The 72,089-nt window shown below is 36.3% G+C and overlaps 2 protein-coding genes and 2 long non-coding RNA genes across 4 annotated transcripts; 1 reads left to right on the top strand and 3 right to left on the bottom strand.

Annotated features, from left to right (window-relative positions):
• Positions 1 to 19,810: 19,810 nt before the first annotated feature.
• Positions 19,811 to 20,801, top strand: LOC135087323 (uncharacterized). The gene is made up of 4 exons (XM_063982121.1): positions 19,811 to 19,887; positions 19,994 to 20,083; positions 20,164 to 20,232; positions 20,512 to 20,801. The coding sequence occupies exons 1-4, from the start codon at positions 19,821 to 19,823 to the stop codon at positions 20,799 to 20,801; spliced, it is 516 nt and encodes a 171-aa protein (XP_063838191.1). The 5' UTR covers positions 19,811 to 19,820.
• A 318-nt stretch (positions 20,802 to 21,119) lies between these two features.
• LOC135087322 (putative nuclease HARBI1) lies at positions 21,120 to 23,423 on the bottom strand. The gene is made up of 4 exons (XM_063982120.1): positions 23,191 to 23,423; positions 22,814 to 23,100; positions 22,490 to 22,669; positions 21,120 to 21,463 (listed from the first exon to the last, which is right to left on the bottom strand). Exons 1-4 carry the CDS (start codon positions 23,421 to 23,423, stop codon positions 21,120 to 21,122), a joined length of 1,044 nt encoding a protein of 347 aa, XP_063838190.1.
• Positions 23,424 to 33,606: 10,183 nt separating this feature from the next.
• On the bottom strand, positions 33,607 to 35,819 carry LOC135087343 (uncharacterized). Its single transcript, XR_010260753.1, has 3 exons — positions 34,449 to 35,819; positions 34,279 to 34,358; positions 33,607 to 34,191 (listed from the first exon to the last, which is right to left on the bottom strand). It is a non-coding gene; the product is annotated as an uncharacterized LOC135087343 (long non-coding RNA).
• Positions 35,820 to 36,915: 1,096 nt separating this feature from the next.
• On the bottom strand, positions 36,916 to 38,099 carry LOC135087369 (uncharacterized). The gene is made up of 3 exons (XR_010260777.1): positions 37,989 to 38,099; positions 37,819 to 37,898; positions 36,916 to 37,731 (listed from the first exon to the last, which is right to left on the bottom strand). It is a non-coding gene; the product is annotated as an uncharacterized LOC135087369 (long non-coding RNA).
• Positions 38,100 to 72,089: the final 33,990 nt, after the last annotated feature.

The following is a 72,089-nucleotide window of genomic DNA, read 5'->3' as shown; positions in this document are numbered from 1 at the left end:
TTTGGAACCGGTTTTTTGTGTCTACAAAAAAAACTACTTGGCTGATCGATTTCAAATTTGGGGATGTTATAAACATAAAGTTGTTATTTTATATAAACTATGAACCCATCTCCAGAAATACTTAGTTTTTTGTAAAAATCATATGCGTCATTGTTCTATGGACAATTTGAGGATGTATGTGATAATCCGTCGTTGTTCTGCGAATTTTTTTTATCAAATATATGACATATGTCACTTTTAGTCAGTATTCTACGGAACTTCTGCCATGAGTACCCGTCGAATGTTGAAGAAAGTTAGAGGAAATAAATGAAAAACATTGTTTAATAGGTTTCATTATTAATAAATTTATAAATAAAGACAATAGGTATCAAAGAAAATTAACAAAAATCAAGAATAGATAGACCACATCCTTATACTGCGGCAGATTTATATCTCCAAAACTGTTCACCTGTCCAACTCCTGGAAGGAAAGGATTCGGTATAAAATTATCAACGACGAGTACAACACTCACCTTAGGTATGACCTCGATACAATACTTAAGACCTTAATCAAGTATCCCAACGAGGCCTTTGGATGAACATGAACAAAATGAGCTTATTTCGAATGTCCATGTTGCACCCTACCCAACTTCGGTCGGGATCTCGATTCTTGAGATTGTTGACAAGTACCTTGGACAAACGATTTAGCTAGGTAGGTCCAATTTCGAGGAAGAGGTCAATCAAAGAATCTATCTCGACTGGGTAGTATCCGAAAAACTACACATCTTTTCGTCCAAAATCCTAAAGTGCCTAAAGACGAGAGTCTACCAACAGTGTGTGTTACCAGTGATATTATAGGTCCAAAACGTTGACTCTCAAATAATCTCAAAGTTGCACGGTGTGATATAGCAAGGCTTATGCTCAGTGTTTCTTAACAAGGTCAAATCATAAATGAGGTAGGTCCGTAAACAAACTTAAGTCGATGACATATCCCGACATATTAGCATGCTGAGTGACAATAGGCAGGATACATAGTACGCAAAACTTACGGCCAATACCAAGGTTCTGGAGTAGGCTGCATACCAAAAAACGAAGCGTGCGACTTCCACCCACAAACCAAGGCGGAACGATGATCTCATAAAGGTAGCAAGAAGGCACTGGATGCAAACTGCTACCAACCGGGTATCTGATTCTGAGAAAACACTATCACCTATAAGATCTTGCATTTTTAGGGTTCCGTACCTCAAAAGGAAAAAACGGAACCCTTATAGGATCACTTTGTTGTCCGTCTGTCTGTCTGTCAAGACCCTTTATCTCAAGAACGCGTGCACGTATCAAGCTGAAATTCACATGAAATACTCAGGTTTATTGTCCCTTTAAGCTGTGAAAATATCAAACTTCTAAGCCAAGCCAATCAAAAGATACAGCTGATAATGTCGATATTTTCAACAAATTTTCGACACTCGCAAAGGAATCAAAACCCACAGGATACTTCCCGTAAACTCAGAATCTTGAAATTTGGCATGAAGCATTGTCATATAATGAAAATATAGGAAAAATTGCGAAAATCACATTTTTTTAGTTACATAATATAAAAAAAATATTTTAATAAAATGAAACTTACTACCTTATTTCTCACGAACGAATAAAGATATCAAATTGAAATTTATACCAAATACCTACGTCTATTGTCCCTTTAAGCAGTGAAAAAATCAAACTTCTAAGTTAACGCGATCAAAAGATACAGCAGTTTATACCGACACCTTAGACGAATTTCCGTCACACGCTAGGGAAAATGATAAATTTGAAGTTACATAAAATATTATTTTTGCTTACATGACATAAAATATTTTTTTAATAATTATAAATATATCAGTACCGCTCGAACACTCGTTGTCGGAACACGTACACCGGCTCAACAGTTACCCCAGTAGTTGTCAACCTTTTTTGTTAACTTTTTGCTCTCGTTTCACTCTAAAATCAACCATGAAGTGCGCGATGTGCAACTCGAGTTTCAATGATGGAGCGCAGTGTGGATCATGCAAGAGGCACCTGGATTTCACCTGTGCCAACATTTCGGAAACAGCCTATCGCAAATTGCGGTCTGACAGACGAGCGGCCTGGAAATGTCCCGCCTGCAGGAATCCCTCACCCAGCCCTTCACCGGCTCCCTCACCTGAATCGGCATCGCTGGAAGTCATTCTGAATGAGATCCGGGGCATTAAGTTGCAGCTCTCTTCGCTTCCTACTCTCCTCGAAGATGTCAAGACAATAAAAACCGAGATTGCAGATCTCAGAGCATCCTGTGAATTCAATAGCGCGAAACTGGATGATTTCTCTGCCCGACTGACCAGTGTGGAATCGAGGCTTCCTGAAGTAGTAAACATACGGGAAACTGTCACGACGACCCAAGAAGTCTTAAACCAGGTCAAGAATGATTCCTCAGCGCGAGAGCAGTGGGCCCGCCTCAATAACATCGAGATTAAAGGAGTTCCACAAAGGAAGGGAGAAAACCTGTTTTCTGTTGTGGAATCCATCAGCAAGGTCATCAATTACGCTGTCCCGAAGTCGCAAATAAATTATGTGTCACGGATCCCCATACATGACTCGAAAGATAGGTCAATAATTGTGTGTTTTATCAATCGATACATAAAGGAAGAATTCGTGGCTGCAGCACGAGCCCTGAAGACAATATCTGTGGAGGATCTAGGCTTCGCCGGCACTGGACGTGTTTTTATCAATGACCATCTAACCCCAGATTACAAAAAACTCCTGACTAAAACGAAGTCTGTACTCAAGGCTTAAAGACTACCGTTATATCTGGGTCAAGTATGGAAAGATTCACGTAAGAAAGAACGACATGTCACACGTTAAGATTATTAACACCGAAAATGATTTAAACAAACTTTCTTAATCTACTTCATACATAGTTTAACTTACTTAACTGTTTGGACTGTTGAATTAATTACCATTTTTACTGTACAATTTTTAATATTTAACGACACAATATTCTTTAGCTTGTCTCAAAATCTAATTGATTTAAAGTCAGACACAATTGTTAATGGGTTTGCAACCTCTGCTTTGCCCAGTGGCCGCAGTCGTACCCGAACACCTCTCTTTTGTTATCTAGTCTACACCAATTCAACTTTACGCAACGGGTTGTTTCTGCTTAGACTGCGTGTCGCCATGCCTATACTTCTCTCGCTCACGCCCACTGTCTATAGATCATGTTGTCGCTTTTCGTCCCGTCGCACTGTCACATTTTTTGCTACAACACTGCGCCTAATTTGCATATCGCTTCTACCTGCGTACGCCGTCGTTCTCATTACTACTCCGGATCGCTTGAGCTCGCGCGTCTGCCGGGTTAGAAATATTCGCTCGCCATTGGGCTGTGTTTTATTCGTTGTGGTCTTAGATTATATTAATCTAATGTTGTGGTGCTATGTTTCTATATGGCTACTATGCAATTGCTATCAATCGGCATTCTGTAATGAATAACAGTGCTAATTTAAATAGGGAACGTCAACTATCACTTTACTATCAGAATGTGCGCGGACTAAGATCTAAAACTATATCTTTTTCTCGTAACCTACTTTTGCAATCGTATGACGTAGTCGTTCTTACTGAGACCTGGTTAGTGCATAGTGTATCTGACACGGAGTTATTCGACAGTAGGTATGTGGTCTGGAGGCGGGACCGGGACTATGCCCTTACGGGACAGGGTCGCGGCGGTGGTGTGTTGGTGGCAACGCGTAAAGAGTTATCTGTTGTTACACAACAGCAATTCCAGTCCTCCGCTGAGGATTTGTGGATAACATTAACGGTTAAATGTAAAAATACCAAAAAAGTTAATAGAATTCACCTATGTGTATTATATTTGTGTAATCAAAACCGTGGCAACACCTTCTCTCTGCAACTATCTAATTTTTTAACTAAATTAAGTGACATTATTTTAGCTCACCCGTCCGACACTTTTCTTATTATTGGTGATTTTAATCTTAGTGGTATAGCTTGGCTCCCCGATGCCATGGGTTCTTTATCCCCTAACAACTATCGTACTCCGGATGAACAACTATTGATCGACGAACTCAATACGTGTCACCTCCGACAATATAATGGTATTATTAATTCGTACGGAAGAATTCTAGACTTAGTATTGTCGAATGAAGAAGTAATAGTTAGTGAATGTGACGACCCCTTGGTACCTATAGATCCCCACCACAGCGCCTTGACGGTTTCTTTATGTTTTTCAGCCTATGACCCTCTTAAGACATCGCCATCAATACGCTACAGGTATGATAAAGCTGATTATGATTCCATGAATGAGGAGATATCTGGCATTGATTGGTCTGGTAAGTTTCTGGATGTGTCGCTTGAGAGTGCAGTTAGTTCTTTTTACTCGATTCTAAATGCCCTACGGGATAAATATATCCCTCACAAGTTGGTCTATAGCAACTCAAACCCTAAATGGTACTCCCCATCACTAATTAAAGCCATTAAAGAAAAGCGCAAGTATCAACATAAATACAAAATTTATAAAAACAGATGTGACCTTGAATCCTATAAAGTATTATGTAAAAGAGTAAAAACCATCGAATCGCTTTGTTATAATAATTACATTTCATCTGTAGAAGATTCTATTAGAACCAATCCCAAACATTTTTGGTCTTACATTAAGTCGCGCCGCAACTGTAACTCCATGCCCAGCAGCATGAAGTATGAGGATGCCATGGTCGACACAGGTGAAAATATCTGTAATGCATTCTCGGATTATTTCAAATCTACTTTTTTAGACCCCAACATTCCTTTGTCACCGCTAGACCAACATGTAATGTCCCCAAATGACCTATCTGGCGGTAGTGCGTGCGATGTCTCCTCAATAGAGATCGACCAAACCGTAGTTCAGAAGCTTCTCTCAAAACTGGATCCCTCCAAATCGGCTGGCCCTGATCTTCTGTCCGCACCGATCTTAATTAACTGTGCCGAGGCATTATCTTTACCAATTTGTCTCCTCTTTCAAAAATCTCTCCTCGAGTGCTCAGTGCCTGGGATTTGGAAATCAGCTTTCATCACACCAGTTCATAAAAAGGGGTCCAAGGTTGACGTCCTAAATTACAGGCCGATCTCTAAACTCTGTATAATTTCAAAGGTATTTGAAAAAATAGTGTACGACCAAATCTATGCTTCACTTAAGACCGCATTTAGTGATTATCAACACGGCTTTCTGAGGGGACGATCGACAGTATCGAATTTGGTCGTTCTTAATGACTATATTACCGAGGCAATGGACAACGGGAAACAGATCGATGTCATATATACAGATTACAGCAAATGTTTTGATCGTATAAACCACGGTATCCTTTTATCGAAATTACAAAAAATCGGCATTAGAGGTGATTTACTCAGGTGGTTAACCTCATATATCTCAAATCGTACTCAGGCTGTGGTAGTCAGCAACTATATGTCCAGTTGGGTGCCCATACCCAGTGGTGTGCCCCAAGGATCGCTACTGGGCCCTTTATTATTTTTAATCTTCGTAAATGACATAAACTCGTGCCTCCACTCATCTCGTCTTCTTTGCTTCGCTGACGATATGAAAATTTTTACTACAATTTCGTCAAAAGAAGATGCTGATGCTCTCCAGGCCGATCTGTTGCGCTTGGAATATTACTGCTTTTGCAACCAACTTGATCTTAATCCCTCTAAATGTTTTGCGGTCACTTTTTCCCGTAAACAAGCCATTCATTTGTCCACATATACACTCAAAGGGACTTCACTTGAACGCAAAACCAGTATTAAAGATCTCGGTGTAACGCATGACATGAAGCTATTATTTGACTCTCATATCGATAATATCGCAACCAAAGCCTGTCAGGCCCTCGGATTTGTGATGCGTAGCTCTGTTGGCTTTACTAAGGCTAAAACACTGAAGATTTTGTACTGCACCTTTGTCCGTAGCCACTTAGAATATGCGTCACAGGTTTGGAACCCTAGATATCAGGTGTACATATCTCGACTGGAGAGTATTCAGAGGAAGTTTGTGAAATTTCTCTGCTTTCGCATGAAAGAATCTTATAATTCCTCAGAATACCTACCCCTCTGCAGAAAACACCACCTTCTTCCTTTGGAACTGAGGCGCGAGATAGCGGACGTCACATATTTGCAAAAGATTGCCACAGGTGTAATTGACTGCCCACACCTACTAGCCAAAATATCTCTGAGGGCGCCTCTAAGGCCCATGAGATTTAATCCACTTATTTTTCTTCCGAAGGCGACCACTAACTATAGACAGAATAGCTTTATATGGCGTGCTGGCGACAGATTTAACAGACTGAGTAAGGAACTAGATATTGATTTATTCTATACTAGCATACCAGCGCTTAGGCGGCTGCTGAGCGAGCGTTTTTTCAAGCCTATCATGTAAGTAGTAAATGAATTGGGAACTCTAGCACAAGCAAAACAGTGTTCAATCCGAACGCTCGCCGCAGGCTCGCTTCGTCGCTTCGCTCCTCGCCGCGGCTCGCTTCGTCGGATTGAACCCTGTTTTGCTTGTGCTAGAGTTCACAATTCAAAATAAAGGACTCACCTGGTATCCTAGTGTCGAGCGCCGGTAATAAGCTAACGCATGCCGATCACCACCAACACCATTAAATAAAACCACACGCAACCACACACCACAACAAAAGTCATATCATAATAACATTAAACATCAAGTAAGTTTCGTCACGTTTGCACATTGAAACGGCATGAGTACTTTACATATTGCTTCAAATTACGTTTTGATAGAATTTCCACATGTCTGTAGTATAATTTAAACTTTGGCACGTAGAATCATCAGTTTACTGACATCCTCGAAAGAATGCGGTCAAGCCTAAGGAACAGAAATGAAATTTCTGAAACAAAAAGAATCATTAAAATTACGATGTATCTGTCCTGTGGTGTCAAATAGCCCAAAGCGACATGGGAACCTTTTACCTAATACCATACGCAGCCTTATTTGCGGCCCATCTAATTGTGGAAAGACCAATTTAGTAATAAGCTTATTATTACATAAGGATGGTCCACGTTTTCAAAACCTCTATGTGTATTCTAAATCTTTGTATCAACCTAAATATATATTTTTAGAAAAAGTATTGGCTATGGTTTCAGGCATATCTTACTATAAATACAATCATAACAGTGAAATTTTAAGTCCACACGAAGCTCTACCTGACTCAATAATTGTATTCGACGATGTGGCCTGTGAAAATCAAAATAATATTCGTGATTATTTCGCAATGGGACGACACAAAAATATAGATTGTTTTTATATCAATCAAACTTATACTAAAATACCCAAGCAACTTGTAAGGGATAACTCTAACCTTATAATATTATTTAAACAAGATGATATCAATTTGAAACATATTTATGATGAACACGTAGGTTCTGATATGTCATGGAATCAATTCCGTGAAATGTGCTCAATTGTTTGGAATAAAGCATTCAAGTATGTCGTTATAAACAAAGATTGTGAACGAGACAAAGGATATTATAGAATGGGTTTTGATACATTCATAGTTATTAACTAGTATTCATAAGGAGTTGTATTATTCCCATTTAATCAGTTGCTTTTGAGAATTCATACAGAGTAGAATCATATCTAAAATGGAGCGAAATCTTAAAGAACAAATTTTGAAATCTGCAACAGCTGTAAAAAGAAAGATAAATTTGATTAAAGATACCAAAAATAGAAATGATTTGGTCTTAAATACAATATTTAAACCTATTGTTGATCCGCTTAATCAACTAACCAACAAAACTGATGAAGAATACCAAGAAAAAGAAAAAAATATAGATAAAAAAATATTACCGAAAAAAATAAAACAAAATCATAGCGAGTCATCATGTTCTGAGAGTGAAGATTATACGGAGTCAGTTGATGGAAAAGATCACTCAGATAGTGAGATTTTTCAAAGTACAAATCAAACTCTTACTGTATCGCCAACTTTAGATCCTAATATCAGCGATGGTTCATTTAAATCACTTTTATCGTCACCAAATACAACAAATGAATCTATGTCATGGTCAACCTCCTCGGAAGTGATACAAAACATTCCGTATGGGTTCAGAAATGAGCGAGGAAAACTGATGATTGGGAAAGCTCGAGTTTATGATGATGATCGCACTTCAGGGTGGAAAATTGGAAATAATATTTACAAAAAGACACCTGGCTTGAAAGAATTATTGTGTAAGAAAACCCCTAATTTGAATATTATTACAGAAGAAGACTTGCAAAATTATAAAATTATACTTATAGACACCAGTGCACATAAACGTAATTGGGATCCATCCAAAGCAATAAATAGCAACAAAGGATTCAAATACATGAATATAATTAAGCCCTTGTTCAAATATTCAAAGAATGTTTCGAGTAGTGTGGAAAGTATTCCAACTATTTCTAGAGGAGAAGGTATGAAACTACTGAAAAAAGTGAAAGCTAATACAGACATTGTATATTGGGATGATCCAAACGAGCTAGTAGAACGACTGAAATTACTATATGCATCAAAAGAAGCTGGAAACACTGGGTTGAATAATGAAATTTATGCAATAATTGAGGAATTATATGAAGCTGGCCTCATAAACGTTGAATATAAAAAGAATACATTTGGAAAATTAGGCAGTCTCTATGCGACAGTAAAGAAAGCACCAAGCGTGCAATGAATATCGACAAATTTGGTCATCATGTACATAAGCGTTTACGTTTAGCAGAATTCATTGATTCCACTAATACGTTAATAAAAACAGGAACAGGTGATTTTGATTTAAAATTGGCACGGTTAAAAGGATTACAATTTCCTGAACAAGACGACGAAGCTGTGAATAAAGCGTATTTAGAAAAACATGTTTCTGAACTGAAAAATGAAATTAAAAAAATTCACAGTAACGTAAAAAACTACTTAAAAAATTTAGAAAAAGCGACAACCGACAGTTTGGGTACATTATATTACACTAAAAAAGAAATCGATCGCATGATTCAACAGAACTCAACTACAAAATGAGTAAACAAGATATAGTCAACGAACTTCACAGAGCAGCAAGAAGGAACTTTTCCCGCCGATGTACAATCATAAAAAAAATAGACGATTTATGGCAGGCTGACCTTATAGATTTGCAAAAATATTCAAAATATAACAAAGGATTTAAATACGTTCTGGTAGTAATTGATACGTTTTCAAAGTACGTATGGGTTAGACCATTAAAAGCAAAGTCTAAGACATGTGTCACGAAAGCTATGCAAAATATATTATCTCACACAGCACGAACCCCCAAAAATTTGCAAACTGATTTTGGTACTGAGTTTTATAATGTTACTTTTAATCACCTAACTCAAAAATATAATATAAACCATTATTCTACATTTTCTGTTAAAAAAGCATCCATAGTAGAACGAGTAATACGAACAATCAAATCACATCTTTACAAACTTTTTAGTTTATGTGGACGATATCAATGGATTGGAAATAATATGGATTCCGTCATCCAGCATTATAATAATACGATACACAGAATTACTAAATGTAAACCTGTTGATGTAACTTCATTAAACGAGTCATTAGTTCGGGCTAACATTGTCAGATCATATCAAAATAAAACAAATAAAAGATCTAAATTTCGAGTTGGTGATTTGGTTCGTATAAGTAAATATAAGGGGGAATTTTATAAAGGGTATACGCCAAATTGGTCGACAGAAATTTTTCGCATTATAAAGGATAACCGAACTAATCCTAAAACTTATCAAATAGAAGACAAATACAAACAAAAGATATTAGGTTCTTTTTATGAACACGAATTACAAAAAACCAAATACCCAGACCTCTACCTCATCGAGAAAGTCTTAAAAAGAAAAGGAAATAAACTGTTTGTGAAATGGTTAGGCTTAAATAATGAAGAGAATAGTTGGGTGGATAAAAAAGAACTTGTAACATAGTATAAATAACACATAATGGTATCTTTGCGTCACTTGTGGATTATCGATGAAGGAGGGCAGTGGTATTATTAACAGCCTAATAGATCGTTTACCGTTTGAGCTACATTTACCTGGCTATCAATTTTGTGGACCTGGCACACAACTCCAGAAACGATTACTAAAGGGCAATCGAGGTATTAACAAATTGGATGAAGCTTGCATGTATCACGATATTGCTTACACCAACAGTGATTTGAACGTTCGTCATAAGGCTGATTTAGAACTTTTGAATATGGCTAAAAGAAGATTAAAATCTAAAGATGCTGGCAAAGGAGAAAAAATTGCATCATGGATAGTAAAAAATACCATGAAGACAAAACTCAAAGCAGGCGCTGGGGTAAAACCATTTATGTCTGGCGTAAAAAAGATACATTCTCTATTAAAAAAACTTAAATCTAAAGACAATCGTTCAGCTATCAAACATGCATATGCAGCTGCAAAGAAGCTATTTAAAAACAAAAAGGGAATTCGTTTGCCACGCTTTATTCCTATTCCAAAATATGGAGGATTTTTACCTCTTATTCCCATTTTCGCGGGGTTGTCGGCTTTGGGATCACTGGCTGGAGGCGCGGCGGGGATAGCAAAGGCAGTTAATGATTCTAAAGCGGCTCAAAGAAGTCTTCAAGAGGCAGAACGACACAATAGGATGATGGAAGCAGTGGCTGTAGGGAAAGGCTTGTATATAAAACCTCATAAAAAAGGAGCAGGCTTATATTTAGAACCTTCAAAAAACTAATTAAGCGGCTACCCAGGCGTGCGCTGAATAATTTGGATATTTTAGACAACACTAAAGACATACCATATTTTCGTGGGGTCTTTATGCGAGACACATTACCTTCAAAATCTAGAAAAATAGAATGTGCAATACTAAATTTAGACAGCTCAGATAATCCAGGAACACATTGGGTAGCCTATGTTAAGCAAAACAAATATGTTGAATATTTTGATAGTTTTGGCAATTTAAAACCACCATTAGAATTGATAAAATATTTAAACCATTTACCTATAAACTATAATTACATACAACAACAAAAATTTGGCACCGTAAACTGCGGTCATCTATGTATAAAATTTTTAAGAGACTATTGGAAAGAGATACCTATATAATAATGAAGTAGATCAAAATATGTCACTACAAAAATGTCTTTCACTGTGTCTATCACCGGGAGAGGTGCGTCTTTGACAACAAACTACTCACCTACATTAGCATTAAATGGAAACTATGAGTGTGGTCTTTTATACTTCTCTACATTCAACTCTATACCAAATGTAGATGAAAGAAACAATAAATTTTATTATGACAAAGATAAAATTGTAACGATTCCTGAAGGTTCCTATGAACTTGAAGATATTTGTGATTATTTAAGGAGTAACATCCAAAACACTGCTTTACAATTGAATTGCAATAATAATACATTGAAGACTACTATTTTCTGCTCTAAAGAAATAGATTTCGATAAAAACGATTCACTTGGTAGAATATTAGGATTTGGTAAAAGTAAAGTAAAACCATTTATAAGTACAGAATCGCAATATCCAGTCAACATTTTACCTACAACCATCGTGCGCATCGAATGTGATGTAGTAAGCGGTTCATTTGTGAATGGAAGAGCTAGTCATATAATTCACGAATTTGTTCCTAATGTACCACCTGGCTATCGAATTATTGAAGTACCTAAAAATTTAATATATTTTCCAGTCAATCAAAGTTCAATAGGTGAAATAAATATTAGACTGCTAGATTCAGAAAATAAACAAATTAATTTACGCGGCGAAGAAGTGCAGCTGTATTTACACTTCAGAAAAAATGCTAAATTTCAATAAAAACCCTTCTACCTCAAGTATTCAACTCATTCCTAAAAGAACCATTCATAAAGGAGCACCGATTCAACTGAAAAAGAAACTTACTAAGAACAATATGGAATTTCTCAAATTAATAGGCTTATTACGATGAACATTTTAAATGTATCCCAACAAACGTCATACGACAACAGTATCGAAAGTTTTGAATATCATTCATATAAACCATATGTAACAAGTTTTAACAAAAATGATGAAATACGTATACCTATAAATCAGCAAGACTTGTATGTATTGCCAGCACTCAGCACTTTGTATATTCGACGGTCCCTACGTATAATAACGTATCTGAAAACGGCCAATTTTACAGGAGAGCGGTTTGAAGGTTTAAACATGTGTAGCTCGCGTTCTATTTGTCATACATTGATGAAATTTGGTATAATAGTTTTATATGAGGTATATTTTATAAAACATGAAGAATTATCAAAAAATAATCACAATAAGTGTATTATTTGTCATTTACTCACTTATACAACGGAAAGTTTCTAATTACAAATAACGTAAGTGGTACTTACTAACTTTTACGTTGGAGTAATATGTTTGTTTAAATTATTAACTGCCACATAAGTAATTGTACACGGGAACAAAGTTCAGCTCCTACTGACCGTAACTCTCACTCTAGGCCCATAGACATCTGCTCGACAAGGCATAACAGCGTCCCGCCTCGTTTCCCAAATAGTTGCATATTGGAGTCACTTCAATACCTTAAGATTGTTCCATAAGTAAGTCGTCTTTTGACTAAAGAATACCTGTAGAACCGGTAAATTTTCTTTGTCAATAGTACCGGCCAGGTTTGACAGCATGGCATCGAGTCCGAAGATCCACATGGGTCTTTTTGAGTTCGATCTTGTAGAACATTGAATACAACTGGGTACTAAATGGAAACCTTTTCAAGGGCATGTACATTTCAAGGTATCATCTGTCATGCAGATAGTTTCATCATTACAAGAATATCCTCATAACTTTCAGAGCCTCCCCTCCAACAGCGAGGTGGCTTGCCTGGGCGCCACAGACGGCATTATGGTCGCCCCAGGCCAGGGACCACATATATTTAAAGGCATCTCTGACACCTTCACCTGACGCCCACATAACTGTGAAAGCTAAGGCCCAGATCTAATATCTAAGAGTAAGGTCCTGTTAATCACCAGTGACGCCAAGTAGTGAGCGTAAATACGGTGATAACCAGTGGCAGCTCGCACTTTTTCCAGTCCGTCACCGTGCCTATGGAAGACAGCTTGCTTTTTCGTGGCTGCTTCCCTAATTTGGAGGTCCGAAAACTCTATGTCGGAAGGCTATGGAGAAAGGCCGGGAGCTCTATACTGGCACCCTCAAAATCATTATTCTGTCCCAGCTAAGGCATCACCCTCACAGGGAAGGGTAACGCTGCCCATCTTCTAAGACCTTAACAGGCCCAGAAAGTCTACAGGGCTACATCGTCGGCTTTAACGCATCGTGAAGAACGAGGTGAAAGCTCCGCCTTAGGAGGACAGAGAGGCCGCTTGACGTGAGACTCGCTAGACTGTGCTGTAGTCTAGTAGTTAATAAACCACCTCGCCGTGGCTAAGTTGGGTCACAGAACCTTATTCGCACTCGTGCTGAAGTTTAAGGCTCGCACCATGACTGGGCATGGATCCTTCGAGCCCTACCTGTATTGCGGTGGCTAGGAGCATACGACACACCATATTCTTGCGGGATAGCATAGTCAAAGCTATGTGGACGGTAAAAAAACCTGGGTGGTAATGAATCACCTCTATCTGAGAAGACAAGGTGCCGCAAGAAGCTGCGGTACGATAGCGCGACTACGAACCAAGTGCGGGTGCATTTGAATTCGCTCCAGGGAAGGTAACAGTATGATTGCCTCCTATCTTCCTTCCTCGGTAATGGCCAGCCTAACGGGGGCGTGAGGCTGCACGGGAGGCGTTGCATAGATAGGCCACCGTCTGCTGACGGTGAGTGTGTGTACGGGAAAGCTGTGTACTTCCAGTTGCTCTCGTCCCAACTGTCGCCGTATAGGCGGGAGGTCTTAGTCCGGAATCTCAAAGTTAGCACTTATAGCGAGTGACGGGGCACCAGGGTATTTTTAGTGGTATACCCACTCATCCTTCTAACGGGTATGTATGCAATATCATGTAAGCATCATGTAGGTATAGTAGCTTCTAAATGCAGTTAATTGAAACTTTTGTTTGTATGTGTTACCTGCTTATATTTATTTCTGAATGCCTTAATGCCTTAATATGCTTGATAAATAAATAAAATAAATTTTTCGATTTTTTTTTTACTTGTATCTTGTATTATAAAGTAGCATAGGAGAAGAACTTGGTTGCGTTGAGTCTAATAAATGACCCTAGATACTTCAGTCATGTTGTATATCATATTTTATACTGTTTTGTCTTCACTTTTATCTCCACCAGATATTGCTAAAATACAATTTCTCAGCGTAAAACACCGTTACTGGTACTAACTTATAGACATAAAACAAAATTTTCCAAAGTAAAACATTTGTAGTGCCAGTTACGGCTATAAGATACTTAAATTTTCCGACGTAAAAATAGGTAAGTGCCACTTATTTATAATAGTAACTTTAATTTTCCCTAGTAAAACAACGCAACTACCTTATGCCTACAGTTAATTGATTAATTTGCCGTTGGTATAAGTTTTAGTGAAATAAATTAAGTCAGAAACCATAATAATACCTATTTCTTTCATAAATCACGTATCAATTCACTCGATTTGCGCGAATGAAAGTGGCAGTTGCGGGGCTGGGCGCACGGAGTAAGGCGTGCGTTCCAACGTAAAATTTCTTAACTGCCACTAATGCGATTTTAATGCGGAAATCGTTCTAATTTTGTAGTTGCGGGATTTGTTTTTTGACGTTTTAAGGTTCAATTTGAATGAAAACTGTATGTTTTTTTAACTGAGCCGTAACTTTTGGGTGCTCTGAAGGTTTTGCAAACAAAAACGGCAAATCACGGAACTGGTAGATACTGAATTGTACGTAGGGACCGTCGTATTGAAGGCAAAGCAAATGTAGTTAAATTAACTACTAAAGAAAAAGTATCTAGCATACATTTTGTGAACAATCCTGTGTTGTTCCTATTTCAAGACATTCGCTATGAATTGAATGGAATAGAAATCGATAAGATTAAAAACGCTGGTATTACGACGACCATTAAATCGTATCTTTCGTTAAATGAAAATGAATCTCAAACTGCAAGAGTTTGGGGTTGGTCAGATACCGGTATAGATGTTCATGATGGTGCGTTTTCGGTTTCTATACCTTTGAATAAAATTTTAGGATTCGCTGAAGATTATGAAAAAATCATTTTAAACTGTAAACATGAATTAGTGTTACTAAGAAGTAATACGAATCTCAATGCTGTACAGTTGAAGAATGACGAAGTTGTAGATGACATATTAATAGATAAAATTGTTTGGAGAGTCCCTCACGTCAAAGTTTCTGATCGGGAAAGAATTAATTTATTGAAACATTTAGAGAAAGATCGTTCTATAACGCTAGCATTTAGAAATTGGGATTTGTATGAATATCCTCTGCTACCTAAGACACGTAAACACACATGGTCAATCAAAACATCTTCGCAAATCGACAAGCCTCGATTTGTTATTATTGCGTTACAAACTGCCCGCAAGCATAAACCAGAAAAGTCCATGTCAGAATTTGACCATTGTAATATACGCGATGTAAAAGTTTATTTAAATTCTTTGTATTATCCCTACGAAAGTTTAAACGTCAGTTTTTCAAGCGATAGGTATGCTTTATTATATGAGCAATATTCAAGGTTTCAACAGTCATATTACGGACGTCGTGCCGAGCCTTTGTTGTCTCTCAAAAAGTTTAAAGATATTGCTCCGTTATTTGTGATTGACTGTTCTCGACAACACGAAACGTTAAAAGGTTCCATAGACGTGAGAGTTGAAATAGAAAGCGATCAAGAAATACCTGATCAGACTGCGGCTTATTGTTTGATATTAAATGACTGTATATTTGAGTATAAACCCCTAAGTAATATTATAAAAAAGGTATCATGAGCAGAGAAATTATTTATGTGGATTTACAAGGATTCAAAAATATGCATAATGATTTTATTGTAAAAGAATTGGCTACAGCTACGGAACACAATACCCAAGTTTTTTTAGTAAAACCACCGTATCCCTTTTCTGCTTTAACATACAAAGAAAAGAAAATGGTTTGTTGGCTTGAAAAACACAGACACCTCCTTTGGCGGGAAGGTCTTATAGACTATAGAGAATTTAAAAGAATAGTAAAACATTTTTTAAAAGACTATCATATAATTGTAAAGGGTGAAGAAAAAGTAAAATGGATGCAGGAATTGTGTGGCCATAATTATGTTACAGATATAAGCAATAAGGGTATTCCTAATTTAAATACCCTGAGTGAAATGTACTGTATGAATTTTAAGTGTTATAACTGTTTTACTCATACTAATTCACAATATTGTGCTTTAAAAAATGTTGTGTGTATAAGAAAATGGTGTGTACAGAAAAAGATTACTGTGAATTAATTTAAAAAGAAAAATTAAATAAAATGTTAATGTAGATTTAAAATTGTATGTAGTTTAATAATAGTTTTTATGTTAATTTAATATTGTGATTATAAATATTTTCTAATTAATAAATATTAATGATTCAAATAACTTTTTTATTTTTTTAACATCTTAGAAATTGTTGCATTTTAAGGATCTGAGGTTTATTACAATTAATTGTAGATACTCATCCCTTAAAAATATTAACAAGAACCTTATAACTTAAAATGCAAAAATATCTACACAGTAAAATGAAAACCCAAGATTGAGGTAAATATGTTTTATTTTTATTATAATAATTACCTAGTTACAAACTTTTATTTACTTACAAATATATTACACAATAATTATAATTATCATTTACATAGTAGCCCATATCTAAAACTAACATTTTACTTTTAAGATAATAAGAAAAAACAAAAATAGAAATCACAAAACTAATATTCACTTCCTCCAAGTTTCCGAGATATTTTTGATACAAGTTCCTCCGTTTCATGAAGGATATTGTCCACCACACTTGTCACAATGTATTGAGCACTAGTGATTACATCTCCGTCTCTTGAATCATCCTCGATCGCCTCCGGAGAAGTAGTCAAGTCAAAAATCTTTATTTTTATGAGCTGTCGTCCTTCTTTTTCATGCTTCACTTTAACGAAAGATGTTGACGCCATCTTCAACTTCTTGTCCAAATTCTGTGCACTCTTCCTGGATTTTGAAATTCCTCTTTTCTTCTTAATATTTTCTTGTGCCGGCAAGTTTGGTAACGGGTGACAATCTTCAGCAAAATAAATCGGAGTCCAATAAGGACTACCAACGTTTACTAACGTGGACGACATCTTGAATTATTATTTGTAACAAAAACTTAAGATGACTGCTCGCTGTGAATATCGATGTGGTAATGACTCTCACTTTGAGCAATTTAATAGGACATAGCGTAAACATTGTGCTGACATGCAACTGCAATCTGACCTATCTCAGGTGCGAGACTTAGTGTGAACAAAAACCTGTTGAAACTTGTATCAAGCAAGCGTGCATGTTTCCATGTATGCAATCTGATCGATGTTCAGAAACGATAAAAAATGTGATCTATTTAGCACAAATTGAAACAAGTCAGAACTTGCATTTAACAAGAAACTAAATAAGAAAAAGGTATGCAATGAAACATGAGAATACTGAAATGTAATTTATTAATAATTGTCACCCATATACCTATTACCAATGATATTATATAAAAACAAAAGCAGATATGTTATAAGCGTTCGCGTTGTGAATACTCAAATACGTCCCAATTGGGACGTCTTGTGTTTAGTCTTCGTGTGGCTTACGTCGTGCGCAATCGCGTGCGTACCATACCGTAAGTTCCTGTGTTCTTACCAAAATAAATAAAAAATGCCATCGTGTGTGTTTCGAAAGTGTACCAATTATGACTCTAAAGTAAACAAAATACAAGGGATCTCTTACCACATGTGATTATGCAAAATTATTTAGTATTTATATTTTCAATTATTTATGCAAACAATCAAGACGCCATGCGCCATGTTCAAGTTAAGAAAGAGAAAGCGATCTTGTTTTGACGTTAGAGCGATAAGGATGCGTGCGCTGCGGACATAGATTAGTTAGTGCAGAATCGTTAAAACTATAGCTATCTCTTTCATTTGCGTGCTATTTCGTATCTTTTGTTTCACTTATCAGTTACATTTGTCAATGTGTGCAATTTGGAATAGCTCGGCACGGATTAAAATCGTAATTTCTATGAACGTAACATATCTATAGTTCTTTAATATCATTGCCTATTACATTATTTACAAAATAGGACAAAAATGTTTATCTACAATACATAACTAAAACTTACTTCTATTTATATTACTAATATTCTAACGCGATATTTATCTAACAATCCTTATCTATCCATAACTATGATAAAACTAACAAATAAAGTAGGTACTAATAAATAAGCATACAGCATCAAAAAGTTATAGAATAATGTCCCCACGACTAAGGGCCGGTTTTTTCATGGATAGTTAAAAGCCAAATAACCATTTGTTATTCTGACTATAGTTAAATGCTAAACCAACCAGTTACGTCTCTGATCGTTTTTTGAGTCCAATTTTAACTATAGTCAAATTTAACAATTAGTTAAAATATTGCCATTAATAATACAAGGTTTTTCCACGAATGTCAAATAATATTATTTAGGACTTTTTTTTTAATGTGGCAACACTGACAGTTGGGGACAGAAACTTCTTGGCGGGAAACTTATGCGTTTTGTTATCAATTTCGATTGATTTTCTAAAATGTGTATTAAATCGAATATTATAGTGAATTAATTATTAGTTAACTATTAACTGTTCGTGAACATACATCAATATATTTAAATAAAAGAAATCTGTGTTACGTCACTTCAAATTAAATATAATTATTTTCTTGTCACTGGCCACAAGTGCAATAAAACGCACGAAGCCTGAATTGAAAAAAGAAGAAGACAGACATTACTGTCAGTCAAAGTCTGCAAAGTAAACAACAAATTATCGAATTTATAGCAAATGCAAATAAATGACAAAATGTCTAAAAAATCTAACAAGTAAGTAGATATTCAACTTTATACATATTTCTTTCCTGTGTCTATTAAGATCGACCGACGCGAGTACTAAAACTTATTTTTTGTTGTTAGAGACCGCAGCTCTAATTTCTCAAATGAAGAAATTTCGAAACTAATGATGCTTCTGAAAGATCACTCTGTAATTACGTGTAAAAAAACGGATCATACCAGCAATATCCAAAAAGATGCTGCTTGGAAATTGTTGGCAGAAGAATTCAATTCTGATGCAACAAAGTTTAGAACAATTAATCAGTTGCAGCAGAAATATAATAACATGAAAAAAACTGCAAGAAAGGTTAGTTTATTTTTTACAGTATTTTTGTCTGTAGGTACAGTGTAAGTAATCGAAATGTTTGTACATTTTTTAGGAAATTGCTGCAGAAAGAAAAGGCATAAAGCAAACTGGAGGTGGACCACCTCCTCCAAAGCCATCAGAAGCAACTGAATGGATAAATTCAATTATGGGGGAATCTATATCTGGCCTTCCAGCAATTTACGACAGTGATGCTAAAGTTAAGTGAAAGTATAATAATAAAAATCATTTATTTGCTCAGAAACATTGTAATACAAATTTTCAAGTCTAACATGTTTTGTCTGGGATAGACATGCAAATTAAAAATATTATAAATAGGTACATAAATCAATATGCCATCATTCCTTATTGTATGCCTAAACTTTTTGAATTAAACTGTGGAATATAAAAACTGTCAAACTGAGGCAACATAATATGTCTGGCTACGCAGTCGAAGGATTAATAAAATTTTTTGTATGCTAATAATTTGATTTTTTTTACAGATACTAAAAATGTGATGACAGCTGTTGACATAGACACTACAGTTTATTTAGATTTGTCACAAGAGTCATTAGTGGAAAACTGTAAGTATTCATAAATAATTCGTTATTATTACATATAGATACAAAAAATTTAATGACACAGTTATATAGGTTGTTAATTTATAACTTCTTTAATTAATACTTACAGGCAACACTCAAGATAACCAAATGGATTTGAATAGTGAGTTCTGTGAGTCTGAAGAATGTTTATTAAAGGAAAATGTACCCAACAATATTGGTAAAAAAAATATATTTTGATGTTGTTTTCATTATATTATATTGTATACATATAATTTAACAGCCTTATGATTGTTTCAGTATTCTCCAATGGATTTGATACATCCACACCGAAGGCCATGCTGCGAAAACCTGTTTCCAAAGAATTGTGTAAGTTAATAATTATGTTGTACTAAATTTTGTATTTTGGTATGTGTGTAATGAATAAACTCAAGAACTACTCCTCCAGTCTATTATAGCAAATTGAAATTCAAGAATGCATTTATAATTAATGTATGAAATCAAATTAAATTTCTTTATTTGCATAATAATTCCAGGTACATAAGTGGTTTTACATAGATTTGGTAGTTTTCACTGAAATTTGCTCGAAATAGGAAGGTAGTAGTAGTAGTGTAGTAGGTAAACTAATTTATTTTATTTTTGTTTCAGCTTCGGAACAAAAAAGAAAACCTGCATTTAATATTACTCCATCAGAGACTAGAAAAAAGATAATTATGCACACTGAAAAGAAAATGGATTTTCTAAAAAAGAAAGAATTAAGAGACCTAAATTTGGCTAAATATGCCAAAGAAGAGCATGAAATGAATATGAAGCATAAGCAAGAGCTCCATGAGCTCGAAATCAAATATAAAAAAGAGATGTACGAGCTTATGTTACAAAAATGTAGATATGATATCGAAAAAGCAAAATTAGAATTAAATAAATTGAGTCCTGCATAAAACTTGTTTTTTTTTTATTCAATTTCTATTTTTATTATTTCCTTGCATTATTATAATATTTATATGTACGTTGAAATTGTAACTTTGTATGTTTTCTGATTTATAAACGTTTACTCACTTTCCATTACCTAAAATTTGGTTATAAGGAAACAAAATAAGCACACAGGTTTTTTGTAAAATATACATATATTATGAAAGTTTTCATTGCCTAATAAAGAAAAGAATTATGCAGTAGTTAGTTGATGAGTCACTGTTAGCACACAAGTAGTAACTATAATACTTTTACAATACAATATACAATTCTGTTACAAGCTTTTATTAATGATCTTCCAAAGCGTTCAACATAGGGCTGAAATATGATATGATAAGATCATTTCTATATTGCCTATCATTATCAGCGATCATTGGAAGTACCAGATTTTCTTCTTCCATTAATTGTACTAGTGAATTTTCACCTCTTGGCAAATTTTCTTTCTTCATTATACACAGGTTATGGAGGATTGCAGTGCTCACAATTATTGGCTGAACATTACAAAGCTTTACTCTTAATTGTGAGCCTATGCACGGAAATCTTCGTTTCCACACACCAAAAGTTCGCTCGACAACATTTCTTGTTCTGATTTGACTTTCGTTATATAATTTCTCAGCAGGAGTTTGAGGATCTGTAAGTGGTGTTAGCAAATACTTTTTTAACACCTTTGCTGCGGCAGTAACTTTCTAATACTTTCCATTCCTTCGGTACAAGGTCAATAAACCTGGTATTAAAACTTACATTGTGGCGGCACAAGGCTTAAAGACCTTGTAATATTTAAGATATATTAATTTTATTTTTGGCTTCATGTTAATAGATATTGTGTATTTTTTTTTTGAATATTAATAATAATGCATTTATTGACATACACCTGAAGGCGTTCGTGAATAACTTGTTTAGTATAAAAATTATAGCTATATTCAAAATACAAGGCTTATGCACCCTGTGCCGCACTGAAGTAGGGAAGTCTGGTGGGTATTCTAGGGATGTGAAATACAAATATCGATAGTTCAAATTTAGTTTTAATAAAAATTTAAAAAAGTAACAAACAAAGATGTTTTAATAATTTAGTCTAAATATTTTACAAATAAGACATACGTGCATAAATAATTAAATAAGCTATATTTAAAGAAAACATATTATTTAATAACATTTAGTTACAACTTTAAATGTTTGTCACGAAAAACATTATTTAAATTAGCAATAAATCGTGTAGCAAATTAAATTATAATCAATTTGCAGTTTTGATTTTGTTCGTTTCTCTTGACGCCATGTCGACATGTGCGTTTCTTACAAATGCGAGGCAACACTGGCTGCACGAAGCTAGCGTGAGGTGCGGTACCAGGTGCGCAGGGTACAAGGTGCTTCGACCTGGTTTCGCATTGTGAAGACATTTTATTACTTCCGTGCGGTACCAGGTCTAAAAACCTGGTATTAAGGTAGGTACATCATTGGATTCTATTTTAAGAATACATCATAGATATATATTCATCACTTTCCTACACCGGACCCAATTGAAGTTATGCCTTTCGCACGACAAGGAAGACTATAATTTTCTTAGCCGCACGGTAAGCGAGACGTACACCAGGTCTATAGACCTGGTTTCGCACTCAACGTGTTAAGGCATAGCCTCGATCCCCTAAAAGACAACACCTGCCTAGCTGTTGGGAGCTCATCATGTCTTTTACCCTGCTGTTGTTAAAAATAGTGCTGTCATGCACAGAACCTGGCCACCTTGCTACAATATCCCTTATCTTAAGGTCCGCATCAGCTACCACTTGAGTGTTTATAGAAAATATGTCTTTCCTATTTCTGTATAGCTCAGCATTATCACCGCCTGAAATAAAATAAAAAAGTATATTAAAGGTTTATTATTTTAATACATATCTACAATGTAGGTAGGTACTTTTAGATTCACTGAGCTGTTTCTTTGGTCTGAGGGTATGGTTAGACTTTTTTACATAAAGTAGGTAGTATTTACCTGGGCTCATAATACGTATATGTGTGCAGTCTATTGCCCCAACTACACTCGGGAATTTTGCAATGCTGTAGAATTTAGCCATAACTTCTTTTACTTCTTCGCTGGACTGTGGCATTGCAATTAAATGAATAAATTTGGTGCTAATAGTTCTTGACACCAAGTGAATCACTTTACATGCCGCTGATTTGGAGATCCCAAATAAATCACCAGAGCATTGTTGCATAGTCCCGGTAGCATAAAATCTTAACGTAAGTAAGATTTGCTCCAGAGGACTAATTGCATGGTTCCTAAAACAAACAAAATGAAAGGTAGGAATATGAATGAACAACCTCCAATGATTTTATACTTTGATTTTATATTACGTTACAACAACTCACATCGTAGTAGGTGTTTTCAGGTAGCTCCCTAATTCACTGACTAACCACAACACTGTTTCTTTGGATAGCCGGTAGCGTTGAACAAAATCCACTTCATCCCAGGTCTCCAACGGTGGAGGTCTTGGTTTAAAAATTTTTGGGCGTCTCAACAATACATACTCCGCATAAACTTCATCGTCTGATGAGTCTTCAGACTCCAACATATCAAAGTATCTAGCTGCATTCAAATTCATAGTACTAATAGGTAATTTACTGATTTTTGTTGCAAAGCGCGATAGACGTTGAATAGAAGGTTGACAGTAAAATCAGCTGTGATGGTAAATTTAACCATCGGCCATCTTGCTAACCACCCAAATTTCGAGGGTTAAATTTTTTAACTATTTGTCAATTATTTGACTAATGGTCATGCTAACTATTTTTCAAAAAACGCATTTTGCTGTTATTTAACCATTAGTAACAAAATATGACCAATGGTTGCGTTAACTACGAATCAAAAAACCGGCCCTTAGTGGCGATATTATTATCCATAATAAAGCGTTTGTCATCTTTCTTTGAAAGTGCTATTTTATTTTGTTCTCTTGTATAAATTTGGTGCTTGATTGTTTTAAAAAGCACATTTTTGCCTCTAAGGTCTGTTCCTGTTGAAAGAACTTTTACATAATCTGAAAAGTTTAATTTCTTGGTCACAGGTTTTTTTACCCCTTTTGCCTTTTTGATTTCATAATTGTCAGTTTTTATGCTGTACAATTTTGATCGTAACCCTACAAACTCTAACAATAATTGTCCACCTAATTCGTCTTTAAATAATCCAGGCACCTTTTTGTTCTTTGGGATGATATTGTAACAGTTGTTATCAACATAATTGCTTGTATCAAAATAGATCGCGAAATTTTCTTTCAAATCTCGATAAAAATCATCTGTGTGTATATCATATAGTAAACTATCAGTGTCCGTGTAACACAAAGATATTTTTTCTTTGTAAAAGTTTTTCATTACAGAATAATGAAAGTCATACATGTGACTTTTTGATAACTCTAACACTGAAAACCCTATGTAAATGGGCTTATTTAAAATAACCTTCTCACGTTGTAATTGTATCGCAACTAAGTTTTCATCAAACACTGTTGCACTATGAAAATTAGGACGGGCAATCAATTGTTCGACGGAATGACATTTGTTAGTTACATTGCGCTCATCATGCCATGTACTGACAAGCTTTACATCAACTCTGCGTTCTGTATCTTCTAATGTCTTTCCAAAAATACTGTTATTTAACAGTTTAAAAAAATCTTGCTCAAAAGCAGATGTTGATTTCTGTCTAAGCTCCGTATTTAAATCAATGTATATTTTTAAATACGGGCTCTGCTTGAATGTTATAGCTTTATGAATTTTCTTAAGTACCAATCCGTGTTTGATGCATATTTTTAAATGAACATAATGAATGACATAATTATGTTTATTGAACAAGTTAGGTATAAGTTTCTTATGCTTTGAGCCTAGTGGAACATAATTTTGTGCACAAAATGGAAGGTTGTTATGCAAGTCATGCAAGCTTTCAGGATAATCGATATCTACTTCCAAAATATACCCATAATCGCTATTGTCGGGAACATTAACTATGTCAAGCTGATTACACTCTTCTTTACTCAAAAACTTAAAATCTGCGTATGGCAAGTAACTACACATGGCATGTCCATATAGGTTATTGCAATCTAAATACATCAAATAATTTTGAGGTTGACTTGAATCAAAATCAGACTGATATTTGTTATTCGATTTTGCGTATCTTTGAGAACACAAACAAATACCCCCTCGAATACCACTTTGTATCATACGAATTATATCTAAGTCAGATAGAAGTTCTAACTTGACATTTGTTTTCAAAAGCATAGCATCAAAGCTGAGACTTGGTGCAGTAAGATAGAAAGCAGGATCTAAATCATAGTTACTTTTACAAGTAAGCCGAAACTTTTCGAATATATCAGCTAGTAATAAAACATCACTTTTCACGTATAAATCTGTATACATTCCTAAGTTTTTAATTTTAAACGCTTTCCAGACTTTAAGGGCATGTTCGTAATCAGATGTACTTATGGATTCGCCCGTAAGACTGCTATAAAAATCGTCTATTGACGGCAAGCTCGTTTCATCATAAACAGTCCAGTTAGACATATATTCATAAGGATAAATACCTTTTCTACGCAATAATGCAAATTGATGTTCATTTAGACAAATTTTATGTAAATGTGTGAAGTCAGCATGGTTAAGATTATTAGCCAACTGTTCTAAACTGGTGCCCATAAATTTAAATGTATCAACAAATCTTGCTGCAACAAAAGTATCGTCTGAAAGAGGAATAAACTTAGTAAAGGAGATGTAATTTTCCTTACTTTTTGGAATTACTTTGATGGACCCGGGAATACGGCTTAGCTCCCGAATGAACAAATGGCAGTCATAGCCTGACAAATTGTGAAAAAAAATTGGAACGAATTTTGGGATTTGAAACTTAAGATTACAAAACGAGTGAGCGGCGCCTCTATAGGTACCTGTGAAGTGACAGTGATCTCTCACTTTATCACCAATTAACAAATTTGAACATAAGTAACAATACTCCGCGCTGTCAAATTTGTATAAATCGTCACCGTCAAAAATAATAGGCACAGGATCCTCGGAAGCCGATTTAATGATGCTGAAAACTTTTTTTATGTCCCTCTGTAAATAATCAACAAACTTTGATGCACAATCAGGGCCACGATAACTTACTAAACGATTAAGGCTACTATCATAATTACAGACAATGTAATATGCAAACGCAGCTGGAATATGTCGTTGTGTATTCGTTGTGTGATGCCCTTGAGTTTCGTTGCATGGTTGGAGCAACGTTTCGAAATCAGCGTATATTACAAAAGGTATGAATTGTTTACATTGAAAATTTTTAAACTGAACTACAGACCCTTTATCTGGAAGAACAGTCGTGACCCCTCCACACTCATGCTTCTCATATTGTAAATTTGATTTAAAAAATAGCAAGCAATCATCGCAAAAGTAAATCTTCCCATGATGTTTAGTAACTTGCTTTCTTATCAATTTAGGAAGATCCTTTATGTGACAATAATGCGATTTACAACCATCTTGCAACAAAAGCATGTTAACATGGTACTTTTTTCTTAGTTTGGTTTTGTATAATGGGCCCGTAATATTGTTTTTACTATCCAAACCATAGACATTAACACTGATATTTTCGTTATTCTTTTCAAATATCTTTATGTCTTTAAATGAAACAGGGAAGGACATATTACTTAAATTTAATATAGTACTGAAGTGAGGATACGACGACACTCGAAAACCATTCTTTTTTGCTGGGTACAACGCAGCCATTACAGTCCATGCGAAACAATATTCATCATTATTTTTTATGTTTACACATGCCCGTTTCGAACTAATCGTTTTTGGCAATTTAATATAGCATGACCCTTTTAAAGGCGAATACCTATTAATGTTCGTTTCAAGATACTGAATTTCTAAAAGAGACCACCCACTTCCCTTTTCCTGGAATTCATCTATCTTTTTACAAAGAATTTCAGAAACAATCTCCAAGAAATCATTAAAAATATAGTTTTGATGTATGGCAATATTTTCTGTTGCAAATGACTTTATTTCCATGGAATCATCTTTAGGTAGAATTACTTTAACAAATAGTTCAAAGTTTATTTTCACGTTAACATGATTAGCTAACGCAGAGTCAATAAGTCTTTTCAACTTTGAAGCAATGCTAAGCAAGAACTGCCTTGGGCAAGTAGCAGCTACAGCGCTATCATCATCCGCTTGACGCTCGCGCTCTGCGCGTATACGATAAGAAGCTATGCGGTTCCGAAATGCTGAACTGATTTTTTCAATGCCTGTATCAAACTGTACTGCACAGTTATTTTTATGTTTAGTGCTACGCAAGTGACCTGGGAAGGCTTTACTTTTAACAGACTCTTCACAAATTGAACAGTAAATAGTTTTACCCATGTTGAAAGAGTGACAAATTGGATAAAGACAAGTAATTAACACACAAAAATATTATAAGTTGAATAAAAGTATAATTAAAAACTTACAAATTAATTATCTTAAAACTAAAATAAACACCTACTTCTAAAGATTAAAAAAATCACTTAAACTCACTATTTGTTCTTATAAAATATTGGGTCCTTGTGGAACCGCCGCTTTGCGTCCCTTGCAATTTTTTTTAATTGCACCCAGAGCGGATCGTTGGGCTTCACCCTCAAGCGCAACTGTGCAGTCCACTTTTCAGCCCGCTGACGAGGATCCAGGTCGATGATGTCGCAGGTGTTAAACACCTTGACATCGAAGAAGATCTCCCCCTCTTCGACCAGCTCGACCTGGCGCGTCACGCCATCAGCGACTCTGCGGGCCAGGGACGACCACAGCGGCGACGCTTTCGGGACTGGCTCGGGGCACGGTCCGTCGGAGTCGTCGCCGAATAATTCGCTCGAAAGCGATTTCGCAGACTTGGTTGTGCCACTGAAATAATCAAAGTTTAAATTATAATAAGTTCAGGAAAACAATATAGGACCCACAGTTTGAAATGTATGTCAAATAATAATAATAATAATAAATATCCTTAGACATTTTACACTGCGCTTCTAGTCCCAAACTAAGCAAAGCTTGTACTATGGGTACTAGACAACGGATATAAACATACTTAAATACTTTTTTGTAAATACATACTTATCTTATTATACATAGAAAACACCCAGTCCAATACAAACAATTATGTTCATGCACACAAATGTTTGTACTGTGCGGGAATCGAACCCGCTACCTCCGGAATAGTAGTCCGTTCCGAACCACTACACCAAACGGCCGACAAATGAATATTTAAAAAAAATTTAATACATACCTAGTGGACGTCTTTTTCTTTGATTTAGAGGTGGCCGAAGGTGTTTCCGCCTTGGCTGATTTTTTCGCCTTCTTTGCGGGTCTGCAATTTAAATACAAAATAAATTATTAACAATCGTAATTTCCAATGTTATAACACAATTAGATGTGACATTAAAAATACACAACCCACAAAAATTACTATACTTATAGAAAGGCATACTAGGTACTTGTAATCATTATCTCAGATCCTGTTACTTTCCTACAACCACTTCCTGAGCATTTGAAATTATAGTATGTAATGTGTAGTAATAAAGATAGTATAGGTATTTACTTACTGTGGTGGAGGCTGTTCTTCGAAGTCCGAGGGCTCAGACTCAGAGTCCCAGGATGCCACCTTTTTCTTTGATTTAGAGGTGGCCGAAGGTGTTCCCGCCTTGGCTGATTTTTTCGCCTTCTTTGCGGGTCTGCAATTTAAATACAAAATAAATGATTAACAATCGTAATTTCCAATGTTATATCACAATTAGATGTGACATTAAAAATACACAACCCACAAAAATTACTATACTTATAGAAAGGCATACTAGGTACTTGTAATCATTATCTCAGATCCTAACTGTTACTTTCCTACAAACACTTCCTGAGCATTTGAAATTATAGTATGTACTGTGTAGTAATAAAGATAGTATAGGTATTTACTTACTGTGGTGGAGGCTGTTCTCCGAAGTCCGAGGGCTCAGACTCAGAGTCCCAGGATGCCACCCGTTTATTATCTGATTGTGACCTAAAAACATTTTTTTTTGTTACTTTTTGGTTTTAATCTTTATTGAGTACAACACTAATTCTTAGTTAGACAGAAATCATGACTATAAGCTGAACTAGAATCGAGTTTTTGTGCCGGCGGGAATCGAACCCATTTCAAATCCATGTCAACTACATAACAAAAAACTTAGTGCAATACAACAAATAACTATCTAATCACTTAATAATCACAAAGGAAACTTACGAACATTTTGCGAAGTGAGTAAGCAGCACGAGGAGCACGAGAAGCACGATGAGCACGAGGAGCACGATGAGCAGTTAGGCACTACTTGAGTGTTCGTCAACAGAGGAGACTCGATTGATGGAAAGACTTCATGAAACTTATTTATACTTAATTTCATGATGACACACAAGCAAAAGAAGCACGTAAAACACACATGTTGGAAATGTGTGTAAATGCACTGCTTGCATTTCTATGTTCATGGGAAAATAACATAATGATCAAATTTCATTTTTACTGTAGACTGATTTTTGTAGCATCTAAAACAGCACGAATCACGTTCGTTATTATTAGGGCTGTCACCCATAATCCCATAATGTTTTGCAAGATTGTGTTTATATTATGTTGATTCCATTACGAGCAAAGAGGCATGTGCTGTATTATGTATACTTATTTTAAATTAATTTACGATGGAGTGGTGCAGTTATTGACATTAAACATCTAAATATTTATGTCTAATCATACAATTACAAAAACGAATAAAGCCTGGGTGTAATATCAGAACTAACTTTGAAATCTCAATGAAAATACAAATATTACTATCACATACATCTGTAAATATAGATACTTTCACTTTCACCAGCGGAACAACCCTAACACATTTACTGAACTAGTAGCGCATTAGGAGTGGTAGTTAAACTCAGTATCAAAGTAGCTTCACTATTCAACATTATTTAAAAAATACACGTATTGTATGTTGGAGATAAACTAATTACCTAACCATGATATTTCATAACATTATATGTATAAAAATAAGTAAGTAAGTGTGCAAGATTAATTCTTGAGGATAATCATCTACACCATTAAAATGTAGGTTGATATTTCTTCAGATCACGTAAATAAATATATTATAGGTAAATCTACATAAAAATCATTTGCTTTAGTTGTATCATCATAATCAGAGTTATTAAAATAAAGTATCCCAGTTTTACCGACTGGGAATCGAATCCGCTATACCCTTAAACCACTAACCCTATAAGATATTCATTGCACAGAATGATACATAGATTCAAGCTCTAAGAACATTTCCAATGTAAGCTGACCCGTACAAAGCCAACAGCTGAAATAATAAGAGTTCATCTTATGATGGACACATAAGTCTTGATATTCTCATAACATTGTAGGTAGCCGAAACGCCGACATAGCAAAATAGTGTGAGAACGTGTCATGTGCTTGCGCGCAAAGCTGCGCAGTTACAATACCTATGTGCAGGATGTCATTTGATACCGATTCAAATTAATTTCTTGCGATAGAGATAAAGGTGGGTTTACATGTAACAAATGCGATGTTTGAATATGTGTTTAGTTTTTAGGTAACTAAAATGTGGTTGAATCAGATATAATAGGTTTATTATTATTTTATCGATCATATTATTTGTCTGTGAAGATGTTCCATCAAAATGTGTATTATAATAAAAGTGATGTCATATTTCCAAATGTATCCCATTGTAGGGATGGCGATTCTTTCCGAAAAAGATCGATTTTTTAAATCGTTTGGAATCGAAACCTGATGTATCGATTCACAAAATATCGAGGTCTAAAAGATCGATTCCTAAAATATCGTTTTCTTTTTCTTTTTTTTTTCAAGTTTGCGTTTCCAATGAATAATTTATAAATGAATTTTATGAATAATACTTATTATGAAATAAGTTATCACTAATTAGTGTAATCAGGGTTCTTTTAGTTCAGAGAATTTAATAATATTGCATTTTTTTCTAACAAGTCCATTCTTTATCTATATAAAATAGCATTTCGATTTTCCTGGGTTAAATATCGATTCACTGAATCGATCCAGTGCTACATATCGATTTAAAAAATCGATCTTATTGGCCCGAAAAATTATTCGATTAATCGATCTTAGATCCCCATCTCTATCCCATTGTCTTTCGAACAATTTTAATTAACAAGAACATTATTCCTTTTGAGCCATTCGTAATAAACAATAATGGAGTTACATATTAATAAAAATAGTCACTATTGCAATCATGTGAACCCACCCTAGTCATCATGGTTCATACTGTTAGCTTTCGCAAGTGAACCTCGCACTCCGCCGCGTAAACATCGGTTCGTTCGATTTATTGTTGTGAACATACTTGAATTAATAGTAAAATATTATAGTTTAAATTAAAACTAAATCTAGTAGGTAGGTAACGCTTCGTGTTATTAAAATCATGATTTTTGAGTGCACCAAGTTTTCTGACGCTTTTAAATTCGGATCGTTTTAATTTTTATTTTCGGGTAAGTAGACCTTCCTACTTAAATACATTTTTGTAGACTACTATTGATTTTGTTTGTTGGGTCTATGCACTGTCATTGTAATTGTCAGCTTTAAAAATATCTCCACCACTTTTAACAGAGATTTACCTAGCTTGCTCAGGTTTAGAAAAAACAATCTCTAAAAACTGGTGGTTAGGTATACAAATCTGCTAAGGATCATAAAAAGCATTCGGTTCTTGTCGGCTTGAAAGATAACTCCGTCACTTTCAACAGAGGTTTACCTAGCTTGCTCAGGTTTAGAAAAAATAACCTCTAGAACTGATGGTAGTCATTCAGTAGATGCTTGATAAGTTCGAACTCCACCAAAGAAAATCCTTAGAAATTCAATTGACTGTCTAGCATACTTCTCCACTAATTTGGACGAGGCTGTACCTAGCTTGCTCAGGTTAAGAAAAAACAGTCTCCTGAACTGGTGGATTGGTCGTGTTTAGTCCTTTGAAAGTTGCTCCATCACTTTCAACAGAGGTTTACCTAGCTTGCTCAGGTTTAGAAAAAATAACCTCTAGAACTGATGGTAGTCATTCAATAGATGCTTAACGAACTCCAGCAAAGAAAATCCTTAGAAAGTCAATTATAAATTGCAACCGATATCGAAAAAGTGTAAAATTAATATGTTAGAATAACATTCGCGTGTGGTTTTATTTAATGGTGTTGGTGGTGATCGGCATGCGATAGCTTATTACCGGCGCTCGACACTTGGATACCAGGTGAGTCCTTTATTCTGAATTGGGAACACTAGCACAAGCCAAACAGGGTTCAATCCGACGAAGCGAGCCGCGGCGAGGAGCGAAGCGACGAAGCGAGCCTGCGGCGAGCGTTCGGATTGAACACTGTTTTGCTTGTGCTAGAGTTCCCAATTCATTTACTACTCATGTAAGTTTTTTTTTTTTTTTTTATCATGTTGTTTATTATAAATATGAGGTAACGGGAACTCTAATATGGTAAAATTACTATCTCTTTATTACAACATTAGGTGTATCGTGTATCGTATAAATTTTATCTGTTTTTATAATTTCTTTAAATATCCACCACAATTCTATCTGTGGGGACCTATAAGTGGTTATCAAGTGTTATTAACTGTAAAATAATCAATTATGTAAACCCTGGTCTTCCTAATATAAATAAATAAATAAATAAATAAACTTACTACCTACCCTTTTTCACATGAACGCGTAGAAACATTAAAGTTGAAATTCATATCAAACACCTTCTAAAATCTAATTGCCTCTAAACTGTGAAAAATTCTAAATCAACGCAAAAATTCAAAACGCCGCATATTTTGAAATTCGCCACTACTCGCAACGGATTCAAAACTTAAAGACTACTACGATATCTAGTAAGTAATTTGATTTAATACGTCATAAATTGTAAACCGCTACGTTTATACGGCGGAACCCTCGGTGTGCGAGTCCGACTCGCACTTGGCCGGTTTTTTTGAATAATGTTGGGATCTGCTCGAAAGGCTAAAGGGGGCATTGATTTGACGGTGTAAGTCCTACTTAGATATGAAAAAAAAAATAAGTATATTTAACTTAAACGAAAAACTTTCTAAGCATACCTATACTTACAGGGTGACGTGTAATAAGTCGATGGCTCTTACGTATACTGGCGTAAGTGAAAAAAGTAAATTTTACAGGAGAGCCATTTTAGTGGCCAGAACCATATTTTTGGGTCATATCTTCTGACCTACTAAAACGAATTTAATGAAATTTCACATTTAGCCTTAACATGTAATGCTTTTGCTACTGCCGTTATCAATTTTTATATTTTTGTTATATATTTTGAGATTTTACGCATTGCCCTTTTACGTCGTCACATTTCTATAATTTCATGTATATTGTTCAACGTAAAGAGACTTAAATGACAATGTAAATATAATATTTTAAGCGATTACTCTCTTTAGTTATGCATGTAATTATTTTAATTGTTATCATGTGCTATATCAATAATAAATCAGTTAGAAAAAGTTGTTTAATGTATCGTTATTACGTTTTAACGCAAATACGCCCATATACTGTGCTCGAGATTTAGTTAGGTTGCAAGAAAGGATTTTTTCCTGGCGGCTTGGTGACTGGAATTGAACCGCCACCGGTGCAGACGGAGAAGATGGTGAATTGTCTGCACGTGAAAAAGAGGTTGTCCGGCTTGCAGAAATTTATAAAAGTTACCGTTCCTTGTATGAAATTAAAAAATGTAAATAAAACAGCTCCCTCTCAATTGACACAATTTATTTTTATCTCGTATGCTCATATACAGTTAACAATTAAGATATTATAACCACTGTAATAGATAGTGCCAACCTCAAGGGATTCAGGGTCGTTAAATAGGTTCGGTTTGGTGAATATTATTGCCACTACAAATTTCTTAAAACTCAGCCTAAATATTAAAAGACTCTAATAGTTAAGATAACTGCACGATGTCAGGTCGGAAAGACTCCTACTTGAAGGATGGAAAAGTGGGTACCTTGGAAGCCATGCGGTTATAAGCCGTTACCCTGAACGTTCCTCTCTTCTTCCGGGGTCCAACGGGTCTCGCACACTTTTAGGCTCCAAGCAGCGTCCTCCACGGCCTCAAGCGCGCAGTGCCAGATGAAGCTCTTGCATCTCTTCGACAGGTAAGCGTTCAAACTCTTGCAGAGACAGAGGTTTGATGACAAGGAGGAAATGCGAAGAGATCAGCAGTTTAGAAAGGACAAATATTTCATACGAAATGAAGAGAAATTAAAATATATGAAATATCATCAAAATATTATGTTTAAATTATAAAATGTAAAATATGAAATATGAAATCCCGCATCTGAAACGAAAAATACGAGTGTCAGCATCACATGTGGAACGTGGCATTAGGTTATGAAAAAACCCGCAATGGGAAAGAAATACTTACGAAGGCTGTTCACTAATTTGAGCTTCGCTCGCAGCCCTCAGCAACCCAATACCCTCATCCGAATAGAATTTAGGGAATTTCTGAAAGAAACGATCACATGAAATACCACGTACTGGAATACGAAAAATATCAATCACGAAAAATAAATAAATTCTCCGACGGGAACTTACCTCATGTGTGATTATTTTAAATTATATTAAGAAATTATCGTGGATGCATTCTGCAACACACGATTTGAAACACAGGGGATTACATCCCCGAAAATAATAAAATTGCGGTTGCGCACGATCGACCAAAATTCCAAAGTGATTTGACAGCTCAACTGACAGTGACAATGACTCGCATTGACATCGCGAAACGTTTCGTTTCGCCGCTTAGATAAAAAGCAAATACTAATAAAAACCATGATGAAAACAATCTCCTGAACACTGAAAATATTCTATTAAAAAATAGAATAATCAAAACAAAAACATTAGGAAATGTTTCAATAAAATATATTTGAATTGACTGAGCAAAAAGCGCCATCTATTGCAAATTAGTTCAAAATCACGCCAATAGATGTCGCTAGTAGTATCCTAAATCCAAATATCCAGTAAGAAAATCAATTTGTGAAAACAGCCAAAACTGCAACGCTACAATACCCTCCCCCCTAGACATTCGCACGGAGAAAGAATCTGAGCTGCCCTCAGCGAACTACAAACTGAAAAAGAAAAAAAAATGTGTCTAAACGCAGAAAGACCTCAAAAAGAAAACATTCCAGCAGAAACTTCAACTGAAAAAAAAAATCTAGAAAACAAACAACGAGTTGTAGGGTATGCTGACATAACAGGAACAAAAACAAACTGACTTTTCACTAAGCAAAACAAACCAGATGAAAACCAACTACCAGGACTGATGTTCTTCAAACCTAAAACAATCTCTGCTGTCTGAGCATAACCCAACACTAACATACAGTCATCTTTCATACCTCTCTTTCATACCTGTAAGCATCAGTTTCAAATTATACTGCTTGCCACCTGCATTCAAAATTCCCCATAGAGTCCCAACTGTGAACCAGTGGTACTCGAATCCCCAGTAACGTTGTAAGGCTATTTCGGCCATTACTAACATATTTTCTGGAATAGCCATCCAGTGGGCCCTAGGGAAAGTGTATATTTCAACACATGTCATCCCTAGAAAAAATGTCTGGGTTAAAAACCACAGAACAAAAACGTCGCTGGCCACAATATAAATTGGACGTCATCGCAACAAAACATAAAACACAGGGAATAGTGCATAAAAGCACATGATGTCATCCCTGGAAAAGACAAAACAAACGAGGCATGTATATAGGAGATACATAGCACTCACACAAAACAAAACAAAAACACAGAGATAAAATCTCTGGAAAAAAAATCTGAACTTTAAGTTACAGATAAAGCACCGAGGCAAAACTGTAGCAGATACCCGACAACTCGATTGTGTCCATAAAAAAATTTTGCTATAAAAGAATCTATTAAATTCCCAACAGAAAAACATTACACCATACGATTGTGTCCAAAAAAAAAAACTAACTAAAAACTAAACTCAAGTTAGTTACCAAAGCAAAGTACCTACCTACACAGAAAAAAAAATCCAAAGTCCTACGACTGAGAACCTTGGCAAAACTATAATTTAAAAAAATCTTCCTTAAAGAAGGTAGCTTAATAAAATTATTTTTGAAAAAAAAAAAAAAAAAACTATGTGGCAAAAATACTTTCCAAAAGTTAGTTGAAAATTAATTATTATTTATACAAATTTAAGAGAATGGCACTTTACTAAAATTAACAACTTTTAATTGTTATCAAAACCCAAATAATAAATCAATTAAGTTATTCCCGTATAACAATAAACAAGTTAGTAAGTGTACCCACAAACAACTCACTAGCCAGTAATAACATTAAGTACCAAACCTTATAATACACTGCAGTATAATGCCTAAATAACTAATAGGTATATCTGCCTTAAGTAATCAAAATTTAGCCAAATTAAATTAATTAATTCCCAACAAGAGTTATAATAATATGCTAACATTATGTTATACAAAATAATGTGTACTAGGCAACATAGTACATAAACAATATTGAAGTTATCAGTTAACATTATGTAACAAAATATCCGGGTAGGTACTTTAAAATACATTATGTACTTACTTAATATGAGTACAAATAAATAAACACTAAAATTAAAATTAAACTGTGTTTGTCTTGTATGTAAAAACAAAATAATTAAAGTAAGTAACTAAAAGTTATAAGCTATAAAGCCCAAAAGCAGTGTAGGTATAAAATAAATATAACCTAACAAAAAAAATGTTACTTACTTGTCCCAACATAACATACAAAATAAGAGTTGCAACACAAAAGAAATGTAACCTAACATCATGTAAACTAACCTCATATAGAGTAGTACGCTCTGTTATAATGGTTAACATAATAATATGTAAAAAGTTGACAACCTAAAAAAAATTATGTGGGCATCACAAATAAAATAAATTACAAAAAAAAACAAGACAAACAACAGCACACACATGAGAGATTCCCTAATAAAAAATATTTAACAACAAAATAGAAGTGTATGAACGGATAGTCAGCACACAAAGTTGCTTCTTTTATTGGCTTTCCACCCATAAACTTCATAAAAAGGATGGCAATAATAAACACCAAAGAGGGGCGCCACTGCAAGAAAGGATTTTTCCTGGCGGCTTGGTGACTGGAATTGAACCGCCACCGGTGCAGACTGAGAAGATGGTGAATTGTCTGCACGTGAAAAAGAGGTTGTCCGGCTTGCAGAAATTTATAAGAGTTACCGTTCCTTGTATGAGATTAAAAAAATGTAAATAAAACAGCTCCCTCTCAATTGACACAATTTATTTTTGTCTCGTAAGCTTGAATACAGTTGACAGTTACGATATTATAACTACTGTAATAGATAGTGCCAATCTCAAGGGATTCAGGGTCGTTAATTAGGTTCGGTTTGGTGAATATTATTGCCACTACAAATTTCTTAAAACTCAGCCTAAATATTAAAAGACTCTAATAGTTAAGATAACTGCACGATATCAGGTCGGAAAGACTCCTACTTGAAGGATGGAAAAGTGGGTACCTTGGAAGCCATGCGGTTATAAGCCGTTACCCTGAACGTTCCTCTCTTCTTCCGGGGTCCAACGGGTCTCGCACACTTTTAGGCTCCAAGCAGCGTCCTCCACGGCCTCAAGCGCGCAGTGCCAGATGAAGCTCTTGCATCTCTTCGACAGGTAAGCGTTCAAACTCTTGCAGAGACAGAGGTTTGATGACAAGGAGGAAATGCGAAGAGATCAGCAGTTTAGAAAGGACAAATATTTCATACGAAATGAAGAGAAATTAAAATATATGAAATATCATCAAAATATTATGTTTAAATTATAAAATGTAAAATATGAAATATGAAATCCCGCATCTGAAACGAAAAATACGAGTGTCAGCATCACATGTGGAACGTGGCATTAGGTTATGAAAAAACCCGCAATGGGAAAGAAATACTTACGAAGGCTGTTCACTAATTTGAGCTTCGCTCGCAGCCCTCAGCAACCCAATACCCTCATCCGAATAGAATTTAGGGAATTTCTGAAAGAAACGATCACATGAAATACCACGTACTGGAATACGAAAAATATCAATCACGAAAAATAAATAAATTCTCCGACGGGAACTTACCTCATGTGTGATTATTTTAAATTATATTAAGAAATTATCGTGGATGCATTCTGCAACACACGATTTGAAACACAGGGGATTACATCCCCGAAAATAATAAAATTGCGGTTGCGCACGAACGACCAAAATTCCAAAGTGATTTGACAGCTCAACTGACAGTGACAATGACTCGCATTGACATCGCGAAACGTTTCGTTTCGCCGCTTAGATAAAAAGCAAATACTAATAAAAACCATGATGAAAACAATCTCCTGAACACTGAAAATATTCTATTAAAAATAGAATAATCAAAACAAAAACATTAGGAAATGTTTCAATAAAATATATTTGAATTGACTGAGCAAAAAGCGCCATCTATTGCAAATTAGTTCAAAATCACGCCAATAGATGTCGCTAGTAGTATCCTAAATCCAAATATCCAGTAAGAAAATCAATTTGTGAAAACAGCCAAAACTGCAACGCTACAAGGTCTTTTAACATAATGTGTCATATTTTTAAAAATTATAAATAACTTGAAAAATTCGAACTTCCTAAGGCGGGAATTGAACCCACGATGCCTTAGGCAGTTCGATTTTTTCAAGTTATTTATAATTTTCAAATTAGTTTGAGATGCGACTCTTAACGCTTAAAATTAAATAACTATATAATGTGTCATAATTTATAAATAAAACAATTTGCTAAATATTTTCATGGCTTTATTTAAGATTTGGATTATAAAAAATATATATTTATGTAAGCAACTACTCGTATAGATTGACGAATCGTATGATTGGGCTTTATACGTGGCGTAGTTTTGCACATACGCCTATTTACCTAAAATTTTATTTTGTTTCAATGGAAAAAAAAATTTTTTTCTTACTGACGTTATAGATTAGAGCAAAATGAAATCATTGCTTAAATAATTGGAAAAAGGCGTAAGCGGCAGTTTCGCCCTTATACGTAGGAGCCATCGAAGTGGACATCCTTGTAAGGGATAACACGTCATTTGTAAGGGGGCGTCCATAAATTACGTGAGACAATTTTGGCCCTTTTTCAACCCCCCCGCCCCCCTTGGTGAGATTTGGTGAGATTTTGCCTGACCCCCTCCCCCACCCCCCTAATCTCACGTGATATTTAATAAAATGCCTATTTTGCAATGTCTATGCTTCGAGTCTATTAGATTTTTTATATGAAAAAATCAGTAACCCAGTGTCGTGCCACGCGCAGTGCAGGGTTCCGTAGCTTCCAGTCGTTTAGTAAGACAAGCAATTGCTTCAACCTAGGACCAGTTTTTTGATTCATAGTTAAAATAACTAATTGTTAAATTTTGCTACTAATGGTTAAATATTAATAAAATGTAAACTAATAGTTAAAAAATTTACTAAAAGTCGGTTACTTTAACTACGAATAGGTACATAATATTTTCATACGTATGTAATGTCATTATTTAGGGTTCCGTAGTCCTGACAAGGAACCCTTATAGTTTCGATATGTCTGTCTGTCTGTCCGAGGTTTCGCTTGGAAACTATTGGCACTGGGGAGCTGTAATTTTGTGAGGGTATGTATATTAATCACGCCGACAAAACGGTAAAATAAAATTTTGAAAAAAAATTTTTTTCTAGGGTAGCTCCCCTGCATGTAAAGTGGGGATGAATTTTTTCAAGGAAAACTATAACGGTTAAGATACAGTACTTAGTTTAAAAGTAATAGTCATTTGACAATTTTTTAACCAGTAAAAATTCCTTAGAAGAAAATATGAAAAGTGACTTTAGATGAAGTAATTGCTTGCTTCTGAAATATATTGTGGTAACGACAGACAACTACGGAACCCTACACTGCGCGTGGCACGACACGCACTTGGCCAATTTTTTACGCAATAGCGATGCCGATGACGTTTATTTTTAATTTCGAATTTTCTTAATTTCGACATCTATTCTGCATCTTTAGTGTTTACAAATGCAGATGGAGGCATTTTTAGTTTAATTTGATTTAGACGGTTTGGAATAAATTGTCATTATCATCATAAAAAAAACATTTTTTTTTTACTTCAAAACCCAGTTTTCTGGCAATTTTACTCTATTTCTTGCGGGAAAAATTACGTGATATTTTCCGAGACCCCCCCTCTCCCCCACGTGAGATTTAGTGAGGTTTTCGTTGACCCCCTCTCCCCCCTAAAAGTCTCACGTAATTTATGGACGCCCCCTAACCAGTTTATTCATGTAGGCATATGCCTAGGCAAAAATCAAGCATTTCTCAGTTTTAATCGAGACATGAAACATGGTGTCCCGATTTAAACCAGCCTTTTATCACACTTTTTTCTTTTATTTTATTACTTTTATGTTTTTGCTGCGTGTTTAATAAAGTCTTTTATTTTTTTTATTGTTTATAGTTTGTGCTTTTTCTATCTTAGCTTAAAAGCTGGAAAATTTAAGATTAGCTACGGGATATTAATAATTATTATTATTTTGATTTTTTGTATGGAAAAATTACATTGTGTTTTGCGTAGGCACATTTTTTATTTATTTATTTTTTTATTAGGTACACCAACAAAGTCACATACATAATACAGTTATACATTTTAATATCGAATAAAGACGCACTTGGAATACCCGTCCCTAGTACAAAGTCGGTTGTGTATATCCGACGTCAAAATTACCAACTTTACCGAAGTACAACGATGGTTCTGATCAAACGTCAAACAAAAATCCTTTGAACAATGTAAGTTCAGTACATCCGCCACCAAAAACAATTATTTTGTACCAAACATTCTTAATGTTTATACTCAACAAACAACCTACAAATACCATAAAATAAAAACAAAAGGACACTGTTTCTTTTATTTTCGAACTTCCTAGTACAATGACGGGTGTGTACGTACGTCACAGTTTTTTTTCTCTGACTTCCCTAGTAAAGAGATGGTTGTGACTTTCAGTCATCAAAACTATAAAGTGTCCAAACTTATAGATATAAAGACGAAATTCTAGGTAAAAAATAATAATAATGTTATAGTCAATGCTTGCTTGAAGTGGTACTCTAGTATTTTGATCAGTTATTATTGTAACATCACTTTGAGCGAGGTCCTCGTTAGGAATAATATTCCCATTATTTTTATTTTTTACTAAATTCAGTATTTGTTTTAACTTTTTTGAAAACTATTTAACTTTACATTAATACGGAAAATGAAATTCTACATCACATTCAATATTAATACGAATACAAATGGATAAGCTATTCCAACAAACGATGTGCAGTTTTCCGAAGTACAATGACGCTTGCACAAACACGTCTTTGTACTGCGTTAGAATAATCACATCCGTCGGTGTTCGATTCTGTATCTTCGATATTATTACGAATTTTGAAAAATTAAAAAAATAGTTTATAAAGGAGCTATTTTAGAGTAGTTTAATGCAAAAAAAAAAACAGATTTTGACGGTTGCGATCATACGACGTTGTTCGACGACGCCGACGATTTGTATTCGTATTGATATTGAATGTATCTAGAATTTCGTCTTTATATCTATAAGTTTGGACACTTCGTCGGCGTCGTCGAACAACGACGTATCTGAAAATTGCTAGGTTTTCAGGAGAGCGTTTTGAAGTTTTGGAACAGGTTTTTTGTGAATAAAAAAAAACTACTGCGTTGTTCGACTTCAAATTTGGGAATATTAAATATATTAAGATGTTATTATATATAATAAATGAAACGATCTCCTGAAATACTTAGTTTTTTGTAAAAATCACATTCTTCATTGTTCTACGGACAATTTGGAGATGTATGTGATAATCCGTCGTTGTTCTACGTGTTATTTATATCAACTCAATGACGTATGTCACTTTTAGTCAGTATTCTACGGAACTTCTGCCATCTGTTCTCGTCGGATGTTAAAGAAAGTTGGAAGTAATAAATAAAAAATATGTTCATTAGGTTTCATTGTTCATTTATTAAATAATAAAGATAACGTATGAATGAAAATGATCAAAAATCAACAGCACTTATTATTTTAAATTATTCAAAAAAACTTAATCATACATAAAACAAATTAAAAACTTTCAGTTTTAACCCGGCGTCATTGTGGCGGAAAAAAGTTACACTAACGTTGAGGTGGGTCATTATGACCCTGGTTATAATTGTCACAATTTTGCCTAGTATAAAATAATTTTTAATATTTTAAATTTAATATTTATCATAAATACTGTATAATATAATCAATAGCAGCAATAAAACACATTGGTAATGTATGCAATAATTTTTATTTTTCATTTTTCTTATACACTATTAATTATACAACAAAACTGTAACTCAACTTTGAATCAACAAAAAGCAATATCGTTTCTAACAAAAATAACACTTAAATCTAATCTATACTACCTATGCTCTCTATCATTAGAATTTTATACCATTTAGTACCATCTTTCCCGCTATAAAAGGGATCTCGTACCTCGAGGTCTGACGATTCAGAATTGTCGTCATTTGGAGCCATTACATTAAAAAAACTGGATTGACGTAATTGTTGCAATGGAATGTCATCTTCACTGTCACTTACTTCTTGGTCGGTATCAATTTCCTGGCTACGAACACTAACATCTTCATTTTACAAATTAGATGCATAAGGTCCATTTTCGTCACTATCTGAGGATTCTTCCAGTATCGCTAAGATTCGACGACCCTCACGTTCTTCCGGGTCCATATTAGACAAGTATCTGAATATAAAGTATCGAAAATATGTAAAACTAAATAAAACATTTAAAAAAATATGGCACAAAACAGCAACGTCGCCATTGAGCTGGGTCATAATTACCCGGTCGCACGTTTACACACGTGTTGCTCCTTGCGCGGGCGACAGACGACTGAAGTGAGGTACGTGAAGGGGAGGGGTGATCCTTTGCTGCAGCTACTGAGACAGACGGTTGTGTGCGGCAATTATTTGTAACGGGTTAACATAAATAAGGTGTCTCCTACCTATCAAAAATAAAAAATCTTTGTGTATCAAAATGCAACAGTTTCATTATTTATAACAAAAGTCATTCTAAAAAACTTTACTTATAAACATTATTATCAAAAATCAACAACACTGATGTCTTCTCTAAATTATTTAAATAAAAAAAAACATGATCATCTCAACAAAAACTTATTCTTACATAAAACAAAGTAAAAAATAAATCAGGTCGTGTCTCCTACCTATTAAAAAATAAAAATTCTTTGTCCAAAATAGCAACAGTTTTATATATTTAAGAAAAATCAGTCTAAAAAGTTTTACTTATAAACATAATTATCATTAGGATGTTTCATATTTATTTTAATATGAATCAAATCAGTCTTAAGTTTCATTAACAACTACAATAAAATTATAGCAAGAAAGAAGTTCAAACTTCAAAAATAGTTACTTAAAAATTAAGTACTAGAAAATAGAAAGCTATACAGGGTGGAAACGATAAGTGATCTCACTCGATTATTTCTAAACTATACAAGATATCAATAAACTAGTTATTGATCCTGAAAGTGCTTCATGAGCTCTATCAAACGGTATTAATAATAGGTTACAGAATAAACTGGATCTATCCGAAACTTCAATGTTTCCAGCTTCCATACATTTGGTAAAGTCACATTATTTTAAAAACTACATATGATATCGTAAAACTGATTACTGATTCTAAAAGTGCTTCACAAGCTCTATCCAATGGTATCAATAATAGGTTACAGAATAAACTGGATCTAACCAAAAATTCAATGTTTCCTTCTTCCATACATTTAGTACTACCACAGTCATGACACTCATCTCTTGACAATATTATAGCAAGTAAAGACTAAAACCAATGTTTTTCATTAATAATTTAAAATAAGAATACAATTTACGAGTTTATTTTAAGTATTAATTATTAAATTTAAAAAATTACACTTCTAATATTGTGTGTCTGGCATACATTTAGTATGGAAGCATTGAAAGGAAACATTGAATTTTCAGATAGATCCAGTTTATTCTGTAACTTATTATTGGTACCGTTTGAAAGAGCTCATTAAGCACTTTCAGGATCAGTAACCAGTTTTTTAATATCTTGTATAGTTAAGAAATAATCGAGTGAGATCACTTAACGTTTCCACCCTGTATAAAATTAGATCATTCTACTCATCAGGATCTGATTCTATTTCTTCAACCCGACCATGCGGCAACCCTTGAAAAAAGCTGTGATATCTGCTGGGTATGATTCCCGATTCTAGAAGGCTTTTGAGATCGTTAAACTTCGCAGTCGCAAGGGGAATTGGTTGTGAATACGCCTTTTTCAAAATGATGTTTTCATAACCACTGTTTCTTGTTTTCTTGCCAATGACCAGAGTCATGGAATCATTGTCCAAACTAGTCTTATATAGTAGATTTTTACTATCTTCAACTACCACCTCCCTGATTTTGCTCCATGTCACTTTTTGGCCATTGGCATTTTTTGTCCAGTTTTGATTCGATAGTAGCATTTTGAAATCGAAAACATTATCTTGAGTTACATCTCTCACCTGGTACGGTTTATCACTAGTCTTGGCCCATCTTATCAATAACTTCCATTCTTCGGGCGTGTATATCACTTTGTTTTCCCCAGCCCTTTCAATGACAGAATGTACACTGTCTTCTTCGTTTTGAGTGTGTCCCTTTTCTAGAAAACGATGTGTTATCTTTACTTCTTTACTCCAAATTTTCTAGCCTAGCAGAAAGCATACATTGCAAACATAATTCGATTTTTATTTTGGCCAGCACAGTTGTCTGACCAAAACCTAAATTCTTTAGTCCCATTCTGAGCATTTGTTTTTATAAAGTCGTACAGACAGCTAGATATTTCATTAGCGCCACGTTTGGCAATACTCTCGTCCCAAACATAGCAAAAACCTTCTTTACGAGCCATATCGAATACGGTCAAATTATAGCAAGATAACTTCCGTTTGTAGTATAAAATACTCATTTGACCATGTGGGCAAGAAAGTACTTTTTGTAAATCAAATGTTGCGTACACAATCAGGCCGTTAGATAGAGCTGCATCTGCTTTGTCTTTGCTTTTTATCTGCCGGGAAATATTTTTGTTATGTTTGTGGCTAGCATATTCAGCTTTTAATTCATCGGAGGGACTTTCGGTATTATTGAAAACGTGGCATTGATCACAAGTGTCTTTTTTAGGAATATGGAACGACAATTTAAAATGAGAGTTGACTATATCGCGGTATTGGCGTAGAGTTTGGGCTGGATTTTCATAGTTTTTCCCATTGAGCCATTCGTTGTACAGATTGAACATCCGTGCAATACTCAAACTACCATCCAAATACAACCTCGTTGATGTCTGACGACAGTAGTGCGATTCAACTGGCGCAAAGGATCGTACATGATCGCATACGGACGTTATCATACGTTCATCTACTACCTTTTTGTGGTTGACATGGTATCCTCGCCTGTCTTTTTCGACAGATGTAGTGCCGTCATACTTTTGCCACGCGGTCCTAGTCATTCGCTCAGTAATTCCCAGGGTATTTAAAAACATAATTTTACACACCTCATTAATTGAAGTTTGAGATTCATCTTCCATCTTTGGCAGAAAATATTTGTATGTGTAGATTCTATTTCTCTTCCCTGCCGTTGCAAATAAAGTCCTTCTTTTGTGCCCCTTTTTCGTATATTTAGCCATGTGTAGCCATTGTTTGGCCCTATCACCAAGCGCCCAAAACTTTTCAAAAATATGTTTTCGTGTATCTTCGGAAATTTTATCCTTACATTTATATCTGCAGCGGCATGCTTCACGCATAGTTTTCTCTGGAACTCTAACCCCTTTTTGAGAAATAGGTTTTACCTTCATTTGTAAGTCTTTTCCTTTTCACTTCTCCCCAGTCTTCATGGTTTCGGATACGTTTCCTTCCTCTGTTACTCACTAAGGGTGCTGGAGACGATTGGTTGGAGTTTACTTCAGTATCGTCTGTGAGTTGGATGATTTCTTTAATATCGTGCTGACTGCAAAATGAATCATGGCAATTTCTATGCTTGTTCAGTGGAGAAGGCATCGGTGTCCGATCTTCTGACATCCCGTAAGAAGGCGATGGTGGAAAAATTTCATCATAAATTGGCGTCAGGACTGGTGTATCTATATTCTGATACTAAGGAATTGGCAGATCCAGGACAAATAATCATATCAGGTGTCTGGGTATCTGAAGACAAAAATTGATCATGCAAAACTATTGTCTCAGGTTGATCAAGTTCAGCTGACTTTCTGTTATTTTGAATGGGCGTATTTGAAGGTTGTGTTGAAGTAGTCATACAAAGTGTAGCTAGACTTGAACCAATATTTTTTGTGAATTCATTTAGATTAGGCTGCTGCAGTGCTTCCTCAAATTGATCTTCTTCGTCATGATTGCTTTCTTTATCTGACTCTGAGAAAACACTATCGCCTATAAGATCTTGCATTTTTATGGTTCCGTACCTCAAAAGGAAAAAACGGAACCCTTATAGGATCACTTTGTTGTCCGTCTGTCTGTCTGTCAAGACCCTTTATCTCAAGAACGCGTGGACGTATCAAGCTGAAATTCACATGAAATACTCAGGTCTATTGTCCCTTTAAGCTGTGAAAATATCAAACTTCTAAGCCAAGCCAATCAAAAGATACAGCCGATTATGTCGATATTTTCAACAAATTTTCGACACTCGCAAACTCGTGAACTCAGAATCTTGAAATTCGGCACGAAGCAACGTTATACAGGGAGGAATTTTGTAAAGCCACCTGGTGGGAAAGTACTCTAAACTGTAGATAGAAAATTTTACTGAAAGAAAACATTCCTTTATTTTTGAAAAGAAAAAGAACTGCATTCAAAGATTTTCGAAATTTTTTCGAAAATTCTCTACCATACCATACAATTTCCTGTACACATTTAAAATAATTTAAGATTTCATGGTTTTCCTTTCATTTGATTTATCAAGTTTGTTAGAGAGATTTCATCCTTATACTTAACCCTAACGATCGATGTAATAAAAATACAGGGTGTAATTTTTAGCAGATTTTAGTTGGTTCGATTCCCGGGTGTGGCAAGCAAATTATTGGAAATCTTTGATTGCAATTCTATTTATTTTCAAAAATAAAGGAATGTTTTCTTTGAGAAAAATTTTCTATCTACAATATTAAGAGTACTTTCCCTCCAGGTGGCATTAAAAAATTCCACTCTGTATAGTACAGATAAAGGAAAAATTGCGAAAATGATAAATTTGAAGTTACATAAAATATTAAAATATTATTTTTGCTTACATGACATAAAATATTTTTTTAATAAAATTATAAACTTACTACCTACCCTTTTTCACATGAACGCGTAGAGATATTTAAGTTGAAATTCATATCAAACACTTTTTAAATCTAATTGCCTCTAAACTGTGAAAAATTCTAAATCAACGCAAAAATTCAAAACGCTCTAAAACGATGACTATAAAATGTTGTAAATAAATAACTTTAATAAAAGAACTTTTACAAGGTACTGGCCTACTATTTTAGTTATATTATAAAAAATATTAACTATGTTGACTCTCACGAAATTACCATAACTATGATTGTTCTAAACTGAACGGTTTGCGCGAGAGTCACTTCCAAAGTATTAAAATGTGTCCCCTCTCTGTAAGTTCCAAAATAAGATAATATTAATATATGATGTGCAAAAAAAATTAAAAAAAAAATATATATGATGTGCATTACGCATTACCATGCAATTGGTTTGAACGATATCTAGTAAGTAATTTGATTTAATACGTCATAAATTGTAAACCGCTACGTTTGTACGGCGGAACCCTCGGTGTGCGAGTCCGACTCGCACTTGGCCGGTTTTTTGAATAATGACGGGATCTGCTCCAAAGGGTAAAGGGGACGATGATTTGACCGTGGGATATCTGTTAAAATAAAAAATTCAATTAGTTTACAATTTAATATATGATCAAACGAACTTCTAGAAGGAAGTTCGATCATTATTATATGAATAGCTCCATTCGAAGATATATTATTACCATGTAGTTTCCCTAACGTACTAGGTAGTGTCGCACTTTTAGATTTGTATCGATTGTTCTTACTCGATTTCCGATTTCAAACCGTCATCTACGGGTCTACGCATCACTAGCGCTCCCGCGTTTTGCTCATTCTTTTAGAGATACCAAAACTTTTACAAAGGGTTGAGGTGGGTGGGTTCTTATATCTTCGAATGGAGCTATTCATATAATAATGATCGAACTTCCTTCTAGAAGTTCGTTTGATCATATATTATATTTTCATAGCTCCATTCTTCAGATATATTATTACCATGTAGATGTTCAGAGAACTGAAGTAATGCATATTATTTTAAAAGTTTTGGTAGGAAAATGTATTAAATTAAACAAAGATTTTTGAAACTAAAAATATTTTATTTCAACATATTATTATGTATTTTAAAACAATAACATAAAAAAAACAATCTTAACTTAAACTTAAGTCATAATCACACAGTTTTATATAATTTGTCTATGAATTATCCATCTTATACATGAAACTTAATTGTTTGTTTCAAAAACAGACCTAGCTAATTCTTGTGAAATAATGGGGCGATTATAAAATTTTGCAAATGTCTGTGATCTAGCCGTCCATCCGGCTGTTTTCCGAATCGCGTCTAGTGATACACCTGAGGCACGAGCAGCCGATGTGGAGGCGTGACGCGTGCTATGAGCGCTAAACTTCGTCACGTCAACGCCACTCTCTGCTAACATACTTTTAATCCATCGACTGATGGTTTGTGACGTCACCGGCTTATGTGGACGTTTGTAAGTTATAAATAAGTTAGAAGCGTCATTTCTAATATTCTTTGTAATATCTAGGTAATCTTCTAAACATTTTGCAGGACAAATACTAGGTTTGTCAGTAAAATAGGGTATAACTAAGGTTGGTTGCTCACGATTGATTGCAGAGGTTTTAATTAAATTTGAAATAGTTATAATGATCTGATTTTGATGAACTACAATACTATTTGTTTTTATTAAAGACAATGTTTGTACGCGATGAGCTGTACAAAGAGCCAAAAGTGTAGCCAACTTTTTTGTTAATTGACATAATGATAAATTTGTGTGAGGGAACCATTTATCCATGAAATCTAAAGCTACCTGTGGATCCCATATGGTATTATATTTAGGTATATTAGGTCTACATTTGAAGACTCCCTTTAGTAATCGTGAAACTTGTTCATCAGAACCTATATTATTACCTAGAAGCAGTGCTATAGCTGAACGATGGCTATTTAGTGTCCCATAAGAAGCGCCATTCTCAAATTGTTTCGTAAGAAATAAAATTAGCGCTGCTTTTGGTGCTTCTAAGTAATTAATATGGTTAGTTAAACAATAATTCCACCACAGTTTGAATGTTGTGTTGTATTGTTTTATAGTATTAGCCGCCAACGAAGAAATCATTAAATGTATCGCTTCTGATGGAATGCCTTGTTTTGTGAAGGCTTCCCGGAGACAATGGCTGCTGCCAGGGTAGTCTGCGCGGGTAGATGTATCCTGTAATCCGACCGAATTGCATTTTTTAGAAAAATAATATCAGATATTATAATATTGTTCAACAACGGGAACCAAACTTGTGTGGGCCAATAAGGAAAAACAAAAATTCCAGTTGACTGTTCACTGACAATTTTTTGTAAGCATTTTTGAATTATTGCAAAAGGAGGGAAACAGTAAAAATAATATTTTGACCATGATATCGTAAAAGCATCTACCGTAAGCGCATCCGGGTCTGGCTTCCAGGATATGTATACCCTACATTTGGCATTGGTGCGAGATGCAAACAAGTCTATATCGATTTTTCCTAATTTATTGATAACATTTTGAAAGGCGACTGAACATAGTTCTATTTCGGTGTCGGGATTAACTCTGCGCGATTCCATGTCAGCTTCTTTATTTTCTTTGGAGTTGATATAAGATGCAAATAACCACAAGTTGCGTTCTTCGCACCACTGCCAAATGGATCTCGTCAAATCATTTAAGTGTGGGAATTGTATACCGCCCATTCTATTGATATAGCTGATGGCCGTAGTGTTGTCTATCCGCATCAATATAGCGCAATTGGTAGAATCTCGGGCAAAACATTTAAGGCCAAAAAATGCTGCTTGAAGCTCTAAATAATTAATGTGATATTTTAGCTCACTTTCTTTCCAGTGACCATTGGCGCGCATATTGTTGCAGACAGCACCCCAGCCTGACCTTGACGCATCCGTGAAAATTTCCAATTTGTATATTGGAGGTGAAATAAAGTTTTTAGAAATTAATATATTTCTTTCCCACCAAACTAAATCCGATAAGATGTTATTTGACAGCGTCATAATTGCATCGTAATCATTATTACATTTTTTCAGGGCGAGATACTTTTCCCTTTCGAATTTCTTTGTGTATAACCAGCTGTATTTTATTGCCGGACATGCGGCTGTTAAAACACCTATAAATTGAGAGAATTCTCGAATGGTACATTTTTGTAATGTTTTGAATTTTTTCACCAGTTGTAATATATGTGTTTGTTTGTGTTCTGGTAAGAATATAGTCATATTTTGTGTGTCGAACATGTAACCTAAAAATTTGCATTTTTGTTTCGGCTCTAACGAGCTTTTTTCGAAATTTATGATAAAACCTAAACATTCGAGAATTCTGACAGTTTCATTTACATTCAAAAGACATTTTTCATAAGAATTCTCAATACACAAGATATCGTCTAAATATGTTACTGAACTAAAACCACGTTTTCTTAAATAACCAATCACTTCCTTCATTATTTTTGTAAATGTTCTTGGTGCTGATGATAAGCCGTAGGGGATCGCATTAAATTCATAAGTAATTAAATTTTGTTAATCGTCTTCAATTTGAAACCTTAAATACTTTTTATGTTCGGGATGTATAGGAACTAATAAGTAAGACTCTTTCAGATCAATACTAGCCATGTAACTGTTTTTTGATAATAAAGTACATACACTTCTGTAATCCTCCATTTTGAAATGTTCGTTATCTACATACTTATTAAAATATTTTAAATTTAGAATAAAACGATCTGTACCATTAGGTTTTGTAATCAAAAAAATTGGTGAGAGAAATTGTTCAGTGTGGTTTTGGCATACAGAAATAGCTCCTAAGTCAAGAAGGTTATTAATAGCAATTTGCATTTTTTGCTTCTCTGTAGATGATAATGATTTATTTGGTACTAGCGGCCGCCCGCGACTTCGTGCGCGTGGATTTCGTTTTACCCCCCCCTCCCCCCCTTCATCTATCGTACGCGGTTCAGATTTTTTCATACAAATGATTTTTCCCGCTAACTCTCGTTCCCGTGACAATTTTGCAATATCCTGTTGTAACTAAGCTTTGAGTTTACTAAGGTACCTGCATGCCAAATTTCAAGAGTCTATCTTACGCGGTTTAGATTTTTTCAAACAAATGTTTTTTCCCGCTAACTCCCGTTCCCGTGGGAATTTTGCAATATCCTGTTGTAACTAAGCTTTAAGTTTACTAAGGTACCTGCATGCCAAATTTCAAGAGTCTATCTTACGCGGTTTAGATTTTTTCATACAAATGTTTTTTCCCGCTAACTCCCGTTCCCGTGAGAATTCTGCAATATCCTGTTGTAACTAAGCTTTAAGTTTACTAAGGTACCTGCATGCAAAATTTCAAGAGTCTATCTTACGCGGTTTAGATTTTTTCATACAAATGTTTTTTCCCGCTAACTCCCGTTCCCGTGAGAATTCTGCAATATCCTGTTGTAACTAAGCTTTAAGTTTACTAAGGTACCTGCATGCCAAATTTCAAGAGTCTATCTTACGCGGTTTAGATTTTTTCATACAAATGTTTTTTCCCGCTAACTCCCGTTCCCGTGGGAATTTTGCAATATCCTGTTGTAACTAAGCTTTAAGTTTACTAAGGTACCTGCATGCCAAATTTCAAGCGTCTAACTTAAGCGGTTTAGATTTTTTGTACAAAAGGATTTTCCCGCTAATTCCCGTTCCCGTGGGAATTCCTAAGTATCCTATGACCTGCCCAGGAGTATGAAGAATAATTGTACCAAGTTTCGTTAAAATCCGTCAAGTGGTTTTTGTTTCTATAAGGAACATACAGACAGACAGACAGACAGACAGACAGACAGACAGACAAAAATTTTACTGATTGCATTTTTGGCATCAGTATCGATCACTAATCACCCCCTGATAGTTATTTTGAAAATATATTTCATGTACAGAATTGACCTCTCTACAGATTTATTATAAGTATAGATATGCGGGCGTGTAACATTATTTATTAAAGGTATACGATAGCCATTTAAAATATAATCTAACACAGTTTTATTTTTTGTTATGTGTAGCCAACAATCATAATAAAAAGTTAATCTACCTGCATGTACCTGAACTATTGACGTGTTTGGGCACGTTGTTTGGAAAATGTGGCTGTCCTCGCCTGCGACTGCGCTGCCGGCTGCTGCGGCTGCGGCGCTTGAGGGCGAAACTGCCTGTACGGATGTACTCGGCTCGTCATATTGTATGCTCCGCGCCCCCCCCTGCTCGACGACGAGGGATATCGAGGAGGAGGTGTCCAGTTTCCCGTGTATCTGCCTTTTAATTGCGACTGATTTTGATTATTCTTTTGCGGTATATTTCTTTTGATTTGCGAACCTTGCTTTTCTATGGCTTTAGCCGCCTTTATTTTTTCTGATAATTGACTGCCAAATAGGAACTCATCTCGTTCTTCTTCTTGAATTATGTTCAGTATCGATTTATCTAGACACGGAGTAATACATTTAGTCCGAATTTGTGTTTCTGTATAATGAAGATCAGTCAATATTCTACAGCCTTCAGAAAGTTGTTTTATGGTTTCCATTTTACTCCCGTCATTAATTAATATTTCCAAAGCTCTTGAAATAGCAGTAATTCCCAATCCTAATTGATTTTGTTTTATTTCCATCTTTTTGTCTCTACTACGAACTGCTTCTGCAACAGCAGCAGCTATCTCGGGGTTTAAACTGGGTGATTTTAATAATCTGCAGTTATCTGGAATATGATGTTCCTTCAACAAGTTTTCTTTGACATCTTTTGTCAAGCCTTTCTTAAGTATTGGCAACCAGCGCTGTGCCAAGTCGTTGTGAATATTAGCTCCATATTTAGGACTGTCTTCAATGGGATCCCCCAATGCAAGACGTATTTCTGGGTCAAGTTCTGTAGGTACTTCACTTGAGGTTCCTGGAACCTGTTCCTGCTCTAGTGGAACATTTGGAGTTTGAGATGACTCACAATCATTTTTGGGATCTTTGTCCTCGCCTGCTTGCGACTGCAATGAGTCGCATAAAACTGGTGTATTAGATAACGGTATGTCAACCGGTATCGTCGGTAAAGAATCATCCTGTATATTAGGGTAATCATGGTGCATAATCTCAACGTCCTCGACATTATAATTTTCGGGTATTTGGATATCTGAAAGTATAAAGTAAAATATAGTTTTTTTTTTTTTTTTTTTGAGGGTACTATAAAAACTAAAAATAATTATGAATTTTTATTTGTGAAATTTTAACACTTCATTAATAATATAATATGTAGGTATTTACTTTTTAAATTCGTTATAATATGTTCATAATGTATCTAAGAACGTATTTTGCCTTCGTGTATGACTCACGGTCAACCTCCAGGCGTAGATTTTTGCGTCATGTCTAGCCATCGTGTATAACTCGCGGTTACCCTCCAGGCAGACTTATAGACGCTGTATTGCACACTTTTATTTCGTATATAATATATTTACTTACCCTGGTTTTCGATATCAGAATCTGAATCGGAAATTATAATATTTCGTCGACGTTTATGCACTTTATGTTTTTGTTCTAAACGTTTGATTTTTTCTTTGTAACGCTTTATTTTATCTTCAGCCTTGCGTTTTGGCATATTTGAAATGTAACGGTTACGCGTTTGTTATAACTTGAAGTGACGTGCGTTCACTACCGCGCACAAAAAAGGAATGAGCAAAACGCGGGAGCGCTAGTGATGCGTAGACCCATAGATGACGGTTTGAAATCGGAAATCGAGTAAGAACAATCGATACAAATCTAAAAGTGCGACACTACCTAGTACGTTAGGGAAACTACATGGTAATAATATATCTGAAGAATGGAGCTATGAAAATATAATTTAAATGTAATGCATAATCACCCTATACATGCAAATAAAATCTTTATTTTTGAAGCAATTTTTATTTTTAATTATAAATCGTCAAAAAGAAACACATTAAAATCAAATTAATATATTCGTAATTTTTTATTTTATTTTTTGACGAATTTAAAAATCGAACAAAGACGCTTATTAGAATACCCGTCCCTAGTACAAAGTCGGTTGTGTACACCTGACGTTAAAATTACCATAGTACAACGCTGGTTCTGTTCAAACGTCAAGCAAAAGTGGGTAGAACAATGCAACTTAAGGACATCCGCCACCAAAAAAAAAATATTTGTACCAAACATTCATAACGTTTGTACTCATCAAACTACCTATAAATAGTATAAAATAAAAGGACACTGGTTCTTTTATTTTCAAACTCCCTAGTACAATGACGGATGTGTACGTACGTCATAGATTTTTTTTTCTCTGAACTCCTTAGTAAAGAGACGGTTGTGACTTTGAGTCATCAAAACAATAAAATGTCAAACTTATAGATTTAAGACGAACTTTTCGACAAATATTAATAATAATGTTATAGTCAATGCTTACCTGAAGTGGTACTCTGGTTTTCTTCATTATTAATTGTTGTAATATCACTTTGAGACTGGTCCTCGGTAGAATTAACATTTTTATTATCCTTATTTTTGACTAAATCTAGTATCTGTTTAGATCTTTTTGAAAACATTTTGTGTTTTCACTAATACGGTAAATTAAATAACTGCATCACATTCCATATAATACGAAAACAAATTAATAACAGTTCTCAACAAGCAACGTGCAGTCTTACATAGAACACGGGCGAGACTAAACATCCGACATGCGGGGAGAGGCAGCGGGGGGAGCATCAGTTCGAAGTACGATGACGCTTGCACACACACGTCTCTGTACTGCGTACTGCGTTAGAATTATCGGTGCAGTCCTGTTGTCCCCCCTGCTTGGCCCCCCTGGGGGAGCCAACAGGATTTCGAAATCCTGTTGTCTCCCCTAGCCAGGGGACTTGATTTTTAATCAATGATTTGAGGACTGTTGTCCTCCCCCCTGGCAAACATTATTAAAAAGCCATATATTTTTATAACATTAAGAAGGACTAGAGTACCTGAATGAAAGCCAAATTGTCAAACTGAATACCTATTGAGGTAATTATTTTGCTGTGCAATCAGTATTTTAGCTTCGAATTCGGATTTTTTTAGTATGCAAAAAGATGATTTTATCTAGACGTTTGTCAAATAATAATTATTATTAACATTTTGATAACGAAAAAATATAAGTTCTTGGTACCGGTACTTACTATTTCTGAATATTCCAAAATCTGCTTTACTTGCTTTTAACAGATCGTTATGAATTATCCCTACTAAATAATATTATGCGAAAGTAACTTTATCTGCCTGTTTGTTACGAATTCACGCCTTAACCATAATCGATTTTGATGTTTGGTTATGAGATAGTTTTGAGTCCTGGAAAAGGAATTAGAACAGTTTTTGAAACAGGGATGCGCTCTATATTTTTTTCTGTGACAGACAAAATTTTACGCGGACAAAGCCGTAGCAGGCCTCCGTCACTCGCCTATGCCGGCCGAGATAATTACCTACAGCGCGCGACAACTTCAAGTTGCAAATCAGTCAGGACCGCCACGCGCCTGTGAGCACACGCGTATTTCTATACACGCTCGGTCGATCATCGTCACAATCAAGGTTTATTGTTCCAACAGCACTGTTATCCTTCTTTAATGTAAAATCGTAGTATTTAGGAATAATAATTAACTGTACTAATTTAAATAAAAAAACTACACTTTTTAAATAATTTTGAAATACTTATGACAAAAAACTGTAGCAAAAAAATTATTTTAGCTAATATAAACATTAACTTACTTCACCGTGTCTATTTTCCGACACTACACCTTTTAAAACTATTTGTCCAATTTCGAATTATTGCAACACTGAAGTTTATTAATAGGTACTTTAGAGATGGTACGATTATACAAACACCACTAGATTAAAGATTACCAATCGTAAATACAATAAATGCTTCTTAAAATTAAGTTATTATTTATTTTACTTTGCTTATACACAACCCTGACGCTTGAGCTGCGAGGTAGATCAATTCTGAACACAAAAAATTTGCGCTCTTGTGAGCGTAGTAGTAAGGTGCGATTTCGAATGCACCATGTGCGTTGGATATTTTGCATTATTATTATTACCGTTAAAATGTCGGCATCTGATCCTACACAAAGGAGTGCAATTTCTGTTGCTATTATTATGTATTCTGTGGCCGTAGGCAAAAGCTAAGTAGGTACCCTCAGATCATAGAATGGATGATCTTCTATGATCTGAGTAAGTAGATACCTCTATATGCTATTCTCATGTATAAAAAATACTATCTACTGTAAAGTTTATCAAGTGTAAGTAAAAATCCGTTTAGTAGTTTTTACGTGAAAGAGTATCAAACATCCTTCGTATTATTTCCTATCCCTAAATAAATAAATCCCGTTCTTAGCGGATGTCTAACTACACCCTTTAAGGAACCTACCTGCCAAACTTCAAGTTTGTAGGTGTTAATGTGTTAATAATACCGGCACCAACACCTATCAAAATGGTAATTATTATTTGACAAACGTTTAGGTATTCAGTTTGGCAATTTCGCATTCAGTCAAATACTTCAGTTTTTCATAAATTATGCTCTAAAAATATTGGGCTTTTAAATAATGTTTGCCAGGGGGGACAACAGTCCTCAAATCATTGATTAAAAATTAAGTCCTGTTGTCTCCCCTAGCCAGGGGGGACAACAGGATTTCTAAATCCTGTTGGCTCCCCCAGAGGGGCCAAGCAGAGGGGACAACAGGACTGCACCAATCACATACGTCTGTGTTCGATTCTGTAGCTCCGATATCTTTACGAATTTTGAAAAAATTACATAACCATTACTTGTAATAAATATTATTTGTTATACTCTTTAATTGATATAATTTCTGATAGATATAACTTTAAGTATGTTCTTCTTTAGCTTGACTTATAAATGACTTTAGTGACAAAAATGAATCGCCGTAAAACCGACTCCACGTAGTCTTGTCTGCCCTACCCCTAGAGTGTAATTTAGAAGCGCGTAGGCACGGAGGGGCGAGGCGGCCCGCGGGCTGAGGAGCAGACGCGGTGTCGAGCGAAAGCCATCTGCGACGATTAGCACGCGAGGGACCGCCAGAGCCCCGCAGTGCCGGAGCCGTGACAGAAGTCTCAAGTTTTTAGTCAAATTTGCATGCTGCATGCCTGCATGCTTGCTTGCTTGCCTGCTTGCTTGCTTGCTTGCTTGCCTGCTTGCTTGCTTGCTTGCTTGCTTGCTTGCTTGCCTGCTTGCTTGCCTGCTTGCTAGCTTGCTTGCCTGCATGCTTGCCTGCATGCTAGCTTGCTTGCTTGCTCGCTTGCTTGCTTGCTGCATGCAATGCTTATTATAACAAATGAACTTTATATAAAATTATTATTGTTATATGATTTAAGTTTTGTAGGAAAAGAATTTTATCTCATTTGATTGTTCGACATTTTATTTTTATATGATTTGAATGTTATTTGTTTTAAATAGTATACATTGTAAGTTTTATAGAAAATATTCATTATATCAAACCATTTTATATCAGTTAATAGTTATTTGTCTTAAAATTATTCGTTTTAAAATTATATTATTCGTTTATTATAGTAAATAATTATTATATTAAACGATTTTATATAATTGGATGTTATATCCTCTAAGTATTATATGATATGTAGTTATATCATACATTACACACCCATTTTAGAGTAGTTTAATGCAAAAAAACAGATATTGACGGTTGCGATCATACGACGTTGTTCAACGACGCCGACGACTTTATCGTTTTGATGACTGAAAGTCACAACCATCTCTTTACTAGGGAAGTCAGAGAAAAAAAAACTGTGACGTACGTACACACCTGTCGTTGTACTAGGAAGTTCGAAAATAAAAGAAACAGTGTCCTTTTGTTTTTATTTTATGGTTTTGTAGGTAGATTGATGAGTATAAACATTAAGAATGTTTGGTACAAAATAATTGTTTTTGGTATCGGATGTACTGAACTTACATTGTTCTAAGGACTTTTGTTTGACGTTTGATCAGAACCAACGTTGTACTTCGGTAAAGTTTGGTAATTTTGACGTCGAACAACCGACTTTGTACTAGGGACGGGTATTCCAATTGCGTCTTTGTTCTATTTTTAAATTGCTTAAAAAATAAAATAAAAAATTGAGACTACAATAATTTGATTTAAATGTGTTTCTTTTTGACGATTTGTTACTCAAAATAAACATTGTGTTAAAAATAAAGTTTTTTTTGCGTATACAGGATGACATCTTGTAATGAGTGAACATCCTTGTAAAGGATTATAGTGCATGTCATTTGCAATCAAATTAGATAAGTATTTGCCTACGCAAAACACAATGTAATTTTTCATGCAAAAAATCAAAATAATAATAATTAATATCCCGTAGCTGATTCACAGAATAAGTAATAGTACAGGTACAGAAGGATTACTCCGCAAGACGATTTAAATAAATGCGAGTCTTGCTACGACGCGATACAGTGGAATTCAGCTCGCACAGCACAACGTACCTACAATTTTATTCACCTACAAGTTTTGTCTCTTTCTGTCGTGTGCCTCTGAACTCTTCTTACGCTGTTAGGGTTGCTGTCTAGTGAAAAAATATTAATCTACTTATTTGTAATGAGGTACGTATGTAGGCAAGTATGCATTCATTATGGAAAACCTTGGGAGAGGCCTTTGTCCAGCAGTGACGCATTCTGAGCAGTAGTCATAGTAGGTTAGGTTCCTATACTATCCTAAGAATTATTGATTACCCACTTGGCCAACATACCTTTCAGCATCTTTGGGAAGCGAAAAAAAAAGATGAATCCGGTAGATTACTTTTCGAATTTAAACACCCGAACGCCGCACAATATTTCTTTCTCTTTATGTCCATTTTTAAATTATACTTCGATCATAGAATTATAATCATACTACAACGCACGCCAGCGTCCTGACGAGCGCGCGCGTGACACTCGACTGATATAATACCCGCCGGCGGGGCGCTTCGCTGTAGGTAATTATCGGATGTACCGCGCGGAGTGAGCCAGGCCTGGCTGATTTTAAATTTTCCTGCTTTTAAGCTAAGGTAGAAAAAGCCCAAACTATAAATAATAAAAATAATAAAAGACTTTATTAAACACACAGTAAACATAAAAGTAATAAAATAAAAGAAAAAAGTGTGATAAAGGGGCGCCCACTCAATTTTTATCGGAACACCATGTTAGGATGTCCCTATTAAAACTGAGAAATGCTTGACATTTGCCTAGGCATATACCTACATAAATAAATTGGTTACAATAACCTGTTATCCCTTAGTGCCTTTTCACACGTTCCGGTTGCCGGCTATCCGGCGCCAGGTACCCGGTGGTGAAGTGTATGGGCATGGTACGGAGCTTTCACATGTTCCGGCGTAATTAATCCGGCAGGCGGTCGCCGGGTGCGCGCCGGATCCACCACTGTACGTCCGATCGCCGGGCATCGGTTAGCCGGCGGCCGAAATGACAGTGGTGTATGGAACACGGAACTAGCTTTCACACGTGCCGGCCGGTCAGTCGTCCAGGTACAGTCTGCGAGAGTTGCAGTTTCTCATTTTTGTATCCTGACGTTGCAAAGAGTTCTTCAAACGGTTATGTAATTCATCAAAAGTAGTTGTACTTGAAAAACCTGTCTTCATGTGCTCGTAGATCTGGGAATAATGTATAGAATGCACCTAATGCTTCTCTTTTCATATTAATTGTATGAACCCAATAATTTCTTGATACCTATTTCTTTCCGGCGCAGATATTTTCGTCTTCAATATTTTTTTTTATTTTTATTTTTTTATGCATAACAAGGCAGGTATTTGATCACAATCGCACCTGATGTTAAGTGGGATGCAGTCTAGGATATAAAAGCCACATTGCAATTATTTGTTCACGGTCCATCTTTGAAAGTATGAAATGAACGAGACTGTACTCTTGTCTCTCTCTAGTCGATACTGCCGTCATCAACCGGGGCGTGTGAAAGCTCATTTGACGCCGGGTAGCCGGCAACCGGAACGTGTGAAAAGGCACTTACAAGGATGTTCACTTATTACACGTCACCCTGTAAGTAAGCTTTTCGTCTAAGTTAAATTTTATACTTATTTATTTTATTCATTTCTAAGTAGCACTTACACCGTCAAATCAATGCCCCCTTTACCCTTTCAAGCAGATCCCAACATTATTCAAATAATGCAAGATCTTATAGGTGATAGTTTTTGCATCCAGTGCCTTCCTGCTACCTTTATGAGATCATCGTTCCGCCTTGGTTTGTGGGTGGATGTCGCACGCTTCGTTTTTCGGTATGCAGCCTACTCCAGAACCTTGGTGCCCCATTGGCCGTAAGTTTTGCGTACTATGTGTCCTGCCTATTGTCACTCAGCATGCTAATCTGTCGGGATATGTCATCGACTTTAGTTTGTTTACGGACCTCCCTCATTTATGATTTGATCTCGTAAAGAAACACTGACATAACCCTTGCTATAGCACGCCGTGCAACTTTGAGCTTCTTTGAGAGCCAACGTTTTGGACCTATAATAGGGTAACACACACTGATGGTAGACTCTCGTCTTTAGGCACTTTAGGATTTTGGACGAAAAGATGTCTAGTTTTCCGGATACTGCCCAGTCGAGGTAGATTCGTCGATTGACCTCTTTCTCGAAGTTGGACCTACCTAGCTAAATCTTTTGTCCAAGGTAGACATCCTACTTGTCAACAATCTCAAGAATTGAGATCCCAACCGAAGTTGGGTAGGGTGCAACATGGACATTCGACATAAGCTCATTTTTTCCATGTTCATCCAAAGGCCCCGTTGGGATACTCGATTAAGGTCTTTAATATTGTGTCGAGGTCTTCCAAAGATTCTGCCATGACCATAATATTATCGTCGGCATACCTAAGGTGAGTGTTGTACTCGTCGTTGATATTTATGCCGAATCCTTTCATTCCAGGAGTTGGACAGGTGAACAGTTTTGGAAATAGGTATAAAATCTCCCAGCCTTATCGCTGTAGTGGAATCGCGCTCGTGCTCTGCTTCTGTATTCGGGCCGGATTGGTGCGTTCATGTAGAAGTACTTCAGTACCTCGATGTAACGAGAGTCGATACGGCCGCGGTGCAGGGAGAGATTGCAGCATTGCCCAAATCTCGATCAAATCGAAGGCCTTCTCATAGTCCACGAACTCCAAGCATAGTGGCAAGTTATACTCTTCGATCTTCTGCATAACCTGAATAAGAATAAGAATAAGAAATTTATTCATAATGTTCATTACATGTCAAATGCCGCAGTATATGGATATGGTTTATCTATCCTTGATTTTTGTTAATTTTCTTTGATACCTATTGTCTTTATTTATAAATTAATTAATAATGAAACCTAATAAACAATGTTATTTTGAAAATACAGGGTGGAATTTTGTAATGCCACCTGGAGGGAAAGTACCTTATATACTGTAGATAGAAAATTTTACTCAAAGAAAACATTTCTTTATTTTTGAAAAGAAATAGAACTGCATTCAAAGATTTTCGAAAATTTTACGAAAATTTACCACCATACCATACAGTTTTCTGTAAAAAATAATAACAATAAATTAAGATTTCATGGTTTCCCTTGCATTTGATATATCAAGCTTGTTTGAGAGATTTGATCCTTATACTAACCCTGACGATCGATGCAATAAAAATATAGGTGTGCGTATGGATTGAGTGAGCACCTTTATACTTTTCTAGTTGTAAAAGGCCTAAAATGTATAGTAAAAACAATCTTTCCATTTGTAAAAAGATTAAACCAAAGATAAATAGATAAAAGTCGGCTCACTCAGTCCATACAGAGGATCAGCCGGATCTCCGTATTATAATAAGTTTATAAATATCATTAATGCTCGTTATATTGTAAAAACTCTGCAAAGTTAGTGTCTTTAATTTTAGATGTGTGAGGGCCGTAATTAAAAAGTTATACGGGTCATTCCATAAAAATCTGTATAATTTCGACGTCATTTTGTCCTAAACTTTTTTAAGATGCTTTTGAATACTTTATTAGTGTAAATTATAGTTTATTTGTTAATTATGTTATATCTAAAAGGGCCAGTCACTTTATGCTTTATTTTAGGAGAAATTATAATTTTCAATTTTTTCACACTACACTACTCCTATATGACTTTTAATAAAGTATAAAACTTATAACCTTAACATTTATAGATAAGTTAATATACTTAATGTAGTTGTTTTGTTATTACCACTATATTTTGTTATTACCACTAGTACTAGAAGCACACGCAGAGACGAGAGAACCTTTTATGTAGACTTGTGTAAAACCAATGCGGGTTTACGAGCCCCACTCAATAGACTGTTGTCCATTTACAACCAGAATTTTAATAGCATCGATTTTTCCCAGAGTTCCTCAAGATTTAAAAAGCATATTTTAGACGCTCTGCAAAGTGACCAAATTAAAATTAAGATAAATTAAATGAAAAAAAAAAAACAGAACAAAATTAATAATTAAAAGTCTGAACATAATATTAATTACTTCTTGGTGTTGAGCTACACCGCGTTTATAAGGTGTACCTTAATTGTAATTGCCTCGCTCTATATTACATGGTTTCATATATCAATATGTGGATTACGTAGTGGGATGTGTTACCACATAAATAATACATAAGTCTAGTAGATAAGTTAATTTCTGTAACACATTTGTTTGTAATTCCTAAAAATAAATAAATAAAAAAATAAAAATATAAAAAACGTCATTCATTAACCACTAATTTAGTCCCTAGTGCCATTTAAAGCTAGGGCCTGACGGTCTAGGGACTGACGATTTGGAGTAAAACTTAACACAAATGCAGATTCACTTTATATTATAAGATGCTTTATACGATGTGCCGAAAATAGCCGAAAAGCCACACGTAAATACTATTAAATTACCTAGTCTGGTCATAAGTTCTGTCACATGATCATAACTTTTGAATTTTGAATGAAGGTCTCAAAAATATTTATTGAATTAGAATTTAGAATATTTAACGAAATTAAAAATGTGCTCTGTTTAGAATTTTATTTATTTTTAAATAATATGTAGTGGACGCATAAAGAAGACCGAACAGCAGTTGTCACGCTGCATAGTTGCGGTTACGCGCCAAAGCAGATTTTCGATGTGCTGAAAAAATTAAATTAAATATCAACTTTAAGTTTATCATTTCATCAAATGATATAATGAAGTTTTAAGTGTAGAAGACACAAAACAAAAGTAATTGTCCTTGCACGGTTAGGACTCCAGCAGCGTTAAAAGCTGCGAAGGCGCGAACTCAAAAAAATCCCATGCGTCAGCAGACTTTGCCTGCCCTAGACGTAGGCTTAAGCAGAACCACGCTAAAATTGGTATTTATGAAGACTCAAGGCTTCAAACTTTTTTAATAAAAATCAAGAATCACTTGGATGCGCGTTTTAGGGCGAGCGAAAGGGTGTGTTACTTATATGCGTTTAACGCTGTAACGCTGCCAATTCGCTCATTGCACGGTCTGTCCCGGCCGCTTGCTTTGGTGTTGGCCTTGAGGGAGAGCGCTGGTTGTGTAGATCCTCAAGGCAAGCCTGACTGTTATCCTTCTCGTGGTTGCCGCCTGTTTTTGGTCTGGTTCCTTATGAAACAGACGTAACGGAAATGGTCAGACGCATCCCATGCTCCTTAACACCCTTTTCCTACCCCAATCCTGCTTTGCTTTTGCATTTCCTTCCTCTCCTAGGGATACCACAAACCTTGAGGTCCTTAGCCTCCTCAAAAAGTGTGGTCATGGCTACCTTGGGAAAGTACCATGGACGATTTCCCCCTAATTCAAGGTGTGATGCGAACCGTGCCGATGAACGCGTGGCTGAGAGGGAGCTCAGTCTTGAACAGTGCCTGCCCGAGACCAGAGCGATTCGGTGGTATTCAGCTCTTCCCTGGGCATGCGGGGCTCTGCCGAGGGTGACCGATTACTTCCCTAGCTACTCGTGGGAACTTTTATGAATACTTTTATAAAAACACCCAAAACTCCTCCCTTAGGGGAACAATTGGACAGGCCTGACGGAGAGCCTTCATTGACCTCCAAATCGCCTTGCTCCAAAAATTTCGGAGAGTCTCTCGGCTATGTCTGTGGGGGGCACTAGTGCTGAACCACAAACAGGGTCGACAAAGACCCCGAAGGACACAAAGCGTGCCAGGCTTTGTGGTGCGGCCAGGAAGAGGTTCCGGAGGCTGATTGCAGCGGAACTTGGTGCTGAACAAGCCCTTGCTCTCTGCAGGAAGCCCTGGGATCAAATTCCGGTCGACAATCCTCCTCCCGATCCAAAGGCGAAAAAACGCCTACGTTCGGAGGAAGAATCCCCGCGGGAACAGCCGAAGAAAACCTCTAGGCTGGACGTCACGGCAACCCCCCTCCCTAAGGTACAATACAGCGTTGTAGCTGGCGCCGTGCGAGTGGGTGTCCGAAATTCGGCCCCCATGAGCGAGGACCAGATGCGACTGCTGCATGACGCCCTTCTCGAGTCCATCGCCAAGATGGCCGGGAAGAAGGGAGTCCCGCGACCAAGATTTGCTGGTTTCTCCTACAAGACGGGGTGGGTCCTGGTTAACTGTGAGAACCAGGAAAGCCATGACTGGCTTGTAGGAGAGATCAGGCAAATCAAACCGTGGCCTGAGGCGGAACTCTCGACCATACCCGAGAGCGAACTGCCTAGGCCACAGGTGGGGACCACTTTTATACCCATCAGCGAGGCGGCAACGGTCGAAAAGACTTTGCCGCTGCTGGAGGCGCAGAATGATGGTCTCAACCCGGGGCTATGGCAAGTTCTCCATAAGCGGGCCGAGGCGGGAGGGACTGTGGTGACCTTCTCGTTGGACGATCCGTCGGCGGAGACTCTCCGTGCAAATAACGGCAGAGCTGGCCTTGGCTTTAAATATGTAATATTTAATGTCAGGGGGGGCTCTGCCGCGGAACAGCCCAACGTGGAAACACCTAGGCCGTCGACTTCTGCTGGAGTGCAAGAGGCAACGAGGAGCCCTGCGGGGACCTCGCGCCAAAGGCCTCCGCTGAGGTCGACCAAAGGCCGGGGTGGAGCCACGAGGGGCGGCACAAGTCGTAGGGGGGTAAGAGGAGGCGGAGGGAATAGAGGACGTCCACGTCCCCTACCCAAGAAGCCTCACACACCCGCCCTACGCTAAGCCAATGGCTCCCTACAACAGCAGAGCGAGGATCTTGCAGGGTAACCTCCATCATGCAGCAGCTGCGACTGCGGTGGTGGAGTGTTGCTTTGCCAAACAGAACATAGACCTCGCTCTGATCCAAGAACCTTGGATATCCAACGGCAACATCCAGGGGCTAGGGGCCGCCGGTAAGATTCTCTTCAATAATGGTGGCTATAGACCCAGGGCGTGCATCGTTCATAACAAAAATATTGACCTTTTACCTGTTCCAGAGCTTTGCAATGACGACCTGGTCGCAGGATACATCAATCTCCAAGGGTGGAGTGGGGCTAAAGTAATCGTCTGCTCAGCCTACCTCCCCGGTGATAAGCCCAATCCCACAGAAGACCTGGTGAACGTTGTGGCCTACGCACAAAGACACAACGCCGACCTGCTTGTGGGATGCGATGCCAATGCCCACCACACCTCGTGGGGGAGCACCGACATCAACAAAAGAGGTGAGTTACTTTATGACTTCCTTCTATCTAACAATCTGCATACACTCAACCTAGGATGCACACCGACCTTTGTAACGTGTAACAGACAAGAAGTTCTTGACATAACTTTCGCAACGAATGCCTTAGCCAGGCACGTCATCGACTGGCAGGTAAGTAATGAAAACTCTATGTCAGATCACCGACACATTCGATTTAACCTGGAAGCATCGCTGCCAAGGCGAATCGAAACCTACAGGGATCCAAGGGCTACTGACTGGGACCATTTCAGGGACCAGTTAAAAACCAACCTTGATGTGATCCCAAAAATCATCAGAACTGTGGAGTGCTTGGAATTAGCAGTGGAGGTAGTCACAGTAGGAATAACCAAAGCCTACGAGGACAGCTGCCCTGTGAAAACCAAAGCATCCACAAGTAAAGTCTCATGGTGGAACTCTAAGCTGCAAAAGCTACGAGAAGAAACCAGGAGACTCTTTAATAGAGCTAAAAAATCCCATGAATGGGACACATATAAGAAAGCTCTAACCAAATATAACACTGAGATCAGGAAAGCAAAGAGAGCATCGTGGAGGAAACTGTGCGAGGATGTCGAAAGTCTTCCTCGAGCAGCAAGACTCCAAAAAATGATCTCCAAAACTCCTGTTAGGCAGATTGGGCTTCTGAAAAGACCCGATGGAACTTTCACTTCATGTGAAAACGACACATTGGAGCTGCTGGCAGCAACCCACTTCCCTGGATCGGTGGGCAGCAATTGCTCGGCGACTACACATAGCAACCTTCGCAGGCCGAAGAATGACGACTGGCGGAGGGCTGCTATAATCATAAGACCCAACCAGGTAAAATGGGCCATCAGCTCCTTTAAACCATATAAAGCGTGTGGCGAGGACAACATATTCCCTGCTCAACTGAAGGAGGGGATGGAAATCCTCACTCCACATCTGGTCAAAATCTTCAGAGCCAGCTTGGCCTGGGGACATATACCGGAACGATGGACCACAGTAAAAGTCATATTCATTCCAAAGGCTGGCAGAAAGGACTACGCCTTGCCAAAGTCCTTTAGGCCAATAAGCCTCTCATCCTTCCTTATGAAGGTTATGGAAAAGGTAATTGACATCTATATTAGGGACGTAGCACTAAAAACGAAACCTATTCACCACACACAGCATGCCTACCGCAGAGGTAAATCTACGGAGACAGCCCTGATCAGCCTGATTGACAGGGTCGAAAAGGCACTGGACGACAAGGAAATCGCGCTTTGCGCATTTCTAGACATAGAGGGAGCTTTTGACAACACTCCTACTACACTGCTGGTCGAAGGTCTGGTTGCAAAAAGCCTTGACCTGACGACCACGAGATGGGTGGAGTCGATGCTCTCCAACAGGAGAGCTAAGGTATCTCTGCTTCAAACCACTATGGAAGTTACAACCACCAGAGGATGCCCGCAAGGGGGCGTGCTTTCGCCCCTTCTCTGGACTCTGGCGGTTGATACACTACTGTATAAAATGGCCGACCTCAACATTGACACTCAAGGGTACGCTGACGACCTTGTTGTCATAGTAAGGGGCTTCTGCCAAAGTACAATATCTTCCATAATGCAAAGAGCGCTAAACACCATAGGTGGGTGGTGCAAAAGAAACAGTTTATCAGTTAACGCTGATAAAACTGTCATTATTCCATTTACCAGGCGTAGACAGTTGAACAAACTAGTCAAACCCTCTCTAAATGGAAAAGAGATCGAGTTTTCCACGGAAGTCAAATATCTGGGCGTCACTGTCGACCAGAAACTTACATGGAATACTCACCTTAATAACATCATACAAAAGGCAAAAATTGCCTTAGGCTCCTGTAGCCGCATGATGGGCAACAATTGGGGCTTGAATCCCCGATCAGTCTTATGGCTGTATACCACTATCGTGAGGCCGACTATATCGTACGCCTCTGTAGTGTGGTATCACAAAACCAGCCAAAAGACAGTAACAGATAAACTAGGTAGTCTGCAAAGGCTTGCCTGTCTCATGGCAACTGGGGCAATGTCAACCGCACCTGGGGCGGCCCTGAACGCACTACTGTGCCTAACGCCCCTAAGTATGCACATTGCTAAGGAGGCGGAGGCAAGTGCCTACAGGATAGACGCTCGGGGGGGCTTCCATTGCATATCCCAGAGAATGAGAACATTACTGGAGGCTATAAAGAGCACACCTACTCTTTGCATGACTTCTGACATCATGGTTCCAAGTTGTAGCTTCCAAAAGAACTACAAAGTGGAAATACCACACAGGGAGGACTGGCTGAACAAGCAAGTCACCTGTGAGAAGGGCAGCCTTATATGGTTTACTGATGGGTCAAAAATGGGCCCTAACGTAGGCTTTGGCGTGTATGGAGAGCAGCCGAAGCTTAGGCTATCTCAAAGCCTGGGCAAATTTGCCTCTATCTTTCAGGCAGAAGTCTACGCCATTATTGAATGTGCGGAAGCTAACCTGCGAAAAAATTATGCCAACCACATAATTTACATTAACTCAGACAGTCAGGCCGCGCTGCTGGCCTTAAACTCCAACTTAATCACCTCAAAGTTGGTAGAAAACTGCATGAGTCGACTAAATACTCTAGGAGAACGGAACAGAGTAACGCTGAGATGGGTTCCAGGTCATGCGGGAATCGAGGGCAATGAAAATGCCGACGAACTAGCCAGAGCGGGAGCGGAGGGAACACAATATGGTCCAGAACCCTTTTGTGGTGTTCCCAAAAGTCTCGCTCGAATGACCCTGGAGAACATCTACTTAAACAAATCCTTTATGGCATGGTCAGACACGCCAGGATTAACTCATTCCAAAGCTCTCATAAAAGCCTATGATCGAAAAAGCTCTAAGCAGATCATAGGACTGAGTAGGACCAAAATGCGCATCTTAGTTCGAGCCCTCACTGGACACTGCAGCTTAAACAAGCACTTGTCCACTATGGGACTGTCCGAAACAAGAACGTGCAGGATGTGCCAAGAGGCAGATGAAACGCCACTACACATTCTCACGGACTGCGGACCTCTGATGCGCAAGCGGAGCTTACACCTGGGCAAACACATCCTAAGCCCACAAGATGTAAAACATATCGCCCCCCAAAAGATACTGCACTTCCTAATGGATGCAGGACTCGGAGGCGAACTGTAAGGAAAACAGCGGCGATCACAATAGATCGATAACGGTCGCAGTGATACTAGGACTTTATTGAACTAGAATAGCCGCTCAACACAAATAAAAAAAAAAAAATGGATGCGCGTTTAAAAGACCTAAGATTGAAGAAATCTCACGTTTGACTTAAGCGGTACGCGGGAAAAAAGTACCTTGAAAAAAATTTTTCGAATGTTTTTTTTTTACCATGGAAGAGAATTACAAAAAAACAAAATGGTAAGTTGGATGCGTACATCAATGAAGAAGCACCAGCTTAATTTTGGCTGTCCAGCTAGGCCAGCTTTTATCGTCACTCAAGGTTTGGTAACATGTCTCAAATTTGGGCTTTTTTGAGGTATTTTTTGCATGAAAGGCATAAAAACGAATGCCATTCTGTATCAAAATTGAGTTCGCACAAAGCTTATGGAACCTTTTTCACATATCATGCCCAATAACAGACACTGGGAGTTCCAGCAGGATTCTGAGCCAGCTCATAGAGCGAAAAGCGGGCAAAACCCGCTCGTAGGGCGTAAAATTGACCTCAGCCGGCACGAAGTCTGGCCCTCATCCAGTCCAGACGCTAATCCGTTGGATCACAAAATATGGCAACATTTGGAGAGGAAGGCCTGCTCTATGCCTCATACTGTTTTGGAGTCCCTGAAGGCATCCTGTTTTAAACCAGCCGCCGATATTGATACGAAACTCGCCCGTGTTTCTAGAGACCACTGACCCCGCAGTTTGAACCCTTGTATTCATAATTGCGAGAAAAATTTGAAATAATTTTTATAAGCATAAAATCTTTGTTTTAGTACCTTTCTATTGGTATACAGGGTGTTGATTTCAATACCCGCCATATTTAGGGAGTTGATTAAGTAGCTTATTCTGATCACGAATCAGCAAAAAAACTGACTTCAAATTAAATTAAATTAAATTATATTTTAAATATCTACGATTTCCATAATCGACCACTACAGTGCAGAATAGTCCCCCAACGCAAACGGCGCGCGGCGCTCACCCGGTGACCCGGGCAAACGCTGCGCCCCCCGTCCCGCGCCCCACTACCCGCGCTCGCCCATGAGTCAGTCAACTATCAGCCACAATCAGCTGTGAGTTCAACGACGACTACTGGACGGAGCTTAATCCAAATCTACCCTAAAAATGTGTTAGAGTAAATTGTAAATATCTATTCTTGTTTGCATTTTTTTAGAAATTTTACTTGAAATTGTTATGTTCTAGTTGATATTTATTCCCATTATTTAAATTAGTTATGCTGTGATAAGTTATAGTAGTCAAAATAATTAAGATATTGATTATTATGGCGCTTTTCGGTGGCAGTACTTCCGTTTATAATATTAAATTTTTGTTAAAGTTAAATGACGGTTTCCGGTGTTGATTTATTCATAAATTATTATTTTGTAAAATAAATGATGCTTTCCGCTAAGCAGTTTATTTAAAATAATTAATTATTGCTTTTCTTCCAACTTCCGGCGGCTGGTGCAGTTAACTGTCTTTACAAATAAAATGTCTCAATATCCGATGGTGAATTTTGATTTTTAAAATTACTTATGGATTTTTAATAGAACCGCTAACGCTTCTAAAATGTTTTTCATGAGGTTTAATATTTTATGACAGCTTGCATTGTTTGATTTTGATATTCTTTAACCCTCGCTGTACGAGGTGGGGTGTGACACACCCCAGTCCTTTAAAAATAGCCACAATTTTGAAAATTTGCAAGTGCTGAATTTGAAATTCTCAGTAGCTGGAATTATGACACTGCTGCTTCGATCAGCGTTGCAAAATCAGTCCAGCGGTGACTACCAACTGAGTTACATGCCTTTAAAGTGCGTGTGGGTGTCACACACCCCAACTGGTACGGGACGTTGTTAAAAAGTTAAAAAAAAATCTAACAGTTTTGGTGTAATTTATATATTTTTAGCTTTGTCAATGAATAAAATTCAATACAAATATTATTTTTCCTGATTTTTACGGTATCTGAAATTTTCAAGCACTTTTAGTCAAATGAGATGACTTTTAGTGCGAATCTGGAAGTTTAGTACTGAGATCCGAAGATGTATGTGAACATACACTTATGGGCTACAATTTATACTTGGTGATACAATTTATGGGCTACTGAAATGGAATAACATATTTTATAAATAAATAAAATTGTTACGCTCCCATTTTATGCATTGAGCATACTCATTTTCTTTCATCAGAATTGTGGTAAATTGAAAACCGATGATCAAAACAAATTTATACCCTTCCAGTTTTTAATTTACTTTTAAATTATAAGTAAATACTTGTACTTTGTTAAATAAAAACGGTTGTCATAATTAAAGGCACTAATTAAAAACCGGCCAAGTGCGAGTCGGGCTCGCACACCGAGGGTTCCGCCGTACAAACGTAGCGGTTTACAATTTATGACGTATTAAATCAAATTACTTACTTGATTCCGTTGCGAGTAGTGGCGAATTTCAAAATATGCGGTATGATTATTTTTTATTTATTTATTTTTCCTATATTTGCATTATAGGTAGGTACCTACCTCAGCGTTTTGAATTTTTGCGTTGATTTAGAATTTCTCACAGTTTAGAGGCAATTAGATTTAAGAAGTGTTTGATATGAATTTCAACTTTAATATCTCTACGCGTTCATGTGAAAAAGGGTAGGTAGTAAGTTTATAATTATTAAAAAAATATTTTGTCATGTAAGCAAAAATAATATTTTAAATTTTATATAACTTCAAATTTATCATTTTCGCAATTTTTCCTTTATCTGTACTATATAACGTTGCTTCGTGCCGAATTTCAAGATTCTGAGTTCACAGGAAGTACCTTGTAGGTTTTGATTCCCTAGCGTGTGACGGAAATTCGTCTAAGGTGTCGGTATAAACTGCTGTATCTTTTGATCGCGTTAACTTAGAAGTTTGATTTTTTTACTTCTTAAAGGGACAATAGATCTAGGTATTTGGTATAAATTTCAATTTGATACCTTTATTCGTTCGT

Source organism: Ostrinia nubilalis (assembly GCF_963855985.1).
Source record: "Ostrinia nubilalis chromosome W unlocalized genomic scaffold, ilOstNubi1.1 SUPER_W_unloc_1, whole genome shotgun sequence".
NCBI lineage: Eukaryota > Metazoa > Arthropoda > Insecta > Lepidoptera > Crambidae > Ostrinia > Ostrinia nubilalis.
Note: the sequence above shows the minus strand (reverse complement) of the source record. Positions and strands in the feature narration are given on the sequence as shown.

What these genes read in the sequence shown, in the direction of transcription:
- LOC135087323 (XM_063982121.1), top strand. Translation starts at nt 19,821, where the DNA reads ATGACAGCTGTTGACATAGACACTACAGTTTATTTAGATTTGTCACAA. An exon ending in AAATGTACCCAACAATATTG is followed by an intron (nt 20,084 to 20,163) that starts GTAAAAAAAATA and finishes TGATTGTTTCAG; the next exon opens with TATTCTCCAATGGATTTGAT. An exon ending in ACCTGTTTCCAAAGAATTGT is followed by an intron (nt 20,233 to 20,511) that starts GTAAGTTAATAA and finishes TTTTTGTTTCAG; the next exon opens with CTTCGGAACAAAAAAGAAAA.
- LOC135087322 (XM_063982120.1), bottom strand. Translation starts at nt 23,423, where the DNA reads ATGAATTTGAATGCAGCTAGATACTTTGATATGTTGGAGTCTGAAGAC. An exon ending in CTGAAAACACCTACTACGAT is followed by an intron (nt 23,101 to 23,190) that starts GTGAGTTGTTGT and finishes TGTTTGTTTTAG; the next exon opens with GAACCATGCAATTAGTCCTC. An exon ending in TATACGTATTATGAGCCCAG is followed by an intron (nt 22,670 to 22,813) that starts GTAAATACTACC and finishes ATTTTATTTCAG; the next exon opens with GCGGTGATAATGCTGAGCTA.